This window comes from Octopus sinensis, linkage group LG9, assembly GCF_006345805.1.
Source record: "Octopus sinensis linkage group LG9, ASM634580v1, whole genome shotgun sequence".
NCBI lineage: Eukaryota > Metazoa > Mollusca > Cephalopoda > Octopoda > Octopodidae > Octopus > Octopus sinensis.
Genome location: NC_043005.1, coordinates 90532006 through 90595542, shown reverse-complemented (window position 1 = coordinate 90595542; position 63537 = coordinate 90532006). Strand labels below are relative to the sequence as shown.

Genomic DNA, 63537 nt, shown 5'->3' with positions numbered 1-63537 from the left:
CTTCCTCACTCTACCACCCCCTCTATGCTCTGATTCCCACTTCTCACAAGTGTGCACTTCATTGCCAACTCTCTCCTGCTCTTTCTCTCCCACACACTCTCTCTGTCTCTCAGTGTTCTTCAGCAACATGCCAGTTTCTGCCCTCTTTCTTGTTAACTCTCTCTCCCTATCTTTCTCTCTATATATGTCCCTCTCTTGCTCTCTCTCTCTCTCTCTCTCTTTGTATGTATATATATAAGAATTTTTTGTGTAATGAGATAAAAAACCAAGGCTATGTAGATATTAGAACATTTATAGATAGAAGGTCTTACAGCTGTTTCCAGGATATTTATTAATTGTATCCCTTCATCGAGGATGGTTAAGTAATGGTTAATTTAGATGTGATACAAAATAGAGAGTGAGGTGGAGGAAAGAAAATAGATGTGAAATATGTAGGGATATTGAATTTGTAGATCCATTTTTTAGGCAGAATGGTATATATGTAAGATTCCAATACCTTAGGAGAAAAATCCAACAGTGTTTAAAATTGTTCATTCCAAAATGACTGAAACAAATAAAACCCTTCAAGGTGGTGCCCCAGCGTGGCTACAATCAAATGAGTGAAACAAATAACAAACTCCCTTCCTCTCCATCTCTTACTACAAAAGCAACCATAGGTGGTAGCACCAACAGCCGCCGGCCAAAATCCCCACATAAATATACATACATACATACATATATATCTATATATATATATATATATATATATATATATATATAATATATATATATGAGTAGTTTTAGAGACAGAACCACCTTCAACTCAATCAACACTAAAAGATTTTATAAGATTTTGTAGTCTTATAAACAGAAAATACAGGATTCAGAATAGATATAGTTAGTATAAGATTTAATATTTAACATTTTATGGAGTGGTCGGGTATAAAATCTTTCAGTGTTGATTGAGTTGAAGGTGGTTCTGTCTCTAAAACTACTCATATATATATATTACTCATATATACATATATATATATATATATGAGTAGTTTTAGAGACAGAACCACCTTCAACTCAATCAACACTGAAAGATTTTATACCCGACCACTCCATAAAATGTTAAATATTAAATCTTATACTAACTATATCTATTCTGAATCCTGTATTTTCTGTTTATAAGACTACACGTGTTTCATGAAAGTACGTCGGTATTGATTAGATACAACGTATCTAGTTTCAATACTTAATCAGGTCGACATACTCCCAGTCTTCAGGTCTGGATTCCTCAACATTTTTCATTACCTCTTATATACCTTTACACATTACCTTTCATTACCTCTTATATACCTCCATGATACTTTATATCTTCAATATAATCTTACTTAACATATACAAATGAATAGAAATACAAATAATAAATAAAAATAATAACTGAATATTAAAAATTTAAGGAGTAAAAATTTAAGGAATAAGAATTCAAGGAATAAACATTTAAGGAAAAAAATTTAAAGAGAAAAAATACAAGTGAAAATTACAAATAAAAGTTACGAATAATGAATAAAGAATTGCAAATAAACAAATACAAAATAAAAATGAAATAATGATGAAATAATAATGATGAAATAATGATGAAATAATAATGAAATAAAAATAGAGACGAAAATAAAACTCCAGGACTTATTCTTTATAAGCCTAGTACTTAAGCTATCGGTCCCTTTTGCCAAAGCGCTAAGTTACGGGGATGTAAACACACCGACATCGGTTGTCAAGTGATGGTGGGAGGACAAACACAGTCATACAAACATACACACATGTATACACACGCGCACGCGTGCACACACACACACACACATATATGAGAGTATATATTAAAAGCAAGTTGTCTGTGTGTTGTGTGAACCATGTCTACGCCTACAATTTTCAACTGAATTTCACCAAATTTGACGTGTGCTCTCTTTGACTTAAGTTGCTTTTTCTTACAATTTTTTCCTTGAAATTCCACACCCCCAACATAAATAGACTACTCTCAATTCGCCAAGGATTTGAACCCACCACATCTGTGCAACGATATGCATACAATTTTTGCCACTTCTTTAGAAGCATACTTATCCAAGAAAATGATGCCTAATTTCTAAAAAATTTATGAAAATGGGAAATATATCCAAAATAAATGAAATGGGGAAAAAATTAGGAAGATTCAGCTATTTCTAAAAAAAATTTATACTAAAAAATAAAACACGGAAAATAGGAACTCGTGAATATAAACAAACATGTCAGATGATACAAGTGGGGGAAATTTGTATATATAAAAATAAGAATGTGTGTCTGTCTGTGTGAATCCCTACAATTTGAGAATTCCACAACCAATTTCATTCAAATTTTACTCGTGCCTTACTTAGGCTCCATGCAGTGTCATGGGCCAAAAAAATTTTCAACTCCTTTCCTAATGCGAGCCTAAAGCAATCTCTTATCTCTTACACTATTTCAATATTACATGTCAAAAGTGAAACATTAGCATGCAGGGTGAAATGCTTAGCGGTATTTCGTCTGTCTTTATGTTCTGAGTTCAGTTTCCACCAAGGTCGACTTTTCCTTTCATCTTTTTGGAGTCAATAAATTAAGTACTAATTACATACTGGGGTCGTTCTAATCAACTGGCCCTCTCCCCCAAAATTTCGGGCCCTGTGCCTAGAGGAGGATAGAATATTGAGTGTACTGCAATAAATGGTCACAGCTTCAGTTGAATGGGACCATTCATTATCCTGAAATTCAAGTTGTTCTTTGTAACAGCATTTATGGTTCTATTAGGTGCAATTATAGCAGCTCCTGAACCAAGGACATATATCCCCTTACATCCTCCTTCAATGAGGTCATTGTCTTCTGTGACACAATACTCACAACACCACTTGTGTCATGATGGCAATCATAAACAACTATTGCATGCTGTCGAGACAAAGAGACACACGCCTACATGAGCACTATGTGATTGTGTTTCTTTGAGTCATAAAAGTCAATGACCTCATTGAAGGGGGATGAAAGGCGACGTACCTAATATCATCATCATCATCACCACCACCTCCACCACTGCCACCACTGCCATCATCGTCATTGTCATCATCATCATTTTAATCCAGTCCAAGCATCTTCTGCAGTTACTTCTTTCTTAGGAATTATCTTACAACCATCATACGTTGATCTTAAGAAAAAGCATTAGCTGGTTCTTTATAAATATCTTCGTTTAATTAAAAATGACAAAATATCATCTGATACAAAAGCTTAAACCCCCATCAGAGGATTTAGCATTACTATATCACCACTGTTATCACATTATTATCAAACTCTATCATTAAATACACGCATATTATTTTCACAATTACATCATTGTGTTCTCTCATCAGGAAAATAATTCAGTGTAGGTGCAGGCATGGCTGTGTGGTAAGAAGCTTGCTTCACAACCGCATGGTTCTAGGTTCAGTCCCACTGTGTGACACCTTGAGCAGGTGTCTTCTACTACAGCCTAAGGCCGACCAAAGCCCTGTCAGTGACTTTGCTAGAAGGAAACTGAAAGAAGCTCATTTATGTGTGCATGTCTTTCTATTCAGGTTTGTCCCTCCACCACCACTTGGCATGTTTACATTCTTGTAACCTAGTGGTTCAGCAAAAGAGATCGATAGTATAAGTACCAGGTTTTAAAAAATTCATTTGACTAAAAATTCAAAGGCTGAAGCAAGGGAAAGATAATAAAGATTTTTTTTCTTTTTCTTTGTTTTGCAAGGTACTGGGTGGCACTGTTGGTATTGGTACCATATAAGAAGTACCCATGATGGTGCCACATAAAAAAGCACTAGGTACACTCTGTGAAATGGTAGGCATTAGCGAGGAGGACATCCAGCTGTAGAAGCCAAGCCAAAACAGACAATGGAGCCTTATACAACTCCTGGCCTTGTCACCTCTCGTCAAACCATCAACTCATGCTGACATATGAAACTGGCATTAAACAATGATGATGATGATGGTGGTGGTGTATATCTGATGATAAGCAATACAAATTCTTCACAATTATAATTATTTCTATTCCAATACATGTGACTAAATGCCAACAAAGGTTTTTTTTGTCATTGTGAAACAGGAATCGGTTCCTGTTTCAGAAAGAATTTTAATCACATTAAAGAATTTTAATCACTTTAAAAGAGGAATTTTATGTCACAAGACAAGCAACAGTTTCAGACAGGCAAATATGAAAAGGTTTAATAGAAAAAAACAGTATTAGTGATCTTCAAAAACTGGGGCAAGAAAAGGAAAAAACTCATTCCATTGGGGTTTTTTTCAGTAGGAAGCCAAGTATGAAGATGATAAATGAAGTTCATGTCTTTTCTGAATTCTTTGCCCCAAGTAGACTCCAATAAAATCATCCAAAAGAGAGGTGGTGATGTTAAACTTGCTGAAGAATTGAATTGTTACTTAAATCTACCAACCAACAACAGGAGTAATCTAGTCGAACAGGCTTCTATACAGTTTCCATCTACTTAAGTTTTTTTCACTAGTCTTAGGTCAATCTCAAGCTGTAATAGAAGATACTTGCCCTAGGTTCCACATGGTGAGATTGAAACTGGGGCCATGAGATTGCGAAACAAGCTCCTTAAACACGCAATCTTGTAAGCTCATCATCATCATTATCATTTCAATATACACTTTTCCTTGCTTGTGTGGGTCAGACAGAATTAGCTGACGAAGATTTGCTGATTTGCTGCAGCTGGATGCTCTTCCTGTCACCAAGCCTTACCTGTTTCAAAGCAAGACAATATTTCCCCAGGGCTGGGTATGTTCTCCCGGACAATTGGGAATGAAGGACACTGTATGACAGGGACACTCATTTACAACTATTGTGCAATCTCAAACCTAGGAGACACAAACACACCCATACGCACACAGTTATAAACATACACATGTACTTACACACACATACATAAATATAAATACATATATTAATATATAATAATAATAATAAGATATAGCAACAAAAGAATGAAACCTTGATATTAGCGAAATAGAGGATTATTTATATGTTATAAATTAGAACAAACAGTAAAAGGTTGTCATTATAGTACTCAGAGTTTCAAATGCCAGAGCGAAGAGTGACAATACATTCTTGTCAGCTAATGCATCGTAGCTCTTCTCTCCCACATTCAAAACTCCGAGTACTATAATGACAATCTTTTACTATTTGTTCTAAATTGTAACATATGTTGCATGGTTGGGTCGTCAGCGACTAAACTGGCAACCCCACCAGTGTTTATTAGACACCCTGTGGGATGAAAAACAAAACCCATCAAAGGGCGAAGGAACTCTTGAGAGTCAACGGCGATCCAATAAATGTCTTAAGGATATATCATGCGCGGGGACATAGAAATAATCGGACTGAATACCTGATCGCGCGGTTAAACCATTGTGAGTGAAGGACTCCTAGCCTTTGTTAGGGCATCCTTCTAGGAGAAGGTAACTCAGGTAACTGGGATAACTCCAACATAAAACCTGCGGCTCAGTGGTTACCGATGATGTTGACTTGTTCTTCTTTTCGGATTATGACTGCTGTTGCCTAGTGAGTGGGATTGACTCAGTGCACAGCCTTTCCTCACTTTAAAAAAAAATCTTCTTGCACAGGCATTGCATGATAACAACATTGATTAAGCTTTGTGCAATGGCCATACTCGATAATGAGGGGCAGCCACCATGTATGTATGTAATCCAAATAATAACACAAAGAAATTCCTGAATACATTTTTAATGATTTGTGACATTTGTCTCGGTACCAACTCTGTTTGCAAAACCAATTTACACAAAAATTCAAAGTGAACATTTACATAATGTTTGCAGTTTTAGACATTAGAGTGGCACTTCACCAGACTTGCATGTACATACGTACATATATATTATCTACACACATACACATACACACACAGAGTTGTTTTCAAACCTGGGTAACAAACTGTTAATCCATTAATTGTTAATTAGCAAAGTTAACATTTTTGTTAACGATTTAACTTTTAAGTTAACTTTGGAATTCATTACTGGACTAATCAACTTCTGTTAATCCAAGTCTGCTAACCCAAAAGTTTCCTAAAAACTAGTAAATGCTTAAAAGTTACTATTATTTTCAGATTTTCAATACAGATGTAAAGTATTAGCATACTTAATATTGTACGCATCATTCTTTCAACCCCAATATAATGCCACAGACTTTTATAAATAAATTTTCAATTAAACTTAGACTTGTGAGTTCAAAATGATATTTTATGCATTAGATATTTAAGCAATTATTTTTTATTAATAAATCATAAAAAAATTTCTTTAATAAAGAAATAAGATATTGCACCACAGCATGCAATGCAGTGCTATATATAAAAAGAAGTCCCAGTAGAAAGAGGATTCCCTTCACCCTGAAGGGCCATTATGGGGTTACAGCATGACTGACTTATTATAGTGATACCATTTAGTGTTAACTGAAAGAAAATAAATAAGTCCAGTTTCATTATTATAATATATCAAACATTTGTGTACATTCCTCTGATATTCTAGTATTCGCTTGGCCAAATTATATTTTTGATTATTGTAAGATCTGATTCGTTAATTAGCCACAGGTTTTATAATAGTTTCAAATATTTATATTGTTTAAGGTTTTAGATGACGGAATCTCAAAAATTTGTATTTGTTGACATCATTGAGGTTGAAACTGCCAGTGCCACTGGACCTCAGCAGGAACAGGCTCAGAACCACTGGCCCCGACTGGACAACTACTTTTTGATCAAATCAAGGGAAGGAGACAAGTTTATTTTCAACTGCAAGCTGTGCCTGCCCGGGACTGTGCCAATCAAGGGGCATATGACAAACCTCAAGCTGCACATCAAGAGGACCCACATAGCCAAGTTCATGCAGTTTGAGGAGAGGGTCAAGGCAGGTTCATCTCGTGGAAAAGCCAAGAAGAGGTTTTCTTCTGGTTCCAACAGTGGCAACAGCATTTCAGAATTATCAAATCTGTTTTCATTTCCCTCCGGCAAGAAAGCATGCCAGCAACTCATTGCCGATTCCTTTGGCATTGCTGCTACTGACAGTGGCATACCCCAGGCTGCTGTGGATCAAGGATTGTGGACCTGTTCATAGCCAACATACTGCCACTCCACATTGTAGAATCTGACACATTCGAGAGGCTTATCAAGATGCTGGACCCCAGCAAGAGCTCCATGTTGAGGAGGACATTGGGCAGGTGAATCATTGATTTGCATTACTAACTTGAAGTAGTACTTGATCAGGTAATATTCAGAGCACCTTGAAGAACTTCAGTTTCTAGACACACATTATATTATAAATCCTTCAAAACACATATATTATATATTAATTATTGATATAATAATATTACAGATACTGAATTATAAAATTAATATTGACATTTGATTTGATAATATATTTTTTACTAGTCTGTTTCCCTACAAATTTGAATTTCTAAAATTTGATAACTCTCCATTATTTTATTTCCAGGTCATGTCACCTGTGGCCAAAGCACTCGACAAGATCCAGGGACAAGCCTACCTTGGGACTCTGTGGACTTGAAGTCCAAGGGCTTTGTCTACTGCAGCCCCTTGGTCAACACACTTTTGGCAGGCATCGACAAAGGGTTTAGGACGAACCTAGAAAATAAGGAATGCCAGCTGGCTGCTGTCTTCCACCCCAGATCTCACCTCATCTGGTTGGATAAGTATGACAACATCAAAGTCGCCAAGGTGAGGAAAAGTATGGAAGGTAAGGCCTTGAGGCAGCAGTCTGACTAAATGAGCAGCAACAACAAAGAGGGGAAGGATGACTTCATCAGTGGTGTCACCCAGCCAAAAGAGAGCAGCAGGAGCCACAGGTCACTCAAGGACAAGGCCCAGAATTTGGTCAAGACCTGGTTGGAGACCAACTCCAAGGAATTGCAAACAGATGCTGCTTTCTTGGGTGAGCAAGTATTGGTGAACTTGTTCATCAAGTTCAACACAGCCAAATGATAGGCAAGGACACCTTGAGGGTCAATAGATCATCCCTCTCTGATGAAAACTTTGACTTGCTAATTTTCATGAAGGGCAACATGCATCTCATGAACCAAATGGAGAACAAAAAGAGGAAAAAATAAAATTATGTATATATCATGTTTTTCATTTTTTTATCTTTTTTTTTACAGCTACTTTATCAATGAAATTTTTTAGTTTAATACTAATACTGTGTTTCATTTGAGTGTTTTTTTACACTTTTCTAGCTATAAAATCCTTTAAAAACCTAAAAAAAGGACCAAAATTATGAAATCATCCTTTTTTTAGGTCATTTAAAAGTTAAAACTATAAAATCAGCATTTTTTAACTCTAACATTGGAAAAAAAAACCCTATATTTTTGGGGTCCTAAAGTCCTTTAAAAGACCGAAAATGGCTGATTTTATAGTTTTGGCACTTTTTAAAGGTGTTTTTAGGTGGCTTTAGAGCAAAAACTGATTTTTCGTTTTTTTCTATAATAAAAATTAACATTAACGGTTCATTGACAACTTCTGTTACATTTTTAAAGAATTAACTGATTAACAGTTATAGAAGTTAACTTTTCGATTAATGGTGCCCACCATTGGTCGTCGTTATATATATATATATATATATATATATATATATATATATATATGTGTGTGTGTATATATATCAAAGGAGAAAAAGCAAATGGAGGTTGGGAAGAAACAATTATTAACTTCTCAATCTCTATTTTCTTTTTCTTCTTTAATATAAATATAAATTCATCATCATCATCGTTTAACGGCCGTTTTTGATGCTGGCATGGGTTGGACAGTTTGACTGGGGTCTGGGAAGCCAGGAGGCTACACTAGGCCTCAGTCTGATCTGGCAATGTTTCTACAGCTGAATGCCCTTCCTAACACCAACCACTGCAAGTGTGTAGTGGGTGCTTTTTACATGCCAACGGCACAGGGGCCAGAGAAGCTGGCACATACATATATATATATATTATTATAAGGAAATTAATTTCCCAAAATGTATTTTCTTGGATTAAACCATCCCTTCATGAGCTTAACACAAACTCTAATCGAATTTTATACACACACACACACACACACACACACACATATATATATATATATAGTTGAAACACTCCTGTCACAACCTGGGACCTTGAAGACTGCTATAACGCATGAAAGTATACTAGTCCCCTAATATTTTATATTTAACGTTTCATCTATTCAATAAGACAATCAATATTTCATTTCATTTTACTATATATACTATATATTCTATATTCTACATTAATATTATAAAGAATATAAATAAAACATAAAAAACAGACAGAGTTGGTATGTCTTTGAATAATATATATCCCTCTACACACAATCATACAAACCCCTTTTTGTATATATATATATATATATATATATATATGCATTTCATCACCATCATCCAGCAACATCATTTATTTAACATTCCTTTTCCAGTCTGCTATGGGTTGGATGGCTCAACAGATGCTGGCAAACCAGAGGACTGCAACAAACTCTAATTATCTGCTTTGACATGGTCTCTATGGCTGGATGTCCTTCCTAATACCAACCACTTTACAGAGTGTACACGGTGCTTTTTATGTGGCACCAACAGCACCAGTGAGGTCCTCAAGTCACTTGGCAGAGAAAGGCTTCTCAACTGAGTCGGGATTAGTTGTTAGGGAGGTGACTTTGTGCCAGGGGATGAGAGATTAACCTTTTATCATTGAAACCAACCCTATCAAGCCCAGATATTCTATGTGTTTTGCATTCAAACTGACCAGATCAAGCCTCTCACAACTACCCTGCAATGTTGTATTAAAAGTAAACAAATGCATCGACATAACCCCATGAGGGATGCAGAATAATGTGAATAAATAAGAATTACATTTGACAGAATGGTTTGAATGTTAAGGGGTTAAAGTATGATAAAGGGGATAGAAACAAGTATCTTGCTGAAGAGGAGCTACGTGGCTGCCCCTGCTGGAAGAGAGAGAGAGAGAAGATGGTAGTGAAGGGGTGTCAAAGTGTATCTTAAGGTACAGAAAGGAAAATATATATGAAGTGGTACGAAGGACTGGATGGGGGATGGGGGTGGGCAGATAAGTTTGTAAGAGTGTGAAGGGTCAGTGAGAGATAGAAGGGAAGGGGATTCCGTGAGTGGTAAATAAAGATGGAGCGGAGTGGATTAGGAAGATGGGATGTGGGACCATAGGTTGTCAAGGACAGAGACATAAACAGTATGCCTTTAGGGTCTCATTTTTGCTTAGGCGAACGAGTCTTCTCAAGCACTATAAATCGCCAATCAGTCCTTCATCATCTCTGTGATGCTCATCATCAAGAGGTCATTTTTCACCACTTCGTTTCATATCTTCCTGGATCTTCTGCTTCCACAGGTTCCATCCACATTTAACAATCGGTAATTCTTTATATGTGGAGGCACATGGCTTAGTGGTTAAGGTGTCAGCATCATGATCATAAAATTGTTGTTTCGATTCCTGGACCAGGAGACGCGTTGTGTTCTTGAGCAAAACACTTCATTTCATATTGCTCCAGTTCACTCGGCTGGCAAAAATGAGCAACGTTGCAATGGACTGGCGTCCCGTCCAGCTGGGGAACACGTACGCCATTGAAACTGGGAAACCGGGCCCATGAGCCTGGCTAGGCTTTAAAAGGGCACATTTATTATTATTTAATTCTTTATACAGCTGTTCTTATCTATATACATCACATGACCACACTAATGCACTCTTCTCTCTTGCACACTACACCTGATGCCTCTTATGCCCAGTTTTTCTCTCAACATGTTTACTCTTTACTGTACGTGCACACTGATGTTGCACAACCAGCAGGATATATTAACTTTGCTTCTTTCAAGTCCTCATATGCCCTCTACATTCACAGCCCATGTTGTACTACCATGTAGCATTGCTGTTCATACACAGGCAGCATCATACAATCTGCCTTTCACTCTAAGAGAGAGACCTTTTGTTGCCAACAGAGACAATAGCTCTCTGAATTCTCTTATTCTAGCAAATATACTTTCAGAACAATTAGATCACTCAGGTAACAGAAACTATCTGCTACTTCTAAGGATCCTCCTTACCATTTGAGGAATTATATCTCCTTGTGTTCTTAGTGTTCCTTGCTCCTGAGCATCAGTCACACACAAAGTCCACTTCCTCTGTAAACCTTTCTGTGATTCCACTGCACCTCTCTCATACGTTCATAACTTTCACTTGGTGTACCATGTGGAGTTTCTTCTCACACCTTTTATGCATATTGAGCAAGGCCAGTTTCCTAAAGGGATTGGTTGTTTATCTGTTTTCTTGCTTACTAGAACGTTGGGCTTTGTTAAGTTAACTTTGAAGCACTTTGGTTCCAAGTTTTGCTCCCACACATCTGAATTTTATTTTCTAATTCTACAACAGTTTCAGCCATAAAAACAAGGTCATCAGCATCCAGAAACTTCCAGGAGCAACCTGGAAATCATAAATTTATCTGTTATGGCCAAGAGGACTATGATGAATAAGTGGGGACTCAAAACCAAGCCTGCCCAGGGCTATAGTAGAAGACAACTGCCCAAAGTGGCATGCAGTGAGGGAGGGGGTTCCAATAATCACACAGTTGGAAAGTGAACTTTTTAACCATACCAACCATACAAGCGTCAATTGTAAAACAAAAGAATTATTATAGTACAAAATCCTGTTTGTGTGAATGCATGAGAATCAACGATGAATGGAAAATACATAATCACTTCACATCCAACTAAATTCAAAAGGATTGGTTTAATTATTAGAACTGTTATCCTGTTTTCTGGTAAATTAAATTTATATTTAGCAAAAAAAAAAAAACCCTACTTCAAATCTTCTACTTATTTGATGCATTTTTTTTTTGCATCTCAGTTTATTACAAACTTCACACACTTACACATATATTGAAGAAACGAAAGAATATCAAGATACGTGGCCCCCAGATAGCATGGCCTTGTTAATGGTAAGTTAATGGTATGCTCCTTGCTTTTCACCCTAAAATAAGAGAATGTTTCTAAAGGTTTTAAAAAGCAACTCTTTATTGAGTTTCAATTTCATTTTAATAAATTTTTTGTACTTGCTGAGAAAAAATCCTATTTTATTACATGTGTATATTATATTATATTATATATAAAGGCAAAATTACTAAGCCACCCATTTAATTTTATATATATATATATGTTGCCACTGTACCTTTTTCTGTTTTCTATCCCTGTTTATTTCTGTGTTCCTTTCTGTGGAAGAGCGTAGGCTTGAAATGTAAAAGATTTTTCTCACTTCCTGAGCATTAAACTAATACATCTGTTTGTTGTTTACACACCTGTCTTCGTTTTTTGCTTTTTTTGTAATTTCTCACTATACATACATACATACATACAAAATAATAATAATAATAATAATAATAAAATATATATATATATATAATATATATATATATATATATATATATATATATAAATTTATAGGTATAAATTATTTAAATAATTTTAAAAATTTTAACTTTAAATTTAAATTTTGAATTTTATATTTTATTAATTAATTTTATTTCTATGTATTGGTTTATGATTTTCACTGTTTGATTTGCTTAATAGTGGTTTTATCTCTAATTTAATATATATATATATATATATATAATATATATATATATATATATATACATATATATTTTAATTTAGAGATAGTAGACCCCTACATCTCACCATATAAAATGAATTTTTATTTTAAATACCTACTGTTTTATTACTTGGCAACACGTGTTTCATGAGGTACATCCTCATGATAAAGTGATATAAGGGCCTGATGATTTGGGTTACATTTTAAGAAGGGTCCCAGGAAAACACGGAGTGGTTTAGTAACCGGAGGATGTACCTCATGAAACACGTGTTGCCAAGTAATAAAACAGTAGGTATTTAAAATAAAAATTCTTTTTTATATGGTGAGATGTAGGGGTCTACTATCTCTAAATTAAAATATATTTCTTCATTGAGAATAATTTGAACCTCTGTTATGCCGGAATTTTTATTCCCTAACAAATAAAATTTATATTCATATATATGCATATATAAATATATATATATACATATATATATGTTCATATATAAATATATATACATATGAAAATATATATATGTGTGTGTGTGTTTTAATGGGGAAGGCCAGTTTATGGGATTACCCTGAGTTTCCTGAACATAAAGGGTTTAGCGTTATGGCATATCGTCAGACCCCAAAACCTGTTGACCTAAGACCTCTTCAAAACAGGTTTTGGGATCTGACAATATGCCGTAAAGCTAGACCCTTTATGGATGGAAAACTCAGGGTAATTCCATAAACTGGCCTTCCCCATTAAAATATACACCACTCTACAGCTTAGATGGTGCTTCCTCTCCGGATTTGTGTTTTCTACAAATCACACACACACGCATATAGTATTGTGTCTGAGGAGAGTCGTTCTCTTTTAATGCCTTATTAATTAACACATTCACTGAATTAATTTCCACCCATTTACTTATTTATTTTTTCTAAAATTTCGTTGTCTTGCAACCTCTACAGAGCTGCATTCTTTTTGTTTGTTTGTTTGTGCACATGTGTGTGCATAAGTGTGCATGTGTATACACATATGTATGTATGTGTGTATGTATGTATGCATGTGTGTATGTATGTGTGTATGTGTGTGTGTATGCATATATATATGTATGTGTGTACGTTTTTATATATGTGTATTCTGTATATCCATGAGTTTGTGTGTTTGTGTGTGTACTTCTATCTCCTTGTGTGTGTATATGGTCATGTGTTTCAGTCTTCTTTTGTGTGTGTGTGTGTGTGTGCTTGTCTATCTGGATTACCTACCCTAGACTATTGCAGTACCTGGTCCTGCATCTAGATGGAGTCGATGGTATCTTTGGTACAATACAATGGTGGAATGTTCTGGCATTTGTATAACACTCAATGCCAAAATTAGGATCTAGCCCCTCTAGAGTTTTCCATATGTAGATAATTGCATATGTCTCATGCCTTTGCTCCAGGGAGTAAAGTTGCAGTTTTCTCCCATCTTCACTCTAGGGAGTAGAGTCCCAGTAGCTCAGCTGTTCCATTGATGCAATGTTGCTCAAATGAATCCCAAGATCATACACTGTACGTGTTTTTAGGATTTCTGCTCCTAGAGGGAGCTTGTGGTTGAGGCAGATGCAGGAAGACATGGGATGAAGTGGTGAAGCATGATCTTCAAGCTTTGGGCCTCACAGAGGCAATGACTAGTGACCGAGACCTTTGGCGGTACACGGCGCTTGAGAAGACCCATCAAGCCAAGTGAAATCACAGTCATGGCTGATGCTGGTACCAGGTAACTGGCAACCATGCTAGTGGTATGTACAGAGCACCATTCAAGTATCGGACCTCATAGAGGCAAAGTGGCTGAGTTCCTTTCAAGCACTGGGCCTCACGGACGCAAAGTGGTTGAGTTCCTTTTGAGCACTGGGCCCCAAGGAGGCAAAGTGGCTGCATTTCTTTTGAGTGTTGGGCCTCATGGAGGCAATGACTGAGACCTTTGGCATTATGTCATGCTTGAGAAGAAGATCCATCAAACTGAGCAAAATTGCAGTCATGGAAGGTACCGGTGTCACACAAATGGCACCCATACCAGTGGCACATAAAAGCACCCATTACACACTCGGAGTGGTTGGCGCTAGGAAAGGCATCCAGCTGTAGAAACCTTGCCAAATCAGACTGGAGTCTGGTGCAGCCTTCCAGCTTACTAGCCCTGGTCAAACCGTCAAACCCATGCCAGCATGGACAACGGACTTTAAATGATGATATATATATATATTATTTTTTTTTTCACACTGGCAGCAGCAATGTTAAACCTATTCATTCAGTTATGTTACCCTAAATTCTAAAATTCCATCTCCTCATGTTCTGTCTTCAACCAGCTTAACTCTGGTCTCTCTCTTCTTCTTCATTTTCTCTCTCAGTTTCATTAACCACTTGCTTCTCCCAACACCCCACTCCACCCTATACAAACTAGCTCATTCAGATTCTTCTACCTCGTATTTTAATACCTCACCACATGGAGTAGAAATCAAGGTGTTCAGATAAACAACTTTGTTTTCCAACTTAGCACACATCTAAAACCTCTTTTTCAATGTAAATTATAATTACTTTATTATTTAATTTCATTAGCTATATATTTCATTATCTATCTATGTAAACACAGTTTTGTCTTCCATGCCAATATGTTTTGAGAAAAAACTTAAGGTCCCTTCACTCAACCCCCTCTTTCTCCCTTCTTCCTCTCTTTCACTCATTTATTATTGTCATTTTATTCATTCATTTATCTAATTTTGTCACACCTTGGCTGACCGAAAACTTTTGGTTATAGCTCTAGCTAAGAATGCAAATGCCCAGTTCTATCTCATTATTATTATTACTATTCTTTCATATTGTCAGCCTGAGTTTTTGCCGTTTCACAGTGCACCCTCCCTTCCCACCCCACCACCTATACCAGAAGTCTCTATCCTCTGACTTCTATCAGATGTCTTTCCCATGAACACCTCCAAAGGCTTAATTTTTCCCCCCATTCCTACTTAGGGTTTATCTCCTATGTAATGCAGTAATTATGTAGTGCATAAAATGATGGTGTAGTGTATGCAGACTGAAAGCTATTGTATGTTTATGAGTTCTGCCAAATGTGAGCTTTCTTTTCAGGTACATGATGCTGCTGTCTTCCATCCCAGGGTTTTGCGGGCCCACACCTTCCACGCCCTCAGAGTTGGCACACTTAATGCTGGCATGTTGAAAGGTAGGTCTGGTGAGATTGTTCAAATGCTTGAACGAAGATGTGTAGATTTGTGCTGCATCCAAGAAGTTAGATGGGGAGGAAGTTCTGCTAGGTTCCTCACAGACAAAGAACATAGATATAAGATTTTCTGGGTAGGGAACAGTGATGGGGCCGGGGGCATGGGTATACTTCTTGCAGGGAAATGGGTTGATAAGGTAATCAAGTTAGTCAGAGTCTGTGATAGAATACTTAAGATTAAATTAGTGCTGCAACATGGATTAGCAACCATTATCTCAGCTTATGCCCCTCAGCCAGGGCTAACTGACGAAGAGAAAGATTGATTTTATGACCCCCTCTTGCAGACTACCTCCTCAACAAATGACAGGGACCTTCTCTTTGTGGCTGGCAACTTCAACGGGCATGTTGGACAATGTGCAGAGGACTTCTATGGCATACATGGTGGCTATGGTTTTGGTTCCCACAATGAGGAGGGAACCAGGCTGCTGGAGTTCTGCAATGCAAATGATCTTATGGTCACCTATTTACCTACCGATCTGGTGGACACACTAGTCAAATTGATTAAGTTCTCACCAGGAAATGGGGAAAGATGGCTACAAATAAATGCCCAAACCTTCCAAGGTGAAGAATGCACCCCACAACATAGATTAGTAGTTAGCAACTTCAGAATCAGGGCTAAATGGATGCCCAGAAGACGACCAGCTTGGAGAAGAAGGGTCTGGAAGCTTAAGGATCCTGTGAATGGACAGAGATTTAGAAACGTATTACTCAAATCTTTTGACGAAATAGAGGGGGATATAGCATCACATGATATGGAAGACAACTGGGGGTTCCTACAGGACAACCTGTTGAGGGCTATTGACCAGATCTGTGGATGGTGCAAAGTCCCCTCTTGACTCAAGGTAATGTGGTGATGGAACAGTGTAGTTGACAGAGTCATAAGGGAAAAGAAACAGGCATGGAAGGATTAGAAGAACGGTGATAGTAGGGAATTGTATCAGATTGCCAGAAGGGGAGTTAGGAGACAGGTTTACTTAGTCTGGGGGGAGGCAGATAAGAATTTCCCACAAAAATTGGCTACACCCCATTTTCAACCATGACTTTTACCAGTTTTGACATATTTTGTTCAAACTGGATGCCTGCATTACTTAGGACTCCAAAAAAAAAAAAAAACAATCGATGAGCTGAAAAATTGATAAACCGATACCATGCTGGAGCACCGCCTTTAGTCGAGCAAATCAACCCCGGAACTTATTCTTTGTAAACCTAGTACTTATTCTATCGGTTCTTTTTGCAGAACCGCTAAGTGACAGGGACATAAACACACCATCATCGGTTGTCAAGCAATGCTAGGGGGACAAACACAGACACACAAACACACACACATATATATATATATATATACATATATACGACGGGCTTCTTTCAGTTTCCGTCTATCAAATCCACTTACAAGGCTTTGGTCGGCCCGAGGCTATAGTAGAAGACACTTGCCCAAGATGCCATGCACTGGGACTGAACCTGGAAGCATGTGGTTGGTAAGCAAGTTACTTATCACACAGCCACTCCTGCGCCTTCGTACAGAAAATTTCTATAATGGGACCAGAAGGTTCCTGATACCTGTGGAGTATCTCCTTCTCCCATTACAATTGTTTTTTGTAGTCTTAGGATTCTGGAACTCAAAGAAGAAGAGGCTTACAAGCAGATGCAATTCAATCGTTGTTTATTTGGTTCTCATTTCATGGGGTTTGCGCCCCGGGGACCATCTGTATGTCAGCATGTAGTTCGTTAGCCCCGTTCGCAAGAGGTACATTACCTCTGGAGATAACGGGTAAAGTTAGAGCAGGTTAAGAATCTTCTGTGAGCTGCTAGTGTTGTTCAACGTGAGTGCCAATGCAAGAGAAAAGAACGTGTTGATCAATACACCTCCTTAAATAGATGTTGCCCACGAGAGCCTCGCTGTGGTCTCGTGCATGGTAAACATGGTTGTAGGTGAGATTTTGCTCTTGTCTTGGACCTGGCAATGGCCGCAGGTGAGATCTCGTACAAAATGGTGCTGGCTTCTTGTATCACACTACAGGAGTTCCCTCCTGAGAACGCCAGTGCAAAAATTAGAATGACTGGAGCAGGCACAAGAAAGCAAAGATGGTCACCAATCACAAACAAGATGTGGTACAAAACCTCTCTATATATAAAGCTGAAGTTGTCTGTGTATGGCAGGTTTGGTAGCCTTCAACTAACACTATCTCCTCCGAAACCCTGCAGCGCAAGTTGACCAAAATTGAGATTATGATAGAAGAAGGCTTGCTCTTCATGCCGTAGAAGAAAAAATTCAAATCGGACCATGTTAACACAAAAAATTATTTACATCAAAAACGTGCTTTTTTTCTATGAAAATCCCTATTTTTTAACCATTTTTTGACTGCTGTGTCGCCATTTTTTGGTGTATTTCAACCAGAAAAATGTTCACTTAAAGAGAATAAGAAGCTACATAATGCAAAATTTTTACTTTTCAAAAATTCCTATTCTAAAGGGTTGAAACAAACCCTGCTAGTATAATATAAAATATGAAATTGAGAAAAAACAATCACAAGCAATATAAAAGGAGCATGCACAAAATATTATTTTACAGAGTTCAATGACAAGGCATTGGTAATGTTCAGCAGACGAGAAAACGATTGTCTGTCAGAGGAAGAAAAAAGAAAAAAGTTAGATGTAAATAGTTCTAGTGAGTTTTTGGGGTCAATGCATAGTGTGGCCTGTCCTGGTGGCATAGGGTTTGTTTGTGTTAGGTAGTGATGACAAAGGTGGAGATGTAAGTGATGGTGTGGTCAAAGGTGCATGTGCAGGTGGATTTATATGTGGTTGCAAAGGATCAAAAGTGGGCATGGTTGGGGTGTCATCGAAGGGTGTGGACACCTCAAAATGTGCCCTTTTAAGTCTGTCGACCGACACGGTCTCTGCCTAACCATTGATGTTGAGACTAAAAGTTTTGGGTGTGCACGATAGCACACAAAATGGTCCCTTATAAGGAGAAATGAGAAGTCCCTTGACAGAATCATCCTGAACAAAAACATGAGTCCATTTGTTAATGTCCGGTGGGACGTGAGAGGGAATAGACTGGTCACACAGATGCATGGGTGGAAGACTTGAGAAATACGAGCAAAGTCTGGTGACATACGACATTGGATCAGGACGTGAAGAATTGTCTGGCACCAACATTGTGCCAAGATGGTACCGTAAAGGAGTTCATCAGAGGAGAACCCTAAGTCTGTTTTAACAGCAGTGCGACAACCAAGAAGAACGATAGGCAGGAATTCTGTCCAAGACTGTGGATCAGGAGTGGCACGTGAAGCAGCTTTCAGTTGCCTGTGAAAGCGTTCAACCATCCCGTTGGAAGCTGGATGGTAGCTGGTCATACGAATGTGATGAATGCCTAGGATTTGCGACAATTCATGAAATAAAGAAGCTTCAAACTGGTGTCCACAATCAATGGTTATTTTAGCTGGGACACCAAAGCGAGCAATCCAGTTAGAAACAAAAGCTCAAGCAACTGACTCAGCGGAAATGTCCACTATTGGAATGGCTTCAGGCCAATGACAGAAACGATCGACGCATATCAACATGTAAGAGAACCCACGACTGACAGGCCATGGTCTAACCAGATCAATGTGGACATGGCGAAAGTGAGTCTCCAATGGAGAAAACTGTCCAAGAGGAGCATGAATGTGCCTGTGGACTTTAGAATGCTGGAATTTCACACAAGAGTGTGCCCAAACGGTGATCATATCGCACACATTAGGCCAGAAAAACCGAGCCATCATAAGCTTCACAGAGGCAGCAATGCCAGGATGTGACAGTGAATGCAAGGCATTGAAAACAGAATGCTGGGGGCGGGGTCACAGGTACAAATGGTCTGGGAGAACCAGTAGCTGTGTCATAAAGGATTGTACTTTCAGATAGGCAAACTTGCAACAGGACAGCTTGGTGAAAGTCAGATCCAATGTGTCCAGAGCTGGCTGATCCTGTGCAATGGCAGTTAAATCGATTGCAGCAGGAGATGAAAGTGAACTTACAGGGAGATGAGAGTGCATCAGCAGGTATGTTCTCTGTTCCAGGTATATGCCAAATGTCACTCGTGAGCTGGGAAATGCAGTCCAGGTAACAAAAAGCACGAGGCGAGTGTTTGTCCAATTTGGATGTCAGAGTAAATTTAAGGGGCTTGTGATCAGTATAAATCACAAAATCCTGGCCCTCGAGTTGATGCTGAAAGGGACGAATTGACAGGTAGATCGGTAAGAGTTCATGATCAAATGTACTGTAATGACATTCAACTGGTTTTAATTGACGAGAAAAAAATGCCACAGGCCGAGTTTGATTGTTGATGGTATGTTGCAAAACAGCACCAACCGCAGAATCTGGTGCATCAACTGTTAAAGAGAGACGATGTGCAAGCAAAGGGACAGAAGCTATTTCCTTCTTGATTGACTCAAACGAAGATAATGCCTCGGCAGAGAGTGATAGGAGCATCTCTTTTTGTATTTGCTTGCAGTAGTTCAGTCAATGGAAGTGACTTGTCTGCACAATCACAAATGAAGCATCTATAGAAGTTGACGATTCCCAAAAAGTGACGCAATTGGTGTAGAGAAGTGGGAGGTGAGATGTGTTGAATTCCATCGACTTTGGAAGGGAAAGGTCTGATACCATTTGAGTCGATGTAATGCCCCAGAAATTCCAGAGGGGACTGCCTGAAAACACACTTATCGAGGTTGATTCACACATATTAGTTGCGAAGACACTGAAAAAGTTGAGATAAGTGTTGGAGATGATTTTCATACGTGTCGCTAGCTATGAGCAAATCATCGATATAAGTGAGCACAAAATCAAGTCCACAGACAACTTCATTGATAAACCTCTGGAATGTACTCGTTGCATTCTGCAAACCAAAGCTCATAAATAGGAGGTACGGCAGTTTTGGGAATGTCATCAGGGTTCATTGGAATCTGATGATAAGCCCGGTTGAGGTCAACCTTGGAAAAAATGGTACAAATATGCAAGTTCGAAGATAAATTCTGGAGATTCTTTATAGGATAGCTATCGGGAACAGTGACCGCATTTAAATGTCTGTAATCCCCCACTGGGCGAAAGTCTGAAACCCCTTTCCTTGCCAAATGTAGAGGAGATGCCCAAGGGCTGGTGGAGGGGCGAATAAGGCTAAGTTGAAGCATATATTCAAACTCAGAACAAGCCTTTTTGAGCCAATCAGGAGCGAGATGCTGCGGACGCGAAAAAACGGGTGGTCCAGAAGTAGTGATATAATGGCGAGTTGAGTGTTTGACTGTGGCCAGTATGGATTGGACATTCGGCGGCAGCCAAGACAAAAATAATTTTCGGAGCAGAGAATTGTCCTCTGGTGATGTGTCGCTGAGTTCAGGTAAATGACGAAGAAACTCAGATGGCATCAGCGTCTGGAATTTGCTGTTGGCAGATTGGGTGTTCCGTTGGAGAACCTCAGATTTAATGGACGCACAAGTCACGTCTGAATGTGGGTCAGTGATAAGATCTCTCACTGGGCGTGCAAGAAGGGTAGGAATCCCACAGCACAATAGACTTAGTTGCTGTTTGAGAGGCACCGCATGGACCGAAAAATAGGCATCCAACTGGGCAAACCAAAGCGTGATGTCACCAGAGTATGCTGGTAAATGGGGAAGACTCATTTTATTTTTTCTTTACAGAGGAGGGAAAAGAAAGGACCAAAGAACTTACAAAGTGTTGCTGGAACAGTAACGTGTGTGCAAAAAAAAATTTTACTTAACAAAATTTTTGATTTTTTTTTCTTTGTGTACAGTGTGTAGTAATAAAAAAAAATTTTTTTCCTTTTTTTTTTAGTCACCAAACCTGTGTTGCAGTCTGCTGAAAAAGAAATGTTTGTGTGCTCCTTTTTTTTTGTATTTTTTCTGTTGTTGTTTAAGAAACCATCAGCAAATGGTGGGCAAACTGGTAATGTTGTGTTTCACCACGTGAGGCAACCCAGATATTGTGGTAGACAGGAATGATGGCTGGAAGTTGATGGTCAGCTTGCTTGAAGTGTTCTTCCGTAGGTGAATTTGGTGTATTTACTGGTAACAAACGTTGATGGTCAATATTATGGGAGAAATTACTTCAACAGGAGATTATTTGAAAGAATTCCATGTATTTTCCTTGCATATTCTTCTAGATACGAGTTTAGGGCGAAGAACCTGAATTCTAAAGGTTCACTTGAATGAGAGAAGATATCCTGACGTTGGGCCATTGATTTTTGGTTGAGAATGCAAGTGAAAGCTGCCATTCTGTAGTTCAAGTGAGGCATCTGCAACAATAAAGCTTTGCGGCTGCTGAAAATCCTTTTTCTATGTCGGGGTCACCATTTTATAATGGTGAGCTGCTGATGTTGCTGCTGCTATTAGGGTCAGCATACACCTTAGTTTCATAGATGACTCCCTTGGTTTTGCAGTTGCTTCTCACTGGGCATCTGTTATGGTCCCTGCATGAGCATCCTGCCTCTGCTTGTGGTCTAGGGGTCTGGACTAAAAATTACCATCAAGATTACCATCTCACCACCGTGAACTTCTTGGAATGAAAAGTCAACTGTTAATTGATAATCTAATTATCAGAAACTGCAAGAGAAGACACACAAACCTGAGCATGGCATGAATTAATTATCATACAGCATACAGTATGATACAATGTGCTTGGGTAACAAGAACCATGGAAATATGTGGGGTAGCAGAAAACACAAGAAACTTTATATGGAACAGTATGAAATGTTGGAAAACTGAATTGACAGCAGGGAATGAGGTATTAGGAGAGGTAAAAATCAAGAGAGGAATCTTCCAGTGGGACAGTGTCCCCCCACTGATCTTTGTGCTAGGAATTATTCTCTTGAGTGAAACACTGCAGAAGACAAAGCTGAAGTATGATCCGGTAAGCGGTAAGGGAAAACTGAACCCCCTGCTATTCATGGATGACTTGAAGTTGTTAACAAAATGTGAGGCAGAACTGGACAGCTTAGTCCAGTCTGTGCGGATTTTCTTAAGATGGAGTTCAACTCTCAAAATGTGCTACAATAGTGATGAGAGGAGGAAAGTATTGTCAGGAGAGAAGGCATATGTATGCCAAGTGGTGAAATGATGAAGGAAATTGAACCTGAATCCAGATATAGATATCTAGGAATACTTGGAACAGATGGAATTAAGCACAACGATATGAATGGAAAGAAAGAAAATGTAGCTGCAGTGGGTGAGAAAATTGTTGGTTTCAAAGCTGAATGCCAGAAACATACAAAATGATATCAAAAAGCTCTTGGACTATAGTTCTGTAGCATATCAACAGATGACAGCACACAGTTGCATGCAGAGTAAGAGCTGGCAGTGTCCGTCATGAGGCAGGGTGCCAAATGACATCACTGTTTACTTACCAAGATGTGAAATTTGTGTTTTTGTGATTATGTGTATTGCTGTAGTCTGTGGTTTTGTCATGGTCAAGAACAAAAAGCCAGCATGAAATTTTGTTTAAAACTTGGGATGTCTATTACAGAGACATTGAGCATGCTTTGGTAAGCTTATGGGGATGAGGCAATGGGTTTATGCCATGCTTTAAGTGGCATGGGTTCTTCAAGAGTGGAAGAATGTCCCTGGAAGATGATGAGCGATCCAGAAGAGCTGCCATAAGTGTTAACTCTAGAAATGTGGTTTTGTGCATCAAGAATTCCTCCTCACCCAGGCCCAGGCCATCGATTGAGAGTTCTACTGTTTTAAAGAATTTGAGGGAGGACATTTGATGAAAGTGACCGGATCCATGAAGCATAAAGAATTGGATTCTTCACAGAGCTCTCTTCACTCGTGAGTTTCTCACCAAAAACAACATGGTATCATTTCTGCACCTGCCCTATTTGCCAGATTAAGCAGCTGCAGACTTCCATCCCTTCCCCAAGATGAAAATGCAGCTCAAATATCATCGTTTTAACACTGTTGTCAAGACCCAGAGTGAATTGCACAGGGACCGGTACATTGCTGCACAAGGAGACTCCTTTGGAGGCAATGATGTTAAAACTTGGGTAATTAAGTTATTTTTGCGTAAACATAATTAGTACCTTGTAATTTCAGCAATAAACTTGCATGTAGTCACAGTAGTTTGGTATAGTGCTGGGATTCTGGAGTGGACAGAGCAGAAGCTAAAGGAGTTGGACAGGAAGACAAGAAAGCTCTTAATGATGCATGGAGCTCATCATCCATGTGCAGACACTGATTGCCAATAGATGAAAAGAGCAGATGGAGGAAGCGGATTGATGAGTGTGGAAGACTGCATATGTAACGAAGTAGGAAGTTTACTGAGACACCTCTCCCAAAGTAAGGAAACCTTGCTAGAGTCAGTTATGAATGAGGGAGTATTGAAAGCAGAGGAAAATAGAAAAACAGAGCAGGAATTACAAAATGAACATGAAGAAGTATTACACAACAAGGGGCTACACAATGAATTCTATGCGGCCACAACTGAAGTTGCTGGCAAATGTAAATGGGACTAGGTGAAGAAAGGAGCACTGAAGAAAGAGACTGAGAGCACCATACTGGTGGTGCCAGACCAAGTTTTGGCTGCAAATTAGAGGGTCAACTTTAGGAATGAGCAAGTGTTTCTGCTGTACCACATCTGTAACAGACTGGACAAAACCACTACCCATATCACAAATGAATGCCCTAGACTTGCCCAAAACCACAACAAGTTGTGACAACATGATGAGGTAACAAAAGTGCTACATTGGGAATTGCACAAAAAGTGGGGGTTTAGAGAGGGGCAAGATGTGGTATGAGCACGAACCACAGAGAGTGGCAGAGTCAGAGACCTGCAAAATCCTGTGGGATTTCCCAATCCAAACAGATCAGGTGCTAAAGTACAACAAGCCAGACCTAGTAGTGCTGGACAAGGTGAACCAGTGACCTCAGTACCAGGTGACCTCAGTATGTATTTCAATCTGGCATTTATTTTATCGATTTCTGCTTGATGAACTGCTGACTTTGAGACACAGGCTGCAGGCAACAAGTCCGTTATGCATGCAAAACTCCAGGAGTTCCAACAAAACCTTAGTTAAAAAAAATAAGAATAATAACAATAATAGTACTTTAAAAGGATTGACATAACTCTTCACAAAAATAAATAGACAATATGAAGGGCATGATGCAGTTGCAATAGGTATTTGTTGGTTTGAACAATTTTTTGAGTTCAAAATGAAAAGTGATACATAGAAATTCAAATTCAAAAGTTTGAATGAGGAGATCCTGCATTCCCACTTTGAAGGAATGACATCATCAGTCTTCAAATTTCAATTTTACAACTGACAAAAACAAAAAGAAAAAAAGAAAAAGAACATTTAATCAAACAGTTTGGAGTAAATACAATGAAATTCCCTTTTCATTTTGTTCATTCCTTCAGGGAGTAATGTTAATAACTCACATAATACTCCTCGTGCATTTTGAGGACTGAAAGTAAATTCAGAATATTTTCTGGGAATATGCACTTCCAGGTCTTTTTCAAAACTGCAGCCATTGATGTAAAATGTTCAGCAAGTTCTGTCAAACAACTAATATTGTGCTTGACATCATACTTGTGCCCACTGAATCTTTTTTGTTCAATTGTTCTGCTGTATAACCAATGTAAATCAAGTTGTGTTGGGTGCATTCGGCTGAGCACAGCAAATGGGGATCTCCACACACCCTACCTTCTGTATAAACTATAACATTTCTGCTATGATTCTTAACGGAATTGACTTGACTCATTACCTCTGTTGCAGCCATTTTTTCAAGATACGGTGTTCAGAAATTCCAATGTTACTTTTCTTGATGTCAGAAGTAGTGGTTAATAGTTCCCTTATATTTTTATACTAATTAAAGGCTACAATAGGCAGCTGAGGGAATATTTGTTTGAAACAAGGATATTTTTCTGCAACATGCTGGTAACTTTCATGCAACACTTTTGAAATGCCAGTGAAATTCTGGAGCCAGTTAACCACTATAGGAGTTTTTTCAAATATTTTACTTTGTTTGACTTTCCTTGCTAATCTTAGCAATTCATTTGCAATTTCCTTTAATCATGATTCACTCTAACCGCATTTGACACAATGGTGTACAAAAGCATTTGCATGTTTCCAGTAATCTCCTATATCAGTACAAATCCTTTTTATCCTCAAAAATTGAGATTTTTGATCATCATCATCATCGTCGTCGTTTAACGTCCGTTTTCCATGCTAGCATGGGTTGGACGAATGACTGAGGGCTGGTGAACCAGATGGCAGCACCAGGCTTCAATCTTGACCTGGCAGAGTTTCTACAGCTGGATGCCCTTCCTAACGCCAACCACTCCGAGAGTGTAGTGGGTGCTTTTTACGTGCCAGTCAGGTGGTACTGGCAATGACCTCGCTCAAATCTTTTACACATGCCACCGGCACAGTATCAAAATCTAAGACCAAAGAGCATTGTCTGTTAAGAAAGGGCCTAAGGGAGTTGCTGGTGGACATGGCTGTGTGGTTAGGGAGCTTCCTAGCTACATGGTTTCAGGTTCAGTCCCACTGCGTGACACTTTGGGCAGGTGTCTTCTGCTATAGCCCCGAGCCGACCGAAGCTTTGTGATTGAATTCGGTAGGCGGAAGTTACTGCCGTGTGTGTATATGTGCGTGTAGGTGCTTGTGCCTCTCCGAAAGAGAGAGAGGGAATAATAATAATAATAATAATAGTCAAACATTTTTATTTGAATTTCAGGTTCAAATAATCTGTATTCTGATAGTAGCTATTTCTGGCTTGAATGTCTGGAATGACACAACATCCTGTTTGTCATCAAGTTCCTACAATAAATATCTTGGCGCGTTTAATCATTTAGAAGGAAATGAACATCTTCCTTGTGAAACGTAAGTAGAAAATTCATTTCATTTATTGTTCAACACTTTCAATTTTTATATTCTTTTATCTTTTACTTGTTTCATTCATTAGACTGTGACCATGATGGGGCACTGCTTTGAAATTTACGACTTATCGTTTAATGTCTGCTCTCCATGGGTTGGACAGTTTGGCATGGAACTGACCAGCAGGGAGCTGTTCAGATCCAACTGTCTGTTGTGGCATGGTTTTTATGGCAGGATGCCCTTCCTTATGCCAACCACTTAACAGAGTGTGATGGGTGCTTTTTACATGCCACTGGCATGGGTGCATTGATGCAGCACCTATGCAGGTGCCTTTTATGTGGGACCAGCACTTGAAGGACAAACTTGTATTTGTGGAACACAGTGATTTTACTTAGCTTGACAAGATCCGACACAGATCCTGTCAAAGCATTCCATTCATGCTAGCATGCAAGATATGTTACAAGGAAATATATAAGAAGAATATAAACTTCTCAAACAGACATTTGTTAAAAAACATAGACCTCTCTTCAGAATGTTGATGGTGCATGGTCAGAAAATGGTGTTTTGATTTAGTTTCATTTCTTGGACTTCCACAGCTAAACCAGAAAATATTAGTTTGATATATTTGTCCAGCACAGAAATCGGTAAACAAAACATTCATTGATTCCTGTATCGGAATAAATATTTGTATGAGAAGTTTCTCTGACTTAAAACTTTACAGTCAGTGTTCTTTTACATTTGTATGTCAATGTGTGCTAGTACCACCTGAGTGGCCCCCATGCCGGTGGCACGTAAAAAGCACCCACTACACTCTTGGAGTGGTTGGCGTTAGGAAGGGTGTCCAACTGTAGAAACTCTGCCAGATCAAGATTGGAGCCTGGTGCAGCTATCTGGTTTGCCAGCCCTCAGTCAAATCGTCCAACTTATGCTAGCATGGAAAGCGGACATTAAATGATGATGATGATGATGATGATGTATGTCAGGTAAGTCACTGCATTGATCAGACAATCAGATGTCATTACACACGACTGGTTGCATTGCATTTTTTTGCATTGTTGTATCTTTCAAACAGTACCTATTCCTTTACTGCCCACAAGGGGCTACACACAGAGGGGACAAACAAGAACAGACAAACGGATTAAGTCGATTATATCGACCCCAGTGTGTAACTGGTACTTATTTAATCGACCCCGAAAGGATGAAAGGCAAAGTTGACCTCGCCGGAATTTGAACTCAGAACGTAACAGCAGACGAAATACCTATTTCTTTACTACCCACAAGGGGCTAAACACAGAGAGGACAAACAAGGACAGACAAACGGATTAAGTCGATTATATTGACCCCAGTGTGTAACTGGTACTTATTTAATCGACCCCGAAAGGATGAAAGGCAAAGTTGACCTCAGTGGAATTTGAACTCAGAACGTAATGGCAGGCAAAATACCGCTAAGCATTTCGCCCAGCATGATAACGTTTCTGCCAGCTCTTTCAAACAGTACCATCCTACTAATGGGTAGGCTGGCAGGCCAACACTCCCCCCCCCCCAACTATGTAGGGCAGTGTTACCTATTTACATCTGAGTGGACAGGAGAATTGTGAAATGAAGTGTTTTGCCCAAGAACATAAATCACCGCCAGTCTGGGAATTGAAACCACAATTTTGTAATCATAAGTGCAGCACCCTAACTTCTAAGTCACACACCTTCCCCATTTGTATATACACCATAAATGTTATTCACATCATTATTTTAATGTGAACTTATTTCAAATGGAACTTATACATTCATCCATGACCAACATTGATGAAAATAAATCCAGTTTAAATTTTTTCTTTCTTTCTAGGAGGTACTTTGTCTACACCAAAGAAACGATAAACAACACAGACAGCAAGATTAAATATCTTGCAGAAATTAATAAAACATTCCAAGAAATTAAAGTAGGAAAGTGTAAAAAAGGGTAAGGAACAATACATGTTTCATATGAAATATTCAATTTTATATTAATGATGTCTAAGAAAACATTTTTTTGTTGTTGTTTTTGCGTCCATTTAACGTCCATTGTCCATGCTGGCATGAGTTGGACAGTTTGACCAGGCTGCACCAGACTCCAGTCTGATTTGGCATGGTTTTCTACGGCTGGACGCCTTTCCTAACATAAACCACTCTGAAAGTGTAATGGGTGCTTTTACATGCCACAGGCATGGGTGTCATTTGCGTGACACCAGGGTGTGCTTACGTGCCACCAGCATGGTGGTGCCAATTTGTATAACACTGGTATCTGCCATGACTGCAATTCTGCTCGGCTTGATGGGTCTTCTTCTCAAGCAATATGTGTTTACAAAACATATTGCACTTAACACACACACACACACACGTGTGTATGTATGTGCATTTGTGCGTGTCAGTGTATATATACAGACATATATCAGTGAAATACTGAATGTGCAATACAAGAGTGCTTTCACAACTCCAGTAGCTATGCCTGACGAGTTCTTTGGCTCCTCAGATCTACACAACAAAATGGCAATTATTGATAGCATCAGCATAGATGAAACTGATGTGATATCAGCCATAGGCCCTGGCAGATTCCCAGAAATACTCCTAAAGAAATGCAAAGGGGCTCTAACTAGACCACTTGGGGTTCTCTTTCAGAGTTTCACAACAGGGAGACTTCCCAAAAAGTTAAAAGAAAGCATTATATGCCCTATCCATAAGGGAAGTAGCAGAGCAGACACTCAGAATTATAGACCTGCCTCTCTAACTTCCCATGTGTTCCTCGGAGATAATGACTTGTTTCCTGACACCCAACATGGCTTTCACTCAGGAAGAAGCTGCCTTACACAGCTTTTACAACACTATGACTGGATGTTGAAACAATTAATGAATTGCTCAAATGTAGATGTGATATATTTTGACTTTCCAAAGGCCTTTGATAAGTTCGATCATGGGATGGAATGTCACAAACTACGGAGACTCGGCATAACTGGGAAAATTGCAGAGTGGTTGCATGACTTCTTAAAAGATAGAAGCCAAGCTGTAGCAACCAATGGAGCCCTCACCATGGAAACATTAATAGAAAGTGGAGTGCCTCAAGGAACTGTATTGGAGCCACTGCTGTTCATGGTGGCTCTTTCAGACATGCCATCAGTTACACAGATAGCCACACTTACTAGTTATGCCGATGATACAAAAGTAGTACAAGCAGTCAAGGAACCTTCTGATGCTAATCTTCTACAGAAAGACCTAGATACAATATATAAATGGGCTGAGGGCATGCAATTTAATGCAGGCAAATTCCAAGCCCTCCACTACCAGCTAATTGGTGCTCAGAAGTCACAACAATGATACTTTGGACCAAAAGGAGTGGAAATCCTAGAATCACATCTGGTCTATAATCTTGGGATTGATATGAGCAGCAATGCCTCATTTCACATGCATGTCACCAAGATGGTAGCAGCGAGCAGGCAAATGGCTGACTGGATTCAGAGAACCTTCTGAACAAGGGACCAGGAAACTATGCTGGTCCTATGGAGGGCATTTGTCCTCATCCATCTGAACTACTGCTCTCAACTATGGTCACCCTACGCTATGGGATTAATAGCAGAACTTGAGGTGGTTCAGAGATACTACACAAGGAAGATTGCACCAATGGAACAGCTGAGCTACTGGTAGTGACTAAAAGAGCTCTATAGAGCGAAGACGGGAGAGATACTCAGTGATACATGTATGGAAGATACTGGAGGAGCTGGCACCAAACTTTAGAATTGAGAGTTATACCAGACCTTGAAATGGACATCACTGCACTGTTCCAAAAGTCCCAGTTGTCTCATCTAGGGCAAGGGCTATGTACTGCAATAGCTTGGGATTCAACTCCTTGCCAAATCCTCTGAGGTACCTCCATGGAGTGAGAGTAGATGCTTTCAAGAAACAATTTGACCTCTTTCTTTCCAAGATCCCAGATGAACTGATATCAAGGCAGGAAACTAAAAAGAGGGAAGCAATATCGAACTTCCTCCTTCACTAGAAGCCAAACCCATAAAATTGGCCAATTAAAAGATGATTTCAATGGTGGTGCCCCAGTATGGCTGCAGCCTGAAGGCTGAAAAATATAAAATAAAAGAATGTATGCATACATATGTACATGTATATATATATCATCATCATCATCCTCGTCCATTTTCCATGCTTGCATGGGTTGGATGAGGTCTGGAGAGCCAGTAGCTTCACCAGGCTCTAATCTGATCTGGCAATGTTTCTACAGCTGGATGCCCTTCCTAATGCCAGACACTCCAAGAGTGTAGTGGGTGCTTTTTATGTACCACTAGCATGAGAGCCAGTCATGCGGGCCTGGCATCAATCATGTTCAGATAATGCTTTTTACATTCCACCAGCATGGGGCCATTCAGGTGTTCCTGGCATTGATCATGTTTGGATAGTGCTTTTTACTTGCCACTGGCACAGGAGCCAGTCAGGCGGACTTGGCATTGACCCTGTTTGGATGGTGCTTTTTATGTGCCACCGGCATGGGAGCCAGTCAAGAAACATTATCATTGACCATGTTCAGATGATGCATTTTATGTGCAACCAGAGTCAGGGGCACTGGCCACAGCTACGATTTTGGTTTTACTTGACTCAACAGGTCTTCTCAAGCATATCATATTGCCCAACGCAGCAGGGGTACTCTTCAATGTTTGGGACATGCAAGAAATACAAAAATATGTATATATATATATATATATATATACATATATACATATAAAAGGTCCAACATACACATAGGATGAGATGAGCCTCTGTCTTTAGGTAAGAGATCTTACATTTGAGATGTTAAAGGAGATGCAATTAATCTACAAATGTTATTATGGATTGATGAGCCCGGCCACCCAAGAAACAGCTGTAGGATTTGTAATACTTTTCCTCCACACCATTAATTTTCTATATCATTTGTACTCTTTTTATATGTATACATATTTTGTATTTAATATACTTTATATACTGATTTGTTTAATTTGGTTATCCCTATATCTACTTCCATACCCAAATTCAAATCTCTTGAGCACTATTAAGTGTATTCTATGTGGAGAATATCTGGATCTCATCTATGAACTATATATATATATATATATATATATATATATACACACACACGTATACATACACACACACATTTATAGTAAAAGAAAAGCTTAAGACATGCAATGACAGAATGGTTATGCTGACAATTGTTCTTTTAATGTCTCTTGATGTCTTTGCAGAAATGGCAGAACATGTGTACAAAAGTATAAGAATATAAGTGTTTTGGTTGCCAATACGAAAACAAATTTGGAAGCCGGAAGCTCTCTTCCTGCTGATGTGATCTTTGACAAAGCACAAGTTGACAGCCACTGTCAATCTAGAGGTAAATATACAAAAGCTTATGTTTTAAAATATCTGATTGCTGTATGTGGTTTCATAAGTATCCAGATTGTTACTATGGTAACGAAGCAAAAAAATGAGTGTGAAGCCACTTGGCACAGATTGACCTTGAACTCTGCTGTGCATGTGCACTAAGTTTTAACGTTCTAACTCACTTCTGTTTACAACAATGCTTGGAGGGAAAGTGTGTAGCATGTGATTTTTGCATTGACCATGAAGGAGAAGGTTGAGCAGAGAACTGGCATCAAATTTTGCTAAAACTTGGCGATACCTGCTCAGAGGCCTAAGCAAAGTTTTCAAAAATTTTCATTGTTCTGGACATAATTAAGGAGATCTTGTGCAACTGAAACCAACACAGAAACTGCAATACATTTTAACAAGTAAATGATTTCTAACAGTGACAGATCATAATCCTCATCACTTCACATCTGTTCTTCTCACCAGCCTTCTAGATGAGTCAGGGTACCACAACTCACTTGTAAGTTTCATTCTAAGTACAGCTGAATGCCTTTCCTAGCACCAACCAATGCAATGAGCATACTGGGTGCATTTTATCATGATAGACCAGAGAGATTCTTATGTCCTTCGCTAGACAGAAAAAGTCCCCTATGTTATTTCTATTCATTTAACCAGTCTGCCAGCATGATACAAATTTTCTTATTTAAAGGGATCTAAATTAAAACCATGTTAATTTATATTCCTAACACCAGCTTAAGGACAAAATTATTTTACTAAATTCTTCAATAATTTGAAAATTGAAACAAGGAACCCTGCCACCACCACCACCACCCACCATCTTTCTTACTACCTGGAATCATTTCACTTGATATTCATCTTTTATTCTTAATAGTCCTTTTCACCTACATTTTATATTGATCACCCTCAGCCTAATTCCCTTTTCTTCTCCACCTCTGTCATTCTCTCCATACACTACACCTGCAGCTCTCCTCACTATATTCTTGCAACCAACCCAACCACATATCTCTCTCTCTAATCCTTCTCCTGAATAATCCTTACTACCCTTCTATATCATTGGTTGTCCTTCAACACTAATTCTTCATTCATTATGTTCACCCCTGACACTCCTGTGCACTCTTGCAGTCTCTACCCACCCACACTCCCTCTTCTCTCATGACTCACCTCATTTCTTGAGGGTTTCTTCTTACCCCACCCAGGTACCTCATCACTTTTTATCTCTTTGTAGCTCCACCCTCCCTTCTAAAAGTTGAGTAACCATGTAGCTACTGAACAGCAAGAAACCTGCTCTGGCCCCTTCACATCTGCTATAAAGTTGTTTTGGGATGTGTACTCTTGCAAGCTGCATGGTAACTTCACTAGTATTGGTGCCATGAATGAAAGCACCCAGTATATGCCGTAAAGTGATTGGGATCAGGAAGGGCATTCAGCTGTAGAAATCATTTCAAAATACACAGAGCACGATGCAGTCCTAGGACCCATCAGATCCTGTCAAATCCTCTAACCCATACTATTATGGGACATGGAAATTAAATGAGGATGATGATGATGATGAAAAGCAGTGTCTTTCAGCAGGAATATGATAACAAAACAGTTAATCCTTTTGATACCACCCTGGTTTTATGGTACAAAAATTCCATTTTAAAGTGATCTAAATTCAAACCTTCCATCAAAATTTTGTGTCAATTTTTATTTTTAACACCAGCTTAATAATGCAAAAGTATGTACTAAATTCTTTGTAATTGTCAAAATTAACTGAAACAAAATGATAAAATATATAGGGAGTGCAGTGCCATTCTTCCTTTCAGACAGCATGGTGCAATGAAAAAGAGAGAATACAGATTTTGATAGGGGTGTGGTGTGGTCGTCTGGATTGACTAGTGTTTAACTTAAGAATCAAAAGTAAAGTCAACCTCAGAGAGATTCAGACTCACATTAATCCTTTAGTGTTCAAATTACTCAGTCAAATACAGGGGAATCTTCCATTGAAGACAATGTAAGAATGTTCAGCAAAAGCTGAACAACCTTCACAAATGATTTGTGTATAGTGATCAAATGTGTGTGCCATATGTAAGCTCACTCACTCATCATCATCATCGTTTAACATCCGCTTTCCATGCTAGCATGGGTTGGACGATTTTGACCGAGGGCTGGCGAACCAGATGGCTGCACCAGGCTTCAATCTTGATCTGGCAGAGTTTCTACAGCTGGATGCCCTTCCTAATGCCAACCACTCTGAGAGTGTAGTGGGTGCTTTTTACGTACCACCGGCATGGGGGCCAGTCAGGCGGTTCTGGCAATGACCTCGCTCAAATCTTTTTACACATGCCACCGGCACAGGTGCCAGTAAGGTGACGTTGGTAACAATCATGCTCGAATGGTGCACTTTTACGTGCCACAGCACAGGGGCCAGTCAGGCGGTACTGGCAATGACCTCGCTCAAATCTTTTTACACATGCCACTGGCACAGGTGCCAGTAAGGTGACTCCTTCCATGAAATTGTTGTTGCCTTCCTGAACAGATGTATGGTGTACCAAACGTCAAGTGCTGACATGATTGTAGAACACCACCAGATGAAGTGTTTCTGCACAAGAACACAATGCATCATCTGGTCCAGAAACTGAAATCATGATCACAAGTGCAACACCCTAACCACTGACCAATATCATGCTTATTCCCTGTTGGTTTAAAATAATTGTGCAATATCTCATAGCTTTCAGATGTTGATAAAAGGATTGTATATTTTTAGAATGACATTGTTAGAGAGGTGTGACATTCTGGACCTGGCTGGTTTGAACATAAAACAGAACATGTGGGCCAGATGTGGCCGGTTTAAATGAACATAAATCAAGTACCTGCTGGTATTTAGCTCTTGCAAATTTTCAACAATAATTTCCTCAAATCTCTTAGAAAAGAAAATAAGTAAATTGACCCCAACACTAAGTGTTTCAAAGCATTGTGTCTGATAATTTATGGATTCTATCTTTCCACCTTTGTAAGATAAAGACTTTCTCAGCAAAATTTGAACTCAGAACATAAAAACTAGTGTGGCTGTGTGGTTAGTGCTTGTGAAAGTTTTGCACAGGAAAAGAGTACAAGTGCAGACACAGCAAGGTAACCCAAAACTTTCATTGGTACTATGCCAGGAGTATGGATACAAGGTAACAGGTGCCTGCTACCAACATACAGCAGAAAAGGAGAAGGCAAAAATTCTTTGGTATTGACTTCCAGACAGACAAGGTGTTAGAGCACCAATGGTCGAATATAATAACCTTTAGGAGGGACAGACAAGTGTGCCTAATAATTGACATGGCAGTGCTAGGAGATCAACATATGAAAGAAAGAAAGAAAAAAGATTAATAAATACAGAGACCTGAGATCGCCAAGATGTGACAGCTACAAGAGTCAAACAAAGGCTGTCCCTGTTGTCATCAGAGCATTGGGTTCAATACCACCCAACCTGAAGAAACATCTGAAAACTTTAGAAATACCCTACAATCTAGGTGTATTGCAAAAATCAGCACTTCCTGGAACTGCACACATATTGTGTAAGGTACTGTCTGTCTGGGGTCCTTGTTGTCACTTGACAGAGTACAAACCCTCGGTAGACACAATATCTCCAATCAACATCATCATAATATTTGATACTGTGCAATGTCTTAAATAATTGTTTTGGTATAAGGCCAGCAATTTTAGAGGAAGCAATAAGGTGATTACACCAACAAAGTGCTCAACTGGCACTTTATTTCACTGACCCTGGAAGAATGAAAAGCAAAGTTAATTGTAACAGAGCTTGAACTCAAAATGGAAAGTTGTAAGAAATACCACTAAGAATTTTGTCCAACAAACAATACCAGGTTGCCATTTTATCAGCATTTAACATCTGTTTTCCATGGGTTGCAACAGACTTCACTGTCGGTTTTGGTAGGGCTTGTATGGTTGGATGCCCTTCCTAATGTCAACCACTACTTTGACCCCCACTACTTGAATGCTACTTTATTTTATCAACCCCCAGAATTTGAACTCAGAGAATAATGGGTCAGAAGAAATACCACTAAAGATTTTGTCTAATGCATTGGTGCTTCTCCCAGCTGCCACCTTATCTAATAATATCAACAACAACAAAAAGACCCACAACAATAATTATAATATAGCAAATAACTTTAATGACATTTGTTTATACAATTCTCAAATAATTCCATGTCAAATGTTTAAAATGGTAATACTTCTGAGAGAGGAGAGACTGAAACTTGGAAACACATTTCAAAACCTTTTCCAGATTCAGGAGCATCCAGCTTCCCATGAGCAGTAATAACACACCAGCTTTCATTTTTCTTTTCATGTGGCATAATTATAGAAGACAGAGAGTTTCCACACACATCTTGTTTCTCTGAAGAAGATTAAATGATAAAGATAAAATAACATAAGCTACCTGTATTACATGTAAAAAAAAAGTAAACGAACTAGCATTCACCTGGAGATGACATCCCTTATGAACTCACTGTGTTTAAAAACGAAATATATTAGTAGCAGATGAAAATTGTTCACTAGCAGAGGTGAGAATGTTAAGTGTACATTTTGGCCTCTTTGGTCCTTGTCACTAGCACATACCCACTGCTGGCTGCACACTAGGACAACCGATAAAGGAAAGCAGTGACTGGGGCGGAAAAAAAAACACTAGTGTTATGGTAAGCTACCAAGCTGAATAAAAAGTGAGGCCTGAGTGAGGCCCAACACTTGGAAGAAATTCAGCTACTTTGCTTCTGTGAGGCCCAACACACAAAAAGAACTCAGCCACTTTGCCTCTGTGAGGTCCATATATATATATTCTTTTGTTTCAATCATTTGACTGTAGCCATGCTGGAGCACCACCTTCAGTCGAACAAATTGACCCCAGGACTTATTCTTTGTAAACCTAGTAGTTATTCTGTTGATCACTTTTGCTGAACTGCTAAGTTATGGGAACAAACACATCAACATCGGTTGGCAAGTGATGGTGGGGGTGGACGACAAACAGGCACACAATAGGCTTCTTTCAGTTTCTGCCTACCAAATCCACTCAAAAGGCTTTGGTCAGCTTGAGGCTATAACAGAAGACACTTGCCCAAGGTGCCACACATTGAAACTGAATCCGGAACCATGTGGTTGGGAAGCAAGCTTCTTACCATGCAGCCACGCCTATATATATCTTAAAACCCGCCAGATCTGTTCTCTCACACATACTCTACAATGTCCTAAAACTATACAATCACATCATTGAAATCTTAAAGATACAGGATAATGCATGATTAATTCAAAACAATGTAAACAAATAAGCAATCTGAATGCTGAAGAGTTAAGTTGTCTCAGCAGTAGGCCCAAGTTTCCCATTATCTGTGACCGTATCATTGGATGCCTCTCGCTATCTGCTGAACCTTTTTATTACCATATTTCTGTTGAAACTTCCTTTATTTCAATTTTGAAAATAAAGAATTGTGTACATTAAGCTGGTGTTTGGAACAGAAGATGAAATTTTAGGTTTTTACTTTAAATCACTTTAAAACAAGTTTGTATTACAGAACCAGGGAGAGTCCCCGGTGGGTTGGTATCAAAAGGGTTAATTCGCACCTTACCATCATTGGATGATGTCGTCAAGGATTCACTGTATTTACATACAAAACTGCCCATAAACTTAGTTATAACTTTTGTTATATTTCTGTTGAAACACACTAACTTCGTTTCAATTAATTTTGAACTCAATGAAGAATTTAGTAAAATAACATTGCCCCTATGAAGCTGGTGTTTGGAACATAAATTAACATTGAATTTTGATTAAAAGTTTAAATTTAAATTACTTTAAATGCACATTAACTTGTAGCTTTAAGATTTCCATGACATGATTGTTTATTTTTAGAATGACATTGCAGAGTAAGTTGAGAGGCCAGATCAGGTTGGTTCTGAAGATAATTATTTTAGCTGAATTACAGCTGGTTTAAATGTTAAAGTGTGAAAGGTTTCATTTCTAATACAGATGCTAATTGACCAAATGACCATCAGTTATAGATCTTTGTTCTTTTTAATATCATTTTTTACTCTTTTTGCATGACTTTGAGGTGTAACAACAATACTCACGACTCTTTATGCTTTTTTTCTTTTTTCCTCAAAAGATAAGAAATTCAGAGACTAAGAGCGAAGCCTAAAAGTGAAATCTGCTAAAGGGATATCTAAGGACCAGGCAGTAGGTTTCTAAACAAGCAATGGATTAAATACACCAATTTTCATGCAGAAATAGCCATGTGGTTAAGAATTAAATCAGCCCCAGCCCTGCAAAAAAGAAAAATCCAGTGGACATTAAATGATGAAAGTTTTGTTGAAACCAAGTGTGAAGCAAAAGGCCCTTGTGCAAGGTGCTGTTCAGCTACATTGACCTCAAAACCACACAATACTATTCTATATTTCTGAGATGAAGAATTTATGTTATGTATTAGTCAGACTGGCAACCTCATCATGATTGTTGCTTTCATTATGTTTCAGCTGTCTATGTGCCAACCCTTCTTCAGGTGTCTTATCATGAACTTAATTGTTGTATCAGAATTCTGATACATTCCACAGAGAGTGAAATGAGAATAGTGTACCTCTGTGAATCAAAGAGTTAGGTTTGAAATTCTGCTACAACAACTGAGTTTGACACAAGACACCAAAAGAAGAATGGAATGTACAACAGCCAAAATGTTGCGAAAGCAATAATCAAGATGAAGACACCACTCTGGCTAATACAAACAGTGTACATAATTGAAAGCATACAATTTCAAATTGAATCTCATAACCATGTAGTAATGTTCTTGGTTAGGAAATTTCAACTGAAAAATATACGACTAAAAAAAGACTATAACTGACCAATATTTACTTACGAATTAACTGTTCAATGATTTCAGTTTGTTTACTGATTGGGAAAAACAAGAAGGTGTCTTTCAGTGTCAAAGGGCATGTCAGGTGAGAATTGTTCCCAATATAGAGCAGTGTTGGGTTATGCCCTTGTGAAGTTCCACCAATCTTCCACACAACTGTTTCTTTCAATATAATATCAACAGAAAAAAAGGCTGCTGTAGATTCTTCATAATTCACTTGAACCTGAATAATAAAATATTAACAGTTACAACAATAATTGGCACAGGGCCGGTCGTTTTAGGAGGAGAGGTTTAGGCAATTACATCAACTCAAATACTTGGCAGGTCAACCTTGAGAGGAAGACTGGCAAAATTGACTTCAGCAGTATTTCATCTCAAAACACAGAGAACCAAAAGAAATGCTGCTGAGCCTTTTGTCTGATTGTCAAAGAGACATTATCAAGTATCAATAATACGCCAATTTGTTTTTTGTATATAGCTGATGTATGTAACACACCTTAAAAGAAATTGTTGAAATTTTGTTGCTTAAATAAAAAATTTTTAACTATCTTGTAATTTCTGGAAGAGATTTGAAACCACTGCCTATGTATTGTATTACCACTTCACAACACCCATGCCTACAGGGCCATCGAAGCAGCAACAATCTTAATGAGAAATTTAAAATACTTAAATTTGACACATGTGTCGAACAAGGGAGAGAGGCAGTGAGAGAAAGTGAGAGATGAGAGAGTGAGAGAAAGAGAGAGAGTGAGAGGAAGTGGCTGGTAGGTATTTGAATTCCTTTCTATGAGTGAAATGAAATTGATCCCTGGTTATTAAAAGCCCAACCACACACACATTTGTTTTAGGCCTTCTACCCATTTGAATTCAGCGATACACTAGATAGCAAGTTAAGTCTTATGTTCTGAAATTTAAATTTTGAATTTGTTTGAATTATAAAATTACACCTCAGCTAAAAAACAACTTTTGGCTTTTGAATACAACCTTTTCTTTCTATATTTTTTGTTAAGTTAATTTCTCTTTTGGTCAGGATTTTTCCAATTTCTTTTTCTTGTATCAAGTAACAGATGAAAGCATTTGGAAAAAAAAAATTGAATTCATAGAGCCGAAAAAAATCAAAAATATTAGTTCTATTTTTCCCCTTTCCTTAATACTAACAAGAGCATAGTATGAGAGATTTGGCTGTTATTTCTAGCAAATTGAACAACCACACAGAGTTGTTCAATTGGCTCATTTGTTGATGTGTACAAGTAAACAAAATCTAAAAGACACACACACATATATGAATGTATGTGTGTGTGCGATAAGTGTCGCATAGTGAAAATAAATACAACTTTCTCATTTTATAATTTTTGTTAAGTTAGGATTTCTCTGTTTTGGTCAGGATTTTTCCAATTTCTTGACAAAAGCATTTAAAAAAAAAAAAATTCATAGAACTGAACAAAATCAAAAATATTAATTCTATTTTTTCCCGTTAATTTTTACTTTCCTACAATATAATTAATTACCGTGGAACTTAAAAGGCACCATTCAAGCGTGATTGTTACCAGCGTCGCCTTACTGGCACTCGAGTCCCGTGCTAGTAGGGTATTAAGAGCACCATCCAAGCATGATTGATGTCAGAGTGGCTATCTGGCCTCCGTGCCAGTGGCACGTAAAAGGCACCATTTGAGTGTGATCGTTACCAGTGTTGCCTTACTGGCACCTGTGCCAGTAACTTAGCTGCTCAGCAGAAGAGACTGATAGAATAAGCACCAGGCTCACAGGGAATAAGTCCAGGGGTCAATTTCTTTGACTAAACAGTGGTGCTCCAGCATGGCCATCATCAAATGACAAATAAGAAAAATAAAAGAATACAAGAAAAACATTCCATACCACTAAACCAAGCGGGTTCTTTGAATATATACGATGTATTTTAAGGCTAAATAATAATTCTGTTTATGTTTGTGTAACTGAAATATTTTGGTTGGATTATATAGTTATCAGTTTTACACAATATACTTTTCCACTATAGGCACAAGTTTTGAAATTTTGGAGGGGAGGGTACCAGTTAATTAGATTGACCCCAGTACACAACTGGTACTTAATTTATCGACCCCAAAAGGATGAAATCAAAGTTGACCTCGGTAGAATTTGAACTCAGAACGTAAAGAGATGAAATATTGCTAAACATTTCACCCAGTGTGCTAACGATTCTGCCAGCTCACCGCCTTTAACTGACACAATATAGAAACATTTTTCATGGCACCAGCACACAATTTACAAATGCTTACATTTTAATATTTTCCATGAATTTTTCATGGGCCCTGCTAGTAGAGAATATAAATATAATAAACAATTAAGATATGAACTCCATTAGCTTAAAGCTGTTTCTGCTACAAGGTGCACTGCCCTCATAGCTGAGTGCTTGAGTATCCCCTTAAAGCTTCCTTGGAGCTTCAAACAAGAAGCCCAATCTATTTTGGAAAACAATTGTACTAAAGCATATGTATATTGAGTCCTAGCACTATGTTATTAGCATTGCAATACCGTAGTGAAATATATATATATATATATATATATGAAAGTTCAGCAAAATTTAGATTCAGATGAATATGGTACTTAAGTTAAAGGCAGCAGAATTTTGTATGGTATTATCCATATAAATCAAATGGGGTGATTATAATCAAAATAAGCAACAAAGATATCCACGGTAGAAGATTGCTCAACATTTTAAAACTGATGTAATACTTACAGTGTTTAATAAAATGAAGTAGCATGAAACAATTGTACTACACTACCTTGGATATCTTTGTTGCTTATTTTGATTATATATATATATATATATATATATATATATGTGTGTGTGTGTGTGTGTGTGTGTGTGTGTGTGTATTGGAATGTTATAGATCATAAACATATTAAACTTACATCCATTTTATTCTGGTCAAAGATCTTGAAAGCATTCACCAGATTAACATTTCTGTTATTTTCTTTCAAGATACCAGTATAAAAAGCACCAATGATACTGTCTTTAGCAGTTTTTAGTCCACAACCTGAAATTGGATTCCAGAATTTACTAATTAAAAAACAACAACAAAAAACAAACAAAAAAATTATAAAAACAACAAAAGTTAAGCTATAAAAACAATCAACTAAGAACGAGACTGTGATGATGTAGAATTTATTTTGTTACATTTGGTTATTTACTGTGAAGGCAAAAGCAATCAGCCAACTGGTGCTCCAGAGGAGTCCTACCTAGCTGGAAGTCTCTTCACTGCATACCAGCTCACAAGCTAGCCTACAGTTCATTCATTACCAGTTCTTGGGCAGTGCAGCGGCGAAATCTCTCCACTAACTCATTGGCCCAGGGATGGTAGGCTGTTGTTCACTTCATTGTCATTCCAGAAAGGTCACAAGTCATTCCACAGATTCAAGGTGAATTGAGGGCCATGATCAGATGAGATGCTGTCTGGGACAGAGAAACAAGCAACCCAGTTTGTGATGAAGGTGCAGAAGGATAGCCTCAAGCCAACGTGTAGTGGTCTGTCAAGGTCAGTAAGGTATGAGCAACCTTGCAAAGGTGGTAGGGGACTGATGAGGTCAATGATGATGTGGCAGAAACAGGCCTGTGGCAGTTCATAGTCGTCAAGAGGTGCTTTGGTGTGCTGATGGACTTTGGTTTGTTGACAGAGGATACAGGTCTTGGTCCACTCCCCTGTTTGCTTGGCCATACTGTGCCAGAGAAATTTGCTTGACAGCAGGCACCATGTGGCTCTAGAACCTGGGTGGGACATCAAAAACCTTCCAGCACCAGGCTAATGGGATGATTAGCCAGTGGATACATCACAAAGTAGGGTTATGATGTTGGAGCTAAAGTGCACATCCTGCAAGGAAAGTGAGGTGATCATCTTATTTACATTCCATCTTGATCTTATTAGAATAATTCTAATGTCAAATGGAATCATTCTGATGTTAATAATAGGTTTAATTACTTTGGAACATTCTAGTCACTTCTTAAATCCATAGCACCAATATATTTTTTCTCATATCTTCGTTGAAATTCTTTCTTCCAAACAATTCTACTTTCAGGTGAAAATAAAATTTCTATTTCTTCCACCAGCCATCAGGTCTCCTGTCAGTCTGTTTACTTTGTTTTGTTTTCAAAGATGATCAACTTTTAACATCTGTTGTTCATGCTGGCATGGGTTGGACGGTTTGACCAAGGCTGCACCAGACTCCAGTCTGATATGGCATGGTTTCTATATCTCGATGCCCTTAACGCCAACCACTCCAAGAGTAATAGTTGCTTTTATGTGTCAGGTGCATGACACCAATAACTGCTACAACTATATTGTTGAGAGAAATTTGCCCAAGGTACTATGCTGTGGGACCGAACCTGAAACCATGTGATTTGGAAGCTGCTTTTTTAACCACACAGCCATGCTTATACTTAAAGACAAAATGAGAAAATTGTTTCTGAAATAATTTGCCAAAACAAATGTGGCAAATCAAGGAATTGCAACTATTTCTGTAGGCATGATTTCTTACAGAGTAAACTAGCACCAAGAGGTGAGATACTTTAGAGATATGGTCAATTGGTTAGTAAGCTGTGTCAGAAAAAAACAAAGATTGTAAAGAAACATTGTAGTTTTACCTTTTAAATTGACTGCAAGTTTTACATCTTGGAAGGAAGTCATCAGAAATTTTTCAATGTATTTCCAAATAATGATTCCAAAATTGTAAGCTAAAGACATCCAAGGTTGAATCTTCGGGTCAACAGCATTCATAATGCCAAAACCATTGAGCTGAAAATATCAATGGACAAATGTTGATTTCTCAGATAGGTACAAATTAATAAAATTTAGAGAAGGGTAAAGACAAAGAGGAGAGACAAGGTGACACAGAAAACTAACTGTCTTGCCATTTAGAAAAAAAAAAGGCACGTGGGTAATGTGTCCTAGATACATTACACAAAAAACAAAAAAGAAATTTTTTGTTGAGGTGACACCTTCAATTACAGATTCTGAGTGAAGGCTGAACTGATGCCAAAACACTTCATAAACACAGCCTGAACATAATCATAAAGTACAGGCCAAGTTCCACCACCACACACTTATCAATACCTATCTATTTACATTTTTATACACACACACACATTTAAGAGAGAAAAATAAAAATATGAAAAACAGCATCCCTACAGCTCCAGTGTAGTTAACACCTTGCACAAAGTTAACAATCTGCCGTGCTGCATCTTCTCCGCACCGTTTCTGAGCTTCCACGGTGCTAGCTCCCAGATGTGGAGTAGAGATCACCTTCTCATGCTGAATTAAGTTGGAATTTGTGGGAGGCTCCTATAAGACAAAAAAAAAAAAAAATAAGAAATCTTTTTTCAAAAAGATATATAAATACAAAAAACCTTTAAAATGCACCAAATACATACTGAGATCAGTCAACATATTGCCATAGCTTTATTTTTAACCATTTTGACAGCAAACCACTAGAGACCACCCTTGTTTCTATGGCAGCTTCTATTTTGATACCAATTGGTCTGAGGCTGCTTATTTCCTTTTTAATAATGATCTAAATTAAAACCTATCAAAATTTCATGTTAATTAATGTTCCAAATGAAGGCGACAAGTTGGCAGAATCATTAGCACACCAGGCAAATTGCTTAGCAGCATTCCATCTGTCTTTAGATTGTAAGTTCAAATTCTACCAAGGTCAAATTCCCTCCCACAAAATTGCTGGCTTAGGCCAAAATTTGAAACCAATTTATGCTCCAAACCAGATTAATAATGACAGGCATTTTACTAAATTCATTATTTTCAAAATAAATTGAACCAAGGACAGTGAATTTCCAAATATAACAAAAGGGTTAAGCAGATCTTATGTTCAAAGACATCCCAGCCATAGCCATCCATCATTTTTTTTTTATCTAATCACAGTAAATCCCAGACTACATCATCAAATGATGGTAGGATGGGATTTAATCCTTTTGATATCAACCATTTTAAGGCCACCCTTTGATTTTATGATACAAACTTCCTGTTTTAAAGTAATTAAAATCTTTCAAATTTTCACATTAATTAACATTCCAAAGTTATTTTAGCAAATTTTCAAAATAATCTAAAACAAAGGAAAAATTTAAAAAATATGGCAACAATAGGGTTAATTAAGAAACTCTTACCAGCTCAAAGACGTCAAGTGCTGCCCCTCCACACTGACCAGATTCTAAAGCTGAAAGCAAATCCTTCTCATTGATTATTCCACCACGTGCACAGTTTACCACTTTTACTCCCTTAGGACAGGATGACAGGGTTTGAGAGTTTATCAGATCTGGGACAAAAGACCAAAAAAGAAATATATATATATACATAAATAAAATTAAAAACAAAATACAAAACAATATCAGAAACAGGGAATGGTGCTGGATTTAATCTTGTTTGCCTCGTTAATTTGTATTTATTTTAATTTGTATTTATTTAATTTGTATTTAATTTGTACTTATTTTCAAGTTTCACGAAGAAATATAAAAATTATCTTCATAGACTCAAGCTAAGTTAAGAAGTTTGCTTTGCAACCATGTGGTTTTAGGTTCGGTTCTACTGCACAGCATCTTGGGTGAGAGGCATCTTTAGTCTCAGGCTATGGGAGATGACCTTTATGAGTGAATTCGGCAGACAGAAAGGCAAAAACTCCCTGGAAGCCTGTCGTACATATGTATGCATAAATAAATTTGTTGTGGGGTTGTAATATAGTCATATGTGCTGAAAATAACATTGAGCATACATGATTGTTAATTAATTACATAATAAAACAGCAGTAATTAGTGTATCAAACCTTACATTTGGTTTGGGGAATCAATGGGGTATGAACTGTGAGATAATGGGACAAGCGAAGTGTTTCTTCCAGAGATAATTTCGTAATGTTGCACTTCAGAGCTTCTTCTTCTGTTACTATTGGGTCAAAACCAACAGTCTGAAAGAAAGAAAACAAACTTTAGAAGAATAATAATTAGGAAAACTATTTTAAGAGATTTTGTTCTTTTAAATCAGTGGTTCTCAACCATTTTTTTCTCTATGGACTCCTTGATTCCTATTTTACTCAGACACCCACCCTCCTCCTCAGGCTACTTAATGTTTGAAAAATCTTATATTTTTATAATTAATTATTTGGAATTGAATAAAAAAAATTAAAATATTTTTATGTATTGTTTAAATATAACCAATTCATTGCATTTAAATTTCAACGAAATCTTACATGGACCCCCAAGAGTCATTTGGACCTTGGTAAAGAATCACCGTTTTGAATCAAATTGTATTATAAAGTACCAGTCAAGTACTAGAAGTGATGGTATTGACTAAAGTCTTTGTGTCAAAATTGCTTGTTATTTCTTTATTGCCCATGGAGATTAAGTCGATTACATCAACTCCAGTGCGTAATTGGTACTTAATTTATTGATCCCAAAGGAATGAAAGGCAAAGTCAACCTCGGTGGAATTTGAACTCAGAACGTAACAGCAGATGAAATACCGCTAAGCATTTCGCCTGGCTTGCTAACGTTTCTGCCAGCTCACCGCCTTTGAGTCAAAATTGCTTGTGCCAAAATTAAAACCTCATTATATTAACCCTTCTGTTACCAACCCAGCTGAAATTGGCTCTGAGTACAAATGTCTTGTTTTCATAAGTTTTGAATTAAAATCTTCCACCAATCTTGTTTTTGTTTTTCTTGGGGAAACACATGCGGATGTACTTCCTAAAATTTACCTAAATATATATATATTAGGTATACCTAAACAAGTGTGCCCCCATCCGACCGTTTCCTCATAAATTGGAGAGCATGCACATCTAAAAATGACAAAGTAACAAAGACAAAGAAATTTCCACAACCATCAGCTTGTACATGCTGAAGTTCAGCTTGCCTGTGGCACCAACAACCCTAGGGTCAGCCTTGGTACCAACCCACTGAAACCACTCTTACTTCTGTGATACATGCTTCCTGTTTTAAAGTGATCCAAATTAAAATCTCTCAAAATCCCATGTTAATTTGTGTTCCAAATACCAACTTAACAATGACAATGTTATTTTACAAAAATTTGTCAAAACTATTGGAAAAAAAAAGGGCAGAATATTTCAAGAAAAATATGGCAATACAAGGGATTAAATATAATGGGACCTTGGTAGTAAAATGTTTAGGAACCTCCTTTAGGCCTTCTTTTGGATATTTTGATTTTTCTTTTTCCTTATTTTCAAACAATTATCTTAACTAATTCTACTGAAATATGTTGCCAGTGAAATTTGGTAAAAAAATCAGATTAGCATAAAAAAAATTTAAAAAATATTCCTTACCTTCATACCAAAAGACTGCATACGTTTTGCAACTTCTCTGCCTATACGACCCAAACCAATAATTCCAAGAGTTTTGCCATACAACTCAGTACCCATATATTTTTTGCGGTCCCACAAACCATCTTTCATAGATTTGGCTGCCTGAGGAACATGCCTAAATGTAAGAAGTAATTAAAGAATTTTTAAAGCCTAAAATATACATGGTTCAAATTAACATTTCTTCAATAGAAAGACTGCAAAGTGATGGAGATAATGTTGTGGGCTTCAGTAATATATCGGTCAAAATTAGTTTGGATCTTGCTGAAAGAGACTTGACTTTGCCTGTCATCCCTCTGGATTCTATAAAATAGCCAACAGGCTTGTAGTGTTGACTGAATTGAGGAGATCTATTGAGTCAAGTACATCAACATCAAAATTAAAATCAAATGGAAATTGTAGTTAAGACACCTGTGCCAGTGACACATAAAAAGCACCGTCTGAACGTGGCAGATGCCAGCACTGCCTGACTGGCGTCCGTGTTGGTGAAACATAAAAGCACCAACCGATCGTGGCCGTTTGCCAGCCTCCTCTGGCCCCTGTGCCGGTGGCACGTAAAAAGCACCCACTACACTCACGGAGTGGTTGGCGTTAGGAAGGGCATCCAGCTGTAGAAACACTGCCAAACCAGACTGGAGCCTGGTGCAGCCTCTATGGTTTACCAGACCCCGGTCGAACCGTCCAACCCATGCTAGCATGGAAAACGGATGTTAAATGATGATTATGATATAAATCTCTGATGTTGTGACTATAGACACAGACATGACTATGGTCAAGAATTTAGTTCTCAACAACATGGTTTTGGGTTCAATCCCACAGCGTAGCACCTTAAGCAAATGTCTTCCACTTCCTGGATTGACCAAAACCTTCTGAGTGGATTTGGTAGATAGAAACCGAAATAACTGATTGAATATACATATAAATATGTATGTGTGTGTGTGGGTTGGTTTATGTCTCTTTGTCAGGGCATTGTGTGATTGTTGTAAATTCTCCAAAAAACATGTCAGGGCAGAGAAATATTACCTGGTTCAAAAATGGGCAAGGGTTGGCCAGAGGATGGACATCTGGCCAGAGAAAATCTGCCTCAGTAAACCCCATCCAACCCATGCAAATTTGGACAGTGAATAATCAAAATGATGACGAGCCTACATATACTTAATAAATATTGTTACTTCATGCAGCCTTGTTTTGTTAGACTGCTGCCCCCCCCCCCATTAATATTCTTTTTGTCTGATAATCTCACCACCAGGTGAGGTGTGTGTGTGTGTATGTGTGCACACACGTGCTCTGTGCTCTTCATTTGAGTGAGCAAAGTTGTGTACTAGAATCGATCTAATAGACTGACACCTTCCCCCAAATTTCAGGCCTTGTGCCTAGAGTACAAAATATTATTTAAGTACCATAAATCATAAAGTAAAACCAACCATAATCACACACACACACGATGTTTAAGAAAATGACAAACACACACACACACATATCATCATCGTTTAACATCCGCTTTCCATGTTGGCATGGATTGGACGGTTTGACTGAGGACTGGCAAAGTTTCTACAGCTGGATGCCCTTCCTAATGCCAACCACTCAGAGTGCAGTGGGTGCTTTTTACATGCCACCAGCCAAGGACCAGTCAGGTGGTACTGGCAACGACCATGCTTGAATGGTGCTTTTTACATACCACCAGCATGGTAGCCAGTCAGGTGGCACTGGCAACAACCACACACACAAAAAAAAAGCCACACGCATGGTTGAGAAGCTTGCTTCTTCACCATGCAGTCTTGGGTTCAGACCCACTGCATGGCACCTTAGGCAAGTGTCTTCTATTGCTCAAACTGACCAAAGCCTTGTGAGTAGATTTTGTAGACAGAAACTGAAAGAAGACTATCATGCATGTGTGAAAGAGAGTGTCTTAACATCATTTGTTTGTTGTAAATAATTGCCAGTCACTTCCAATATTCTGCAAAAACATATCTGGGTATGGAAAAATATTACCTGGGATGAGGTGGTGAAGCATGACCTTCAAACACTGGGCCTCACTAGTGACTGGGACCTCTGGAAATATGCTGTGCTTGAGAAGACTCGGCAAGCACAAGTGAGACCATAACCTTGTGGCCTATGCCAGGGGTATAACCAGTCCACTTATGCATGCCTTTCCTTCATTGGACACTAAATTCTGCTTGTGAAGACTTGTTGAGGCAAGTGAAATCGAAATCAAATTTGGTGACTGGCATCCGTGCTAGTGGAGATTACCATACGAGTGAGATCGGGGCCAGAGCAACAAGCTGGCCTCTGAGCGATGGCACGTTAAAAACACCATTCGAGCGTGATCGTTACCTGCGTCACCTTACTAGCACTTGTGCTGGTGACACTTGAAAAAACATTCGAGTGAGGTCGTTGCCAGCGCCGCTGGACTGGCTCCTGTGCAGGTGACACATAAAAAGCACCATTTGAGTGTGGCCGTTACTAGTACCACCTGACTGGCCCTCATGCCAGTGGCATGTAAAATACCCACTACACTCTCGGAGTGGTTGGCGTTAAGAAGGGCATCCAGCTGTAGAAACCCTGCCAGATCAGATTGAAGTCTGGTGCAGCTATCTGGTTTTCCAGACCTCAGTCAAATCGTCCAACGATGATGATGATGATATGCAGGGGTCAGGCAAAGCTTATTGAGGCAGATTTTGTATGGCTGACCATAGAAAATCTGCCATAGTAACTGCTGGTCAACCCAAACAAGCATGGAAAAGTGGATGGTAAAATGATGATGAGAACAAAGGGGCGAGTAAATTCATGAGTGCAATACCTCTGACTAAGTTTACTCAATAAAGTCTCACTTGTTAAACAACAATAACAAGTCTCAAAACACTACAACATGCTTCTGACATTAGAAATCTATAAACATTATGAACAAGAAATTTGTAAAACTAACCTGCTGAGGGCCATAATTAAAGCACATGTATGTTCTGTGGCACTCAGTGTGTTGGACATAGGAGTACTGGAAAACAAAACAAAAAAATATATTTAAAAAAATGAAATAGTGAAAAATAAAATCTTAAGTACAAGATGTAAATCTTCTGAAAAGATAAAAGAAAGAAAAAGGATTTTTTACTCTGTGTGTAGACATGGCTGTGTAATTAAGTTTGTTTTGCAATTATAGATTGCGTGTTCAATCTCAGTTCTTTGCACTTGGCACCTTAGACAAATGTTTTCTAACAGTCACAGATTGGCCAGTATTTTGTGGGTGGAATTTGGTTGATACCCATGCCGGTGACACGTAAAAAGCATCGTCCAAACGTGGCAGATGCCAGCACCACCTGACTGGCGTCCGTGTCGGTGACACATAAAAGCACCAACCAATCATGGCCATTAACCAGCCTCCTCTGGCCCCTGTGCTGGCGGCACATAAAAAGCACCCACTACACTCTCGGAGTGGTTGATGTTAGGAAAGGCATCCAGCTGTAGAAACACTGCCAGATCAGACTGGAGCCTGGTGCAGCCTCCTGGCTTCCCAGACCCTGGTCAAACCGTTACACCCATGCTAGCATGGAAAACGGACGTTAAATGATGATGATGAATGATATATGTGTGTGTGTTCTGATCAATAAGTATCCGGACTGCCATAGTAACAAAACTAAAGCATGCAGAGTGAAGCCACTTGGCACAGATTGAATAAAAACTTTGCTGTGCATGCACACTAAATTTTAATGTTCTAGCTCACTTTTGCTGTTTACAGCAGTGCTTGGAAGGAAGGTGTGTAGCATGTGATCATCGCATTGATCATGACAGAGAAAGTTGAGCAGAGAATCTGCATCAAATTTTGCGAAAAGCTTGGCAATACCTGCCCAGAGGCCTATACAAAATTTCCAAAAATTTTTATCATTCTCGACACAATCAAGGAGATCTTATACAACTGAAACTCAAGTGGCTTTTTGATCAACTCAAAGCAGATTTGGCACAAACTTAGCAGACATGCATCTGGTACCCAAACCTCCAATGATAATGGACTGTGTTGAACCATAACTAATCTGATAACTCATGGATGGTGAATCAATTATCTTTACCCTAACAGCTGCAGGCACATTCGTGAGGTGTTTTTTCAGTTTGGCTGGTTGTGGGTCTCCCAGAATGTTTGTCGATATAGACATTTTTTCGGAAACATCTGAACTATTCATACACTTGTGTGCAGCTCATACACTCCTCTGCATACACTTTCTGAAACTTTGTAAGCCTCTGAGCAGGTATTGCCATGACACCTTTTTCTTTCCTAGTCAATGTGATAACCACACGCTACACACCTTCCTTCCAAGCATTGCTGTAAACAGCAGAAGTGAGCTGAAACGTTAAAACAGTGTGCATGCACAGCAGAGCTCAAGTTCAATCTCTGCTAAGTGGCTTTACTGTGTGCTTTAGCTTTGTTACCAAGGCAACAGTCTGGATTACTTATTTATCAGACCTCAAGCACACACACACGTGTGTGTGCATTCTTAAACCTTTTCATACCATCTCACCTGAAAATGACTGGTTCCACAATGCAAACTTCTTTCTTAAGGGAGTGGTTCTCAACCAGGGTCCACACTAAAACCTTGTGAATGGATATTGTAGGCAGAAAATGAAAGAAACCCCACCATGTATTTGTATATGTGCAATGCATAAAAGACACTCAGCACACTCTGTAAAGTGGTTGGTGTTAGGAAGGGCATCCAGCTGTAGAAACCAAACCAGAACAGATGACTAGAGCCTGATGCAGCTCTCTGGCTTACCAGTTCTGGTCAAACTGTCTAAACCATGCCAGCATGGAAAACAGACTTTAAATGGTAGCAGCAATGATTGTGTGTGTTCTAAAGTATCTCTTTACATTTCATTATTTTTTGGGAAAGGGGAGAGGCTCACCTAAAATATGACATCTTAGCAGAGCCATTGCTAAAACAGAAAAGAACAGAGTTTCTCAGATATAAAAGCAAACGCAAACCACTTCATTACTTAAATGGTAAGATACAAGAGATGGTTCAAATGAGAATAGCTGCTGACATACAAAAAAACAACAACGTATCATTAGAGAAATCAACAAAATACCACAGGAGAGATGGAAGTGAACAGAGTTGGCTAATCTTCACTTACTTCATTACAAGAACACCACGTTTGGAACATTCTTCAATATTGACATTGTCAACACCAGTCCCAGCTCGAACAACCAATTTCAGATGTTTCGCTTCATCTAACAAGTCGGAAGTCACCGTTGTGGCTGACCTAACAACAAGTATGTTTGCAGACTGAAAAATGAAAAGATAGAAATCTATTAACCTCATAAAATTAGATATACTCTCAATCTAAACTTATTGGTTATTTGGTATACTTAAACATTTTCCATTTTTTACTCTTAATGCTTTAAATACTATTTTTGAAAAACATGTTTCATCTTTAATTACTTTGGTTTAGTTGTATCTATGCTTAACACTTTAGGATTCTCTCAAATTTAATTTTTATTTATTCACATTGTTTTGAATTGATTTTGCTTTATCTCATAGCTTTGAGATGTTAATGGTGATTGTGTATGTTTAGAATGACATTGTAGTACAGGTGTGAGAGGAGAAATCTGGGACATTTGAGCATAAAACACAAAATTTTGGCCAGATATGTCCGGTTTAAATGCTAAATGATTAAGCCTGATATACTTCTAGTCTACATAATCCTTAAAACATCTCAGCACTAACAAGCCACTCAGTTGAATCACTTAAGCCTTCCAATCCTTGAGCATAGGTCATTGACAACACTTCACTGTTATTACTCAGAGCTGTCTTTCCTTGAGGGAAGGCTTTCCTCTCCCAAGTCTTGTCAGTTTTGAATGTGTCAGTAACGCTTCTGTAACTTGCCTTGTTACTAAGTAGGGGTCTTGGCCCTTTTGCAAATCCATTTTTATGTCTGGGAATAGGTAGTATATATTAGTCTGGCTTCTAATCTTTGACCTGCCCAGCATGGAGACCCTACTAGGAGCTGGCACAGCTCACATAGTCATTGAGACATGCAAACCACCACACAACAACAGACTGGAAATTATGGTGAACATAGTTGAACACATGTCAGAAATTCCTGTATCTACATTTGATAAGTGGTAACACACGAAACTCTCAGCCCTTGAGTCACTCTGTTGCTTCTGCTAAATATTAATATAAAAAAACAAAACATTTATGCAGAATTGATACCAGTGCTGGTGCCAAATAAAATGCACTGGTGTTGGTGCCATGCAAAAAAGCACTCAGTACACACTGTAAGGGGGTTGATGCTATGAAGGGTATCCAGCCATTGAAACCATACCTGAACAGACATTGGGGTCTGGTGAAGCCCCCCAGCCTTATCAACTCCTGTTAAACCATCCAACCCATGCTAGCATGGAAAACAGGCATTAAATGATAATGATATACTCATGTTTTGAGTCCTATTGTTTGCATCACCAAATTTACATAATGAAATAGTGTGTATGTATTAATTAATAGAAGCACAACACAACAATAGGATAAGAGGAAATGCAAGGTAGACTTACATATTTTTAAGTGCATATATTTAGTCTCGTTGTAAATTTACTTTACATTCTTCTTCACATCCTATCACCACTGTTTAGTGTCTTAATTTACATTACCTTCAATGCTTGTACCATTGAGAAAATTAGGAAGATCAATTCAGTTTTTTCCAGGTATGTACATACTATAAATAGCTATAAATCATTTATAGTATAAGCAAATTTGGACAAGAATGAGTAACATGTTCCTGATGAGGCCTTAATAAATGCTGATATTAACCAACCAGACTGATGTTATTTTCTAATCACCGGAGTAAAACTAGTGACAACTTCTCATACTAAAGACATTCATTTTGCCTTCAACACACAGGTTACAACTGATGATTTATTTGACTTGAATAATTCACCCATTGCTCAAGTATGTACATTAAAAGGAGGATAAACCAAATTAAACATTAAATTGCAATGGGACTGGACACATTTTTCACAAACAAATGACCAGAGAATCAATCAACGGCATAAATGCAATTGTCTTTCCAGGTTGCAGTCTTGTTAAGAATTGTCTTTTCTAGTACCACTCCGGGGATGAAACGGCAGCATGATAGCATCAAGTATTTCTATAATCATGCATTTTGTTTCCTCATAACTTTATTTTAAAAAATTTATAAATTCAGCATTTTCACTTATTCTTTTGAAGCTTGTTTGAATTTTCAATCTTATGTAATCCCCTCTTGAAAACATATTTCTGCAAAATGTTATCTAAAATTATGGGTAAAGAAAGAAACAGCAATAAAAATTTTCCCCATGAAAATGTGTGTGTGTGTGTGTGAAATTTCCAAGAGTTCCGCCCTACCCCTCCTCTTCCAGACAAAAAAATGTGTTTTGTGGCACATTAGACTACCGTAATTCATTCACCGAAAAAAATTTCCAATGATTCTGGGAGGGGGGCACTCCACCCCCATTTTTTTAAACAAAAATAAGGTGTCTGCAGGTATTTGATTCCACGCAAAAAAAAAATCTGGTTTTCTTAGTGAAATGCGTGCGGATGTACTTCCTAAAATTTACCTAAATATATATATTAGGCATACCTAAACAAGTGTGCCCCCATCCGACCGTTTCCTCATAAATTGGAGAGCCTGCACATGTCACATGGACATCTGAAAATGAAACTTGAAATTTCGAAAAAAATTATGATGCATGTCAATATGAATGCGTGCGCACCCATCAATTTTTTCCTTTTCATACCAAATCGTAATCTGCACATGCTGAAAGGCAGTGGCGGATTGGCCAGGTTGCCAGCTTGTCATATGGCAAGTGGGCCCCTGTGTCATTAGAATCCATATATAGGGGCCCATCCCCTCAAGTTTGAGAATTTTTTAATTCACTCCTGGAAGAATGCATTACTTCAGCGTGACTATTTGTGGACAGCAAAGAAAACAAAAATTTAATGATAGCATTGTAGTTGCAGGTGTCTCTTGGCAACCAATATTTAAAAACCCAGTCCGCCACTACTGAAAGGTATCCGTAGCAAATTTCACAAAGAAGCACCCATTTTTCTGAAAGTTACTAGGAAACCAATCTGACTCGTGAATTTTCCGAAAATCATCTCCTCACCCCTGGAACAAATTACACAACAGATTCCAATATAATTGGAATCTACACCATCTGGGGTGCATCTGTTGAAAATTCATTAGAAAAATTATTTTCCTTCAAGTTATGGAGAAAAATACTGAATGTATTACTGTCTTTGTTCAACGTGTATTAAGCAATTTCAGTTTTATAGTAGAGTACTTTTACACAGAGGGTTTCTAAACCTTTGTATGCGTATGTGGACCAAATAACTAGATGTAGGTGAATAGGAAGGATATAGTTGATTGAATCGACCTAAATTATAATTTCAAAGAGACGTAAACCTCACTTTTCAGGAGAAAGTGTTAGTGGATTAAGATACCAGTTTCTGATGGATACTTTATTTTATCCAACTCTAAGTGGTGTGGGACCAGTTGCTGTCTTAAAACTGTATTGACACCATTTGTGGGGGAATTTTTTTTAAGAGAAAGATTTGGAAGAATTAGAAGGTTCTCCAGTAATTTCCTTTCATGTAAATAAATGTCTATGTACATCTTTTAGAAATCTGTCATTTTATAAGATTTTGGTGGCAAATTTTGAAATTAACATCATCACTCATCATCATCATCGTTTAACGTCTGCTTTCCATGCTAGCATGGGTTAGACGATTTTGACTGAGGGCTGGTGAACCAGATGGCTGCTCCAATCTGATCTGGCAGAGTTTCTACAGCTGGATGTCCTTCCTAAAGCCAACTATTCTGAGAGTGTAGTGAGTGCTTTTTACATGCCACTGGCATGGGGGCCAGTCAGGCGGTACTGGCAATGACCTCGCTCAAATCTTTTTACACATGCCACCAGCACAGGTGCTAGTAAGGCGACGTTGGTAATGATCACGCTCGAATGGTGCCCTTTTACGTGCCACCGGCACAGAAGCCAGTTGGCTGCTCTGGCAACAATCACGCTCGGATGGTGCTCTTGGCACCCTACTAGCATGGGCACAAGTGCCAGTAAGGCGACGCTGGTAACGATCACACTCAAATGGTGCCCCTTTATGTTCCATTAGCACAACATTTACATGAAAGAAAATTACTGGAGAACTTTCATATAATTCTTCCAAATCTTTCTGTGAAAACTGTATTGAAACCATTTGTGCGGATTTAAAAAAACTTACCACAGCAAGTGAAAAATTTGCCAGCAACATCTTATAGAATGACAATGTTCTCAAAGAATGAATACAAACTCAAAGATAAGGAACAAAGAATAAAAATAAAACCCTCTTCCTTTAAATTCTGAATTCAAATCACACAGGAGTCAAGAACTACACGCCAATGAAACATAGGATAAAATATATAATGGTATAATTGCCACAATAAAAATTACCTTGCGCTTATGGAACTTCGCTTTTACCTTGTATAGCATGTGATTTTTTTTTCATCAGCCTTTTCGACTTGAAGTACAAACATCAAACTGAATTACAATTTACAAAGAAGTCATTTGGAAACTATGGACAATGACTTGATACAAGAATTTGTGAAGAAATTTGTAATGTTGTTTTCCCCATAAATGCGAGTCGTGAAATGAGTGATGCGTGGTAAAATCATTGGTATGGCAGACATTGGCAATGCCATCGCAAATAAATAACCACAAGAATGTTTTAAGGAAACGGTAAACTGAAATTGCAAGAAGTAATTGAGATATTTTATATTGTCATTCCTCTGTTCTTGTCATTTTGTTTCACTTTGAAATGCAGGTCAACAGCGAAGCGGCGTGTATGATTTTATAGAAAACTGCAAAGATGCAGTAATTGCTAATGAAGGTAGTAATAATATAAATAAAATGATAACCACTTCCAAGTCTTTTTCTGTCCACTCTCGAAAGTTCTGCCGAGATATTTTGGCAGACTTATGCAAGATCTACGTTTTTGAAAACCCTGTCATATCGACCTTGTTCTCCGCTACAAAACGTGTCGGTGAGAATGGAAGCTTTTTAACCGACACACAGAAGATACAATTATCAGCATTGCTTACATATGGTGACTGCTAAGATTAATTAAACTAACTTAATTACAGTTTTATAGGATACAATAATATGTCGGCTGCTAAGACACGATTCTCTACGTCACTTCCGTTTTGTACCGGAAGTTAAGATCAGCATGGTCTGCTTTACAAAATGATCATCAGCCATAAAATTGCTCTATTCTATTCTTTTGCAGACTAAGTGCCACTCAAACCGCGGTTTTCGCATCACATTTAATTCACTACTTATTCCGTAGGTCGACTGTGATTCTGTTATTGGTATTACAACAGATGCATAGGAAAATATCTTTCAGAAATAAGAACTAAAATTTGTGACCTTATTCCAAAGTTGCCATTATAATTAGTAGCGATAGTAAATTCTGCAAGGGTGTTTAAATAAACCACAGAGAATATGCAAACCTAACAACTGAAAGATCGAAAGGTCATCTTTGGTTTTAGATACACGTTTTGCGATATCGTTAGAGCATCAGGCAAAATGCTTACGTGGGAGTTCAAATCCCACCAAATTCAACTTAGCTTTCATCATTACAGGATCGATAAAAAGTTCCAGTTAAATACTAGACTCAAGATAACCGAATAACCTCATCTACTTAAAATTACTGGGCATGTGCTTAAATAAGAAGCAATTATTTTGAGTTATTGTGGAGGCGCGTGGCTTAGTAGTTAGGGTCTCAGCACCATGATCGTAAGATTGTGGTTTCGATTCCTGGACCGGGCGACGCGTTGTGTTCTTGAGTAAAACACTTCATTTCACGTTGCTCCAGTCCACTCAGCTGGCAAAAACGAGTAACGCTGGGGAACACATACGCCATTGAAAGTGGGAAACCGGACCCATGAGCCTGGCTAGGCTTTAAAAGGGCGCATTTATTATTATTTATTTCGACTTATTAAGATATTCTGCTTGAGCACAACCAGAACCCTGCACGCCCTCTTGATCGTTCGCTATCAATGAAACGATGATCTCAAATAACTGGAAGTATTTAACTCACCATATTACAAATGTGGAACTGTAATATGTGAATGTAGCACGCTGCCCTGCAGTATCCACCCCACCCCCTCGGTCGTATTTATAGCCGATATCTAGAATAGATAACCTGGCAATCAGTGAACAAAGAAAATTATGTAATACACCATATATCCGTAAACATTTTGGATCCAATCTAGAAATAAACAGGGTTCATACAACCTACGCACGATTAAATGGACAGAAAGTGAATATTAGAGGTGGGAAAAATTGGCACGTGGGGTAAAATGAGTACTGGGCGATAATCTTTATTATTGATGCACAATTTCATTTTATCAAAATGCAGGCGTTTAGAAAACTTAAGCAAATCAATGAATTTTGTTATATTCTGAACGTTGGGCTTCACTGAGGCGATGACGAGTGACCGAGACCTTTGGAGATATGCTGTGCTTGAGAAGACCCGGCAAGCCAAGTGAGACGGTAACCGTGGCCTATGCCAGTGCAGCATAACCAGTCCATTTAAGAGCACCCTTCAATCATTGGGCAATAAACTGTGCTTGCGAAGACCTGTTGTGTCAAGTGAAGTCATTGTCGTGGCCGATGCCAGAACCGCCTGACTGACCCTCGTGCCAGTGGCACGTAAAAGGCACCCAGTACACTCTCAGAGTGGTTGGTGTTAGGAAGGGAATCCAGCTGTAGAAACTATGCCAGGTCAGATTGGAGCCTGGTACAGCCTTCTGGTCTGCCAGTCCTCAGTCAAACCGTCCAACCCATGCCAGCAAGGAAAGCGGACGTTAATCGACGATGGTGATGTAGGTAAAGCCAATTCAGGCAAAAAAAAAAAAAAAGTCACAAGGGTTTTGTCCTAATGCTATAAATTGTGACTTTTTTTTTACTACCCAAAATTGTGACATTTTTTTCCTGTGACTTTATTACTGGTCACCGGTAAAGCAAGTTACGAATGAAATCAATTCGGCATTCAAATTTATTTGGAAATATTTGTTTGAAGCACTGTGGATTTCGATTCTACAAAATTTCTGATGGTTGGCTGGGGTTTCAACTAACCTCCATCTGTTTTTAGGTACCCTGTTTTTACACTTTTTCGGTTTAAACGTTTTTCCGAAAACCTTTTCAGATTCGTTACGCATTTTTTTCTCCTTTTTAAAACAAATATAAAAGGATGTTCATATTAATGAAACAAAGTTAAAAGCGAAAATCTCAAAGTTGTGGAAGACAAAATTAGACATAGTTTTTGAAATATTAAAAAATTTCCGACGCTATTCTACAAGAATGCCGTTAATTGAATCATCCGAGCGCGCGCTTTCTCTTTCTCACACACACACACGCACTCCATCTCCGATGAAAATGAGCATAAGAAAAATTACATAACAGACCAGAGCGTTTATATGAATTAAATATTTAAAAAGGTCAGAAAGTTTTAAATTTCATACATCGATATAAAAATGCAGACGGAAAAGCAAATAAAAAGAGTACACAATTTTTTTTAAAATTCAACTGCCTGGATTTAAAATCCAACTAGCAGAGATCAATGATCACACGTGTACAGTCTGAAGTTAGGAGCACTTTTAGAAGAGAAACACTTTTAAAAAATCAATTTTTACTCTTTAAAATATGTCCCAAATAGATATGCGCAAACCTGTTTCGGTCTGAAGCTGAGGTTAGTTCTATTAGGCGGACTTTCAAACAAGCAACTATTTGGTCAGGGATTGAAAAAGAAAATTTAAGAATTTGCCAGCAAAGCGTTATAAAATGACAATGTTTTAATAGGTGTAATTGTGAAAAATTTTAATTTTTCGATGATATTTTTTTCACCCCCATATTTTCTCACGTTACATACCGGTTTTAATGAAATTTCCACACTTCAATATAGAAATGGGGGTGCGGGGTGCCGAATAAACTTTTTCAGAAAAATGCATTTTTCGAATCTGTATTAGCCCCCAAATAAAATTGTTTTCTTTTTAAAAAGTTTAAATTAGAAAGAGAACGACTTTCGGAATAGCTGTCGCGAATAAAATAGAATTCCTTTTTTTTTTCTTTTTCAAGATTTTTCGATATTTTACACAATTTCATATTGCAAAATACTTGCAAAGCCATTAAATATTGTTTTTATTATTTTTAAATCCAAGTTTTTTCAGTTGTCCTCTTAAGAAAAAATAAAATATAATTCCCTTAAACTATCATTTGCAGTAGCTTAATTAATGCATGCTTTGAAATATGTTGTAATTAGAGATCAGAATTCAGTTATATTTGATAAGGGATAAAAGAAAGTTAACAAAATACATATATAAAACTAACTTTTAAACTTTTATATATAGAGCTTATAATGCAGAATAGGCGGCGGCTTCTTGTAAAAAAAAAACATTTTAAAAAGATTAAAAAGAAAAAAAAAACCAGCTTACACCAATTTGTTCTTGAAATTGATCTTTCGTTTCAGAAAAGGTAACATCAATTCCATTTTCTTTTAATATATCTCCACAAACTTGGCTCACTTTGTCACAGAGCAAGGCCTTGAGAGGTGTACTTAGTTTACCCATGCTTCGGCTTTTAATTGAAAGGGTCTCTATTTCTTTTCTGATAGCAAAGTAGGCTGACAGACGCTTTTAATAACAAATGACCCACTAGTCGTGAACAGACAGGACAGTCAGCTACAGAGATTTTACTTGCAAAGTAGTATTTTTTTTCAACTTCGCTTATAAGTTTTCTTCCTCGTGGAAAAGTAAGGTTTGCGTGAATCTCTCAAAGGTCTCGCTTGACTGAGCAGACTATATAAACTGATTAAGAGCAAGTGGTTTACCACACTAAAACGGTTTATTTATTTATTTATCGAAATAGTTGTTTTTATTTTTAACTGTTTAGTGTGAGAAAGAGGAATAGAAGGAAAAGGAGAAGAAACAGCGGTGAATGGAAAGAGAGAGAGAATAGGAGAAAGTGAAAAGAGGGAAGTAAAGCAAGAATAAAAAGATGTGGAGAGTGTGAGGAGAGAGAAAGAGGATAAAGAGATTGGGGGAGGAGGAAAGAGAGAGTCGAAAGGGAAGAAGGTGAAGGGGGGGGAATAGTTGAAAGAAAGGAAAAGAACGGGTGATGGGGGTGCGGGTGGAGGTGATAGTGGTAATAACAAGCGAAGAAAGAAAATTATGAGAGGAAGGGAGGGCGGTGAACGAAGGGAAAGAGAGAGAGAGAGAGAGAGAGAGAGTGAGTGAGTGAGTGAGTGAGTGAATGAAGGAAGGAAGAGGGGAAGACCAAAACGGGAGAAAAGAAGGCAGATCTTGAGAAATGGCGAGGAAAAGAGTGGTAAGGATCCTCTTTCCCTTGTTTTATCTTCTTTTCTTGTATATTTCTTCTATTCTCTCTGTCTTTCCTTTCTTTCAATCTTGCCGCCTCCTTCATTTCTGTTTCTTTCTCTTTCCTTTTAAACTTATTATTTATTCTTCGTTTATTTCTGCTTCTTTTCATCTTTCATTCATTCCATTTTGTTTTCTTCCTTTCTTTTTTCTAGTTATCTTTCTTTTCTGTTTTTCCCTCTCTTTATTTATTTCTGTCTGTCATCTTTCTTTCTTTCTTTCTTTTATTTATTTACTTATTAATTTATTCATTAATGCCTGTCATTCTTTTTGTCACTCAGCCTCTCTCATCTAGGAATATACTTGCCCCTAAGTAGCAGATCTGAGGTTATGGGCTCTCCAGTCCCAAATATCCCACATCCTGTCATTTCCTAGGTAAAGTGCACCACCATCACCACCACCACCATCACCACCACCACCACCACCACCATTTAACGTCTGTTTTCCATGCTGGCATGGGTTAGACGGTTTAACTGGAACCGGTAAACCAGAGTGCTGCACTATATCGCAGTCTCATTTGGCATGGTTCCTACGGCAGGATGCCCTTCCTAATGCCAAAATCACTCTAAGAGTGTAATGGATGCTTTTTATGTGTCACTGGCACATGTGCCATTTACATGGCACTGCCAATGGCCATGACTACGATTTCACTTGGCTTAACAAGTCTTCTCAAGCACTGCATATTGCCGTGAGGCCCAACATTCAAAGACCATGCTTCAACATTTCACCCTTTGCCTCCATGGGGCCCAACATTCGAAACCAGCAATGGGTGATATCACATTATTCTCTCCTAACTAAAGTGAGATTTGAGGAATAGTTTAGCTTCCTTTTTGAGTAGGTTGCACAACCATATAGTTTTCCTTGGTCAGTCAGTTTTCCTTGGTCAGAAGAAGGCTAGAAACATTTAACCATCTTCTATCTATCAAGGCAAGTTTTTGTAAAGTTTCATACATCTACCTACAAATGGTTGCTGATGTTGTTGTTGTTGTTTTGATTAGTCCCACAGCCAGCTTTGATGATGCCACAGCTGAGATATGTTTTACTACACTGCACTAGTAATCTCTATCCCCTATTAGCTTGAGAGAGGTTCTCAGTTTAATATGGCTAAGTGTTTTGATCCTTCTATTAGGGTGTGTAATTCCCCAAAATATAACGTCCAGCATGGCTACTTATACACACTTAATACTAAGTCTATTTTGCATTGAGCAACAATTAGATAGGTGGATATATTCCTGTTTGGCCTTGTGCTCATGCCATTAACTATTTTGAGCCCTGATAAGAAGCCTGGTGTATATAATATTAAAGCAATCTTGATGTTCCTTCTTCCAAGCCCTGGTTTCAGCTTCATAAAGAATAATTCCCTCTACGCCTATCATGAAGAAGACCAGCCTTGTTCACTTTGAAGTATTTGATTGTCAAATGTTGTGAAACTCGCTACAGTTATTCCAGGCTTGTCTCTTACATGTCAGAAAGTCTTTCTATCTGTCAGCAACACAGGACTCAAAATACTTGAAGTCACCAATGTTTTGAAGACACTGTCATCATCATCATCATCATCGTTTAACGTCCGCTTTCCATGCTAGCATGGGTTGGATGGTTCGACCGGGGTCTGGGAAGCCAGGAGGTTGCACCAGCTCCAGTCTGATCTGGCAGTGTTTCTACAGCTGGATGCC

General features: G+C 38.2%; 2 protein-coding genes across 2 annotated transcripts; one reads left to right on the top strand and one right to left on the bottom strand.

The window, feature by feature from the left end:
• Positions 1-11948: 11948 nt before the first annotated feature.
• Positions 11949-39062, top strand: LOC115215658. Its single transcript, XM_029784916.2, has 5 exons — positions 11949-12026; positions 26642-26787; positions 28622-28735; positions 32034-32176; positions 38316-39062. Exons 1-5 carry the CDS (start codon positions 12012-12014, stop codon positions 38333-38335), a joined length of 438 nt encoding a protein of 145 aa, XP_029640776.1. The 5' UTR covers positions 11949-12011; the 3' UTR covers positions 38336-39062.
• LOC115215657 (D-3-phosphoglycerate dehydrogenase) lies at positions 36313-61340 on the bottom strand. Its single transcript, XM_029784915.2, has 11 exons — positions 60923-61340; positions 52538-52689; positions 50349-50414; positions 47387-47540; positions 45884-46016; positions 45226-45374; positions 44237-44389; positions 43693-43843; positions 41967-42091; positions 39060-39279; positions 36313-36559 (listed from the first exon to the last, which is right to left on the bottom strand). Exons 1-11 carry the CDS (start codon positions 61055-61057, stop codon positions 36381-36383), a joined length of 1617 nt encoding a protein of 538 aa, XP_029640775.1. The 5' UTR covers positions 61058-61340; the 3' UTR covers positions 36313-36380.
• Between the last annotated feature and the right edge of the window lie 2197 nt (positions 61341-63537).

Coding starts and splice junctions, on each gene's coding strand:
- LOC115215658 (XM_029784916.2), top strand. Junction 26,788..28,621: donor GAACATCTTCCTTGTGAAAC/GTAAGTAGAAAA, acceptor CTTTCTTTCTAG/GAGGTACTTTGTCTACACCA. Junction 32,177..38,315: donor CAGCCACTGTCAATCTAGAG/GTAAATATACAA, acceptor TTTCCTCAAAAG/ATAAGAAATTCAGAGACTAA.
- LOC115215657 (XM_029784915.2), bottom strand. CDS start 61,057: ATGGGTAAACTAAGTACACCTCTCAAGGCCTTGCTCTGTGACAAAGTG. Junction 42,092..43,692: donor ACTTGCAGTCAATTTAAAAG/GTAAAACTACAA, acceptor ATCCAATTTCAG/GTTGTGGACTAAAAACTGCT. Junction 36,560..39,059: donor AATCATTGAACAGTTAATTC/GTAAGTAAATAT, acceptor AATCTTCTTCAG/AGAAACAAGATGTGTGTGGA.